The 72089-nt window shown below is 36.2% G+C and overlaps 1 protein-coding gene across 4 annotated transcripts; it reads right to left on the reverse strand.

Annotated features, from left to right (window-relative positions):
• Positions 1-1344: 1344 nt before the first annotated feature.
• Positions 1345-49840, reverse strand: LOC148673560 (transducin-like enhancer protein 1). Of its 4 annotated transcripts, none has more exons than XM_088630175.1 (20): positions 49013-49840; positions 48391-48491; positions 47018-47081; positions 46781-46825; positions 35224-35286; positions 31570-31644; positions 22763-22967; positions 21478-21494; positions 15870-15986; positions 15372-15425; positions 14174-14326; positions 13141-13282; positions 9684-9874; positions 8578-8654; positions 7718-7967; positions 6513-6760; positions 5261-5408; positions 3828-3978; positions 3616-3692; positions 1345-2641 (listed from the first exon to the last, which is right to left on the reverse strand). In XM_088630175.1, the coding sequence occupies exons 1-20, from the start codon at positions 49034-49036 to the stop codon at positions 2534-2536; spliced, it is 2310 nt and encodes a 769-aa protein (XP_088486301.1). In that variant the 5' UTR covers positions 49037-49840; the 3' UTR covers positions 1345-2533. The 4 variants fall into 4 exon arrangements, with proteins under 4 accessions (XP_088486301.1, XP_088486300.1, XP_088486299.1 ...); XM_088630174.1 differs by having other exon boundaries at positions 22763-22970; XM_088630173.1 differs by having other exon boundaries at positions 31540-31644.
• Positions 49841-72089: the final 22249 nt, after the last annotated feature.

The raw sequence follows: 72089 nt of genomic DNA on the forward strand, positions 1-72089 counted from the left end.
GTTTGGCAGGTTGCTCTTTGCAATACTTAAAAGTATATAAAAAACATGTTGCCTGTATGTGTTAGTTTATATGAAAATATTTATATGGCAGTAAAATTTGCTTTTTGAGCAATGAGCGCTCAACCGGACGTACAATGCATACAATGCAGATGCAAGGAAAGAAGGAAAGCGAGATGAGCATAGATGTCTGTTCGATGCTTTGTGTTTGTTGTTTGTTTACTTTCATGCTGTGCTCCTGCTCTTATTCTGCTGTGCTCCATGTTGCTTTGCTGCCAAAATGAGACGACCTTGTGGTACTTTCGCGGCACAATGAGATTTGGAACTGCGATGAAAAATCATGACCGAATTGTGTAGTCACTCCCTGCGATTCCTAGTCGTATAATTTGACACCCTCTAGGACAGAAAAGGCAGCGAAATTCAGCAACTGCAGTCGTTACATTTGACATGCTCTCAGACTAGAAGTCGTGTCGAGTCCTGTAGTGCGACACTGGCTCAAAGCACGTTTACAATGCAATAGGGCTGCTTTCACGTCACCAGGCATTTTGTTGTGGTTCAGAACCACAGACAATCATGGCAATATGTTGCCACACATACATTGAAATTTAGTCTCTTTTGTGATGCAAATTTGAGGTTGTACACATTACAGTACACTTGGGAGTTTCATCGTGGTTTGAAATGCACACAACATTCCCGATTCATTATAACCTACAAACTTAATGTTGCTTCTCCCCCTTAATGACTGGCAAGCAGGACATCCACAGTGTAAATGTCACATTCTCGCCTTCTAAGAAATCCTTTGTTATGCAAATAGAACAAAGATATATCTTGTCACACTGGAATTTTGTTTTGTCACAATGAGTCTGAATGAGGGTCAACAAATGAAGTTGCAGGATTTGGTTGATGTAACATTGTGCAGCCAAGTTGCAACTAATCATCGTAAGTGTTCTGTTACGACTTGAATTTTAAGACACCTGCACACTTTGACCTCTTCAATTGGTCCATTGTATGCAACTATTAGTTTATTGTTCCGCATGTCTATGTAACACTTGGCACGGTAGCCTACATAATACCTTGATAAGTAAAGAATTCCTTCCTCTTGGTTTAGCATTCAATAGTTTAAATTACCTCATCCCAATCAATTGCCTCACTAATGAGTGATGTAACAAAGTCAATTCAGTGCATAGCATCATTAACAGTCATACTTTCTAAAAACATACATGCAGAGTGGTAAGATAATGATCAGTATATATTTTGTCATATGGTTGTAATGTTTCCTTGTCATTTAATGTTTTAATTAGCAGTCAATAACAGAAAAAAACATGAATGATTACCTGAGCCAAGCAATTCATTTTTAAGGCAGTGTTTATTCAAGGATGGCCTTAGTTCAAACTTGACTAAGCAGCAGTAATTCAAAAATGGTATTACTTGTTCAGGATATCATGAAGTGCAGATCTCTAAATTATGAAGTAACCACCAATGAAAATAAAGTTTGTCATTTCTGTGCTACTGAAACCTCTTTAATTTAAAGTCCAGTAAATTATCACAACTATAACATCAACAAATGCTAAGACCTCAGTAAAACTAGAGAAGACCACCTATATATTCCTGAAAATTCAAAACATTACAGGGTTTGTTTTGTTCTACAGAAATCAGTAGCTATATATGCGGGCAAATGGGTTGCTTATGCCCATTTAAGAAAAAAAATGTACATGTGTCCTGCATGTGACAGTAGATTTTAAATAGTTTAAATATGCATTTGCATACCTGAGATTTGTTGTTATACGGAAACAAAATGTGAAATATTTCATGAAACAATCACTTCAATTACATTTATGAATTGTCTGGATTAACCCTGGTTATTATACAGCTCTTTGACATTTATAATGCAGAGATTTTTCTTAAAAGAACAAAATCATCCATAAAATGAGAAGTTTCATTTTGTTAGGAAAAAAAACATTTATTGTGTAGATGAAACCATCAAATTATATTAGATAGAATTTAGACGAAGTGTTATCTTTGCTATGTTATTTTATATAAAAAGACATACCAAACATTTCTGTTACTAAAGCCTTTACTGTAATAAACCAAATATTTACAGTTTGTACAAATTCTTGACCTAAAACAAAAATACAAAAACGTATCACAAGATGCCAAAAGAGGAACAAGTTCTTCTGAAACGCCACTGTCGTACATTTAGAAGAATGAATGGTTGTTGAAAGAGGCAATGCCACACAGTCAGGCAATAAAGCTAGTTGAGGTCACAAAGGTGTATGACATTCTTCTGAAGACCGGAGGTCTAGTAAAACAAGTCCAAATCCCAGTTTTCCCAGTATTTCTCAGGAGTTCCTGTAGTCCACTCAGTTCACCTGTCACTTTACACATTCAGGTAAAATGTCAGTGTGCTTCAGGATTGTAATCTCAAATCACAGGGAGAAGTTAAAACATCCAGAAAATCTGGTGAGTGTTATACTCTTAGGAACATTGAGGCTTTGGCCCTCTTCAGATGTATAAGGTACAAAAAAGCCTTTGGTATTCAGTAGATAACTTCATAAACTGTGGCCTTCTTGTCCCCAGAGCCTGTGACAATATATTTATCATCCACAGAGATGTCACAGCTAAGTACTGAGGAGGACTCCTTAGACTAGGAGAGAGAGAGAACAGAGATATGTAGTGAATAAAGAGTATTTTTTTTAAATGGTCAAGTAAAATATTACTAGTTAGCAAATTGACTCAATGGTGGTTTAGTTTATACTTGACAGTAGACCCTACAGAATGTATTATTCTTATTACGTTTCAAAATTGCCAGCTTTATTCTGAGACCTGCATCCTTCTCTTTTCTTAGAACCTTAAACTTTCCCATCAGCTGGTAATCCACCTCTTTTTCAGTCACTGATCGACAGTTACAGTATGCAATGCAGCCAATCTATAGCATAAGTCTTTAAAGCAATAAGCAAAAAAGTTGGTAAAAATACGCCAAAACAGTTCTAAATGTTTATGATTTGTCTTTAAAGCTGTAATATAAATTAAAACTGCTTACTTTCACTTAGCAACATAAAGTGTTATCTTTTGAAATCTGTTACAAGTATTATTTATGTGCTCTACTTTAGATGTCTGTGACAGACTTTATGACGCAACAGGAGCCCAAATAATATTTGGATAGTCCATTGCTTTGATCTGAGAGGTCTCCAACCCCTTCTACTAGAAAGCCCATTTCCAGCAGGTTTTATAGGTAGTATATTAAAGCCAGCAATTTTGAAAACCCATAACATTTACACTGTGAACAGTGAAACAAAGAATTTTTTAAAAAGATCATTTGGGATACTGCATTTCAAAACTTAAGTTATTGATCAATTAACCAACTTATAGGGGTTTCTAATCTTAAAAAAAAACAGGTGATTCAAGGTGAGCCATAAGCCTAACTGCAATAGTGTGCAATAGGACAGCTTCAAGCTTTGGAGGCTCTTTATCGACATAACTGACTTTCACTGATGCAATGTTTTACTTATTGTCTCAACAAGAAAAAAAAAGTAACATTTCATTAGTTAAATAGTAAAACTGCAAAACAAACCTCATACATAATAAAACAAATTAAAAATAAAGATAATTCAACTGTACTTGGAATATGCTGGCTCCATAGGGCGTCCTCCAGGCATTCAGGAGATTATCTTTTCCAGTGCTCACAAACCACTTGCCTAGTAATACAAGAGAACTTCATTGTAACAAAACTTATTTGATTTTGTAAAGATTGTTCATTCCATCATTTCCCCCCCCAAGTACACAACCTATTAAAAGTTTAAGATAATGATTACTGTCTAGCAGGTTCTTACCACAATAGGCAAACTGTAGAGAGAGCACACAGCTTTCATGAAGGTGTAGCTGGTATTTGTCTGGTTTGTTCACATGTAGGACCTCAACATTGCTGCTCTCCATTCCTACTGCCAACCACTCTCCGGTGGGACAGTAACCAAGGGAAAAGATCTGGAATCACACAGAAAAGGTCACTAATTTCAAATCCGTATATATCCTCACAAAATGCAGAATGTCTTACATTACTACAGTAAAGCGCTGGCAGTATACCTGCAGTACAGCAGAAGGGACCTTGTATACAACATTTTCGGGAGTCAGATTCAGAATCTGGAAAAGTCCTTTGCATTCTTATTAGCCTACATTCAGTGACTAATCATTTGGTTAGGAAACTAAATCAGTTGAAGCCATGCCTGAACCACATGATGTCAAGGCAAAGAGGTGTAGAACATTTTCTGGTCTTGTGGTTTTCATAAAGTGCAGCCGACCACGTGGCTTAAAGCTTCAATGCCGTTGTAGGTGATACCACTTCTTTCAAGAACTGTATAGATGAGATACTTGGATCAATTAGCAACTAGAAAACAAACAGGTTAAGTGGGCTGTATGCCTTCCTGTTTTTTGTAACCTTTTTCTGCTTTGGGACAAAGACATTCATGCTGATTCCACACCAAGCAGATTGTTACTGTCTTTTGATGTGAGTTTCTTTATTTCCATTTTTAAAAATCAATTTTATCGGGTTTCATGGTACATGATGTAAAGCCTAGAATACCTTCTGCAGTGCCATTTAAACTGCTTCACTTTTCACAAGTAGCTAAGTGACACAGCTATACAAGATTGTCAACATAAAACTGCAGTTCTAATTAATTAATAGATTAGTCACTGGTGCTGGTTTGGATGAATTACAAGAGATTATATTTTGATACATTCCCTTGAACACTTTCTGAAAACAGTTTCTAACAACTTACTTTGAGTCTCTTCTGCATTTTCTTTTACAGTAGTCAGAACTTTGAATTGAAGTGAGTTTCTAGCGGTTTAATTGGTTATACATCTATTTAAGTGTACTATTTGTTGGAAAAATACATTTAAATGCATTTTTAATGTAAGGTAATGACTTGCAAATTATATACAGTATGCTTAAAATAAGTACAACATTTTTTGTGTCATATGTAAAACATGGAATGCTCCCAAAAGACCTCCTGAATCATTTTTAACTGTGCGTATGGATAATTTACAATGAACAAAAAGATGTTTTTCAGCTCAGGAAAGTAGCACAACATTTGTTGTATTTATAACGTGAGAACAATGGGAAAGACTAAATCTAAAACTGAGCTTTTCAAAAAAATAAAAACAACAGTCTAATAGGACACAAAGATAAATACTTAAAAGTTTCAGGGAAAGGGTTTTACTTATCAGAACATTGCTCTGACTTAATACTGGTCTGTATTCTCCAGCTCACCTGTGAAGTGAAATCGTGCTGCTGTAGCTGTCTGCCTTCTCTCAGGTCCCAGGACCTCACTGTGTTGTCCAGGCCTCCCGTCCACAGCTTGGTGCCGTCATTGGAAATATCAATACAGCTGGCTCCATCCGTGTGGCCCTGGAATTGCCTGATAAAACAAATAAGAGATGAATAAAGATTTCCTGACCAAGCCGAAAGCAAACACAATAATGTTGTTAGTTTTGGACCCCATATAAACGCATCTTTTTATTTTTTTTTCCAATGTCTGGTGAAGCATTTGGATAAACAAATTTTGGTGTAACGTGAAGTCTGCTTATATTATGTAAACATTTCCCAGGTGGAAAGAAAGCAAACCAGGATGCAGCTGGCAAAATAAAACATCTCACTGATTCCAGCTAATACGGGTTTGTTTTAAAGTTATTGTTTGTAAACCTCAAGGTTCAACATTAAAACCCTTCAAGATCTCTGATTAATTAACAACAAGGATGATCATCTTTGGACAGGATGAGAAATCTAAAAATAGTCTTTCGGCATGCATCAGGATGATAAACACCTTTAATCCTTCAACAATTTAGTTAAGTACCTCCTCCTCCCAAACACACACCTCCTTTGTCTCTACCAGTTTTTTTCACAACACACTGAGATTGTTAAATTTATCTTGCAGTTCAACCCACACATACATACAATATGAATATCACCCTATCTCACTGATTACTCAGTTTCCGTTTCAACCCACCCATGCTAATTTATGGAGCACTGGAGAATTCAGATCCATCCAAGTCGCCTCTCCCCCCTCGGGGCTTGTGTATAGCATAGGCACAACGAGATGAGATTCAAACTCATGACATTTGCTCCCTCAGCACTAGGAAGCAAGATGCCAATTTCTCACTCCTGTAGATCTCCAGCTGAGGTTGGCAACTCATTACAACTGGGACTCTTAACTGGGGACTGTCTCAGACACTCGGCTCATCAGACAAATTGCTACTTGAGCTGAATATTCCACTGGAGACCAATCATTTCGTCTTTATATAATTAACAATTTAATTTGCTAATCCTTGGGTTGAGATTTCCAGATTGTTAAAATAAATTAGTAATTTTAACACTATTCAGCAGGTAATAAAACAAGAGTTGTTAAAATTAATAAGCATCCCAGAAAAAAATCAGAATACTGGATAGAGCAGGAATTACATATAACGAATGATTATATGTGTTTCTGAGGGATATCTATGTATTCTGAGGGAGCAGGCCTCACCTGACCAGAGTCTGGTTGTGCAGGTCCCACACTGCGATGTTGCCATCACTGCAGCAGGAGAAGCAGACCTTCGAGTCAGGACTGATGGCCAGTGCGTAGCAGGCGGGAGCCGAGGACGTCAGCTCGGCCTTAATGCGCGGGGTAGGAGCTGCCAGATCCCAGATCGATAATGTACTGGCCTCCCCACCAACAATCAGGGTGCAGCCATCTGGCAATAATTTACAGGAGCGGATGTAGTTGTCCCTGTTCTGCATGGTAACCCCCCAAAAGGAAAAAAGAAAATATAAAATAGGGGACAACGAGATACTGAGGGGGGCATATACAGAAATCTCACTATGAGAAACTCGTCTAGTGCTCCATTTCCTGGAGAATTCTTTCTAGCCTGAAATCATCCATCCCCATCATTGCCAGTAATACTGGAAATATACACGTACTGAATAAAAACTACCAGAACAGGGGTAGATTTATATTTTGGATATGAAAAAAAGAATGGCATTTAAATGGGCTTTTTCAAAAAGCATACAATGTGGCACTGTATTTGTTTTGAACCTGCTAAGACAGGTCAATTGTTACTAGCTATCCGGAGCATTGCTCTAAAGAGCAGATACTTGAACTAAAGTTCTCAAAATTTTGAAAACCACTATTTCTAGGCAGAAAATTCTGCTTCTTCCCAAGATTGTCCTAAAATTTCCATCCATGTGATCTTTACATAGCAAGCTTTCTTGTGTTGTTGTACTTGCCTGTATTAATGGAGAGCTACAATTAATAAAGATAACAAAATTTTAAGTGCATTTTAAGCTCTAATCACTTATACAAATAACAGTCTGAGCTAAAACCATTCTGGTATACCACTAAGACTCGGCAAGGACACTAAGCAATACTATCTATAGAGATTTACATCTCTAGGAGTATTCATAGTGACAGATGCCAACACTGCTATATGGCATTTTAAATTAAACGCCGGAAAGTCAATCAGAGGAAACTATTTCTACAATGCCTATTTTTATTACAAACATACCCACATAAAGACAGAGCAAAGTGAGAATGGTTCAGAAGGCAGCCATTTGTGCTTACAAAGGAAATGGCCTTCAGTCAGACTTCCTTTTTTTTGATTGATGTGCTGTACCACCCAGGCTGTGATTGCCGTTTCCTGGTTAAGTCTTCACAGAGTGACTGGCCCAGAACAGAAGGTCCCTTTCACTTACCAAACAGTCCAGCTGAGACACTGGGCTCTTGTTGCCCGGCTGGCTGATGTCCCAGACCTTCACACAGCCCTTGCCGCCGGTGTACACGTGTCTGGTGGGGTTGCTGATGGTAACGGCGCACACCACCTCTCCGTGACTCAGGGTGTTGATCTGTCGGGCATGCCGCGGGATCCCTGGGCCAATCAGAGCGTCGGGAGGGAAGGGGACGGGCTGCATCTGGCCGTCAGCAGTGACGTGGAAGGAGTACGCACTGAGGAAAATGTCCGTTAGGAATATGAGCTACAGAGGTCAGAGTTACGCAAGAGATTTTCTTTTCTACATTTTCCTTTTAAAACTTCACCTAAGCAAAAAAAAAAAAAAGGCGTTTTGTTTCTTCAGCAGTTCAATTAGTACAAAACCAAGAGATAAAAAGTAAACAGGCAAACAAAGCTACTTAGAGAAGACATGCTACATGCATGTCCACAGGCTCAACAAAAGCATTTATGTTCAAGATGTAGGAATCATAACTTTCTACCTCTTCAAATGTAGTAGCAATATCTGATAATCATGAGAAAAAATTTAGAAGAGGGCCTTTTTTCCTTCAACTCAATACAAAAAAGTGCTTAAATTATTAGAGAACCCATGTATGAAGGATACTTGACATTTAGCTGCTCTAGATTTCACTTTTACACTGTACCAGATCCGGTTTGTTTTAATATCCTGGACAAACCCAGACATCATTGAGATGGGTCACAATCAATGTGGAAAGCCCGGATATACAGGTGCTTTACCTGCAGGTCTTCATTAAACCACAGTACAGTTGTAAACAAAGACCTAAAAATATAGCCGCTGTTTGTTTTGTGATAACGAAGATCACTTACGGTTTTCCTCCAGGGATTCCTGCCAAATTAGGAGGCATTCCTGGTACTCGCATAGGAGGATGTGGGTCAAACCCAACCTAAAATCAAAACAAAGCTAGGTTATGACATGTACAATATCCCTGTTTTAAACAGCTAATAGGAAATATTGTGGACTATTATTTTTTTCCTTTTGTGCATGTATTTTTTAAGCCAAGTAAAATAAAGTGGGAAATAATTCTTTGTGTAAAGCTTTTATCCTACTTAGTCATTTCCAGTGATGAATAATTCATGTATTCTAAAACTAACATGCTATGGGCAAAACTGTAATTTTACACGTCATATTTAAATATGGAAGTTTCTCAAATGTGTTTTTTTGTTGTTGCTGTTGTTAAGGAAACCAGTTTAACATGCAAAATAAAATTGTACAAGTTACAAATCTGCAACATGGAAAATTAGGTATCCCAAACCTTATACGTTGCTTAAATTTAGAGGAGTTGATGTTTCCAGTTTTTAGACACTTAATAAAAATCTACTAGATGATTCTGGTTGACATAAAAATGACTTGGTATATTGAATACTGTTCAATTGCAAATCATTTTCAATTAGTGCATTAATATATTTCATAGACAAACTACAAAAATGAATAAATGAAGAAAAAATTAGCTAGGGTAAACTAGAACCCATATTATTTCTTGCTGTTAATCATAAAGGTATTTGTTCTTCCAACAGGAGTTAAGGGTACATTTAAATATTTTTCTAGTTTGCATAATGTTACAAAACCTTTAAATTATCTGCATCATTTCTAGATGTATCTCATAAAAAGATCTGTATTGTTGGTGGCTATTCTTTGCAGTGTGTTATGCATGTATGTATTACTGTATACCGCTGAGCTCTAGAAAAATGTTCACTATTGTTTCATCTTTACTTTTGCCAATATAGTCTATAGCAGAACTATGGCAGTGAATCACCTTTTATCGAACTAACGTGTAAAAAAAAGAAGTGATGCTGTTGCAGGAAAAGAAAAAAAGATTTATAAATCGGAAGCAGCTTAATACTAAAATGGTGTATATATCAAGTGCACAAGAACGTTGTTGCGACACAGACATTCTCCTGACAAAGTGATTTACCATGGGGGAACGTCCATAGGCCACAACCGCAGCAGCAGCTGCAGCAGCGCTCATCTGAGGTGACATGTTGTGGAGGCTGGCGTAAGCAGCTCCGGGACTGGTCAGCTCCCCATTCATCCCAGAATGGGGCATCATCCCAAAGGGGCCCGGATAAGGACCTGGCACTGCCAGGGGAGTTCGCAGACCAGCAGCTGAAAGCAATTCAAAACAGGTGACGAACATTAACAAAACACAAAAGCTCCATGGTCTAAAAGACAGGTTCATGGGTGTGTATACAAGGCACTGTGCCAAACCCTGGGGTATAAAGATAGAACCGCACCATAAGAGAAGGAGTGTTGACTTACGTGCATAATGCACAGTACTACTGTGGTATTTAGAAAAGTGGCTAAATGGATTATATTTGCACAACCATAATGCTTAAAACTCAGAAGTATAACAAGACATTAAGTTAAGTATTAAAGATGTAACGTAAATGTACCATAGCAAACGAGAAAATGTGTATCCATTTTAAAATGGTACCTTTAAAGTTTCTTTCCTTGAATTTAAAGAAAAGAGCTGTACTGTCACAGCAGGAAAAATTGAATTTGTTACTTTAAAGCTATCCAAGTCCCTCAATACTAAGCTCACAATTGTATAAAGAAAATCTGTATCATATTTGAAATGTCTTAATGTACTACATATAAATGTTACAAAAAATGCTATTTCCTAAACATATACAGCCTTAATGCGGCAGTTCAAAAATAATTACAGCCTCTAGGTGTTGATTTAGGGCTTACAATGCCCTTTTTCACCATGTTAATATTACAAAATATATGCAAGACTGTAAGTGTGTTGGATCAGGCCCCTAAGCTTGCTATCATTCTGTGCATATGTAGTAAACAGCGCTTGTATTCATGTGCACTGTCAGATGTCCTCTTAGGCATTATTTCCTGTATCTTATTAAAAACAGGAAATGAACTGTGAAAATCGACTTTGAGCTCAAAGTTGGGATTGGACAATCACTCAGATACGGATTATCTCTTGGTAGATTTCAATATTACATCATTAAACTCAGCATAATTAGTGGTATAAACTGTCCTCAGTTTTTTTTATTAAACAACCAGAGGTAGGAGGTAAAATTAGTGTATACAAATCTAATACTTAAGCTCTACATTTTTAAAAGAAAAAAAAAACAGATTCAAATATATTCTAAATTTTTTCCAAAAAAAATACATTCTAACTGGATGCTTTAATAATATTTGCGGCCATTCCTCTGACACAATAGCCAACGGATAGTCTAGGAAGGCACAGAATAGGCAGTAATTACAACTTGAATGACAATTCCATGCAGGATGGGAGTGTGGTCTACTGTAGTGGCTCTTAACCGTGGTCCAGGATGACCCCTGTGTCATTCATATATTGTTCCAAAGGAGCTCTTACTAATTGATTGATTTAACTGAATTCTTGCTTTATGAGATCTGTTAACCTGCAGGCTTTGGTTTCCAAAATCCCTTGCTGTTCATGTGTGTGCCAAATTTCTTTTACACAAGTCCATCCAATCTCTCCAGAATTTGCTTAAGTGGTTGCTGTATTTCTTCATCTCTCAATAAGGGACCAATTAAACTTATATAGAGACAAATGGGTATAACTATCAAACTAGGAAACCATTCCAACATTCAGGGCTCTGTAGAGGTCTTCTTACATTCCACACGCCTGTATAGACAGGTAAGTCCCATAAATTACATCATGATTGATACCTTGGGCATCAATACCTATCCCAATGTAAGTGGGGAGTATGCCTATATCAATAAATGTACTATATCGGATTATACATTTCACCTGTAGTAGAACAATATATCCTAAATATTACATTTTTTATTTTTACTGAATAACTCACAAACGTCCATATCATTATCACAATATACATCATTTTCAAATATCAAAGTACAGAGAAAAGTTGCAACATAAGGAAGGATGTCCTTTTGATACATTTGGAAATGGTTAGCATTCAGATTTTCTCCCTTGAGAATAAATAAATTGCAAATCGAGAGAAGCTCTCTCATTTACAAACGTCCCAATAAGAGTCTGAAGTAAACCTTGTAAACATGCGCACCTAAAAACATTCCTAATCTTAAGTGGAAAATTCTTCATGACTGAAATTTCCTCTCCAAGCTCATTGGTTTACCACAAGTCCACTCAAGAACACCATTGTAAGCTAAGTGGCTGTTAACACGGGACATAAAATCTCTAAATACATATATAGAAATAGTCACACATTATCTCAGGAGGAGCCAAACACTGGCTGCACATTGAGATTTAATTATCTTAATCATTCAGTGATGGTGACTATAAAAAAGCATTGATAAAACCTAATTTGTGAATTAACATGGAGGACTGGCAGTTATAACCCAAGTGATCTCAGACTAGAAAGTTCCGTTGAGATTAGAAAGTGTGTTACCTAACTACGTTTACTTATTGATGTAGTACTGATGACAATTTAAAATGAACAATTCTTGTCATGAGAGTTTGATTCATGACCACTGAGATGCTCAAATCTGGTCCTGGGGAGCCAGTCTGGGTTGTGGATCATTTTAAATCTTCCAATCTGAAATTTGGACCACATAAGCAGGTGAATGCGTTCAAATTTTAAAGGCAATTCAAAGATTAAATTAAATCTACTAATTTAGATAAAGAAAATGCCAACAGCCTGAACTCGTAGGAACTACAGCTTGCGATTGCTAATATAAGTGAACCAATTGACCTACTAAATTGATCAAAACTGTTCTTGGTCTTTACAAACTGATGAGTTTAAGGTTGTCTTTAACATTTGTTCGATTTTGGCTCTGTTTATGGCAAGGACAGGAACGGCCGACCCGAGTACAGACAGACTGATTTTTGTAAACCACTGCAGTTCAATTCTAATTTTAGACAGGTGTGTCTGCAATATTTCATTCCAGCTGAGCTCCTAATGACCTAAATTATTCTTGACTAAACTTGATCTATACATCAACTTTTGGGTCTTCTGGTGCTGCAAGACTTCAACATACACCTTTTGGACAACTAGTAAGTCTTCTGTCCAGACAAAACTTTCCAACCCAACAACCCAGCACGGTGCCCAGGGACAAGGTGCTGTAGGATGTGCTGTCCTTCGGATACTAAACCAATGCAGTAATTATTTGGTCAGTAAAGGTCCCCAGGCACTATCTGTGAGAGCAGAGATGTTACCTGTGGGTAAGTTCAGTTCTGACTGAAGTCCACTTTGGAACTGTAGAATTTCTACATTTCTGTCTTAAATTATTTGTAATTTTCCTTCACCTCTGCTGTGTAGTGGGTTTTCTGGCACACAATGGCAGTCATGCAGGTAGGTGCTGCACTTACGTGGGTCCACTCCCATATAAGAAGCTCTCTAGGATCATTAATTAAATGGTGAAAATACCATCACTGTGTACAACATATTGAAAAGCACTTTATGGCTTACCAGATTGGTTGGCCAGTTCCATAGAGGGAGGCTTGGAAAGACTGGGTCGCAGGCCAGGGGTGGCACTGGTTCCTGGAGTTGGCATGTCTGCACGAGGAGTTGGTGTACTGGATTTCAGCACAGGCGTGCTGGCCTTTTCGTGCTGTTATCATTGAACAAGTAAAAATAGTTGGTCTTTATCCACATTATACAATTCATCATATCAGCAGCTTGGCTGCTGGGCACAGAACACAATAAATACTGCCAAATCCTCACAAAACCACACATTGCTAATAGCATTAACTTGAAGGTTTAGGGAGAAAAAAGGCAGCTATTTGTTTTATTGCTAAAAGGACAAAATAGTAATGTAATAATGTAATTACCATGCATCTAAATCTTAAAAGTATTCTTTATGGGTTAGGCAATATCAGCATTCAACTTGATTGCAACTTTCAAAGGGTTAGTGTCCAAAGTGTCAAGCAGCACATTTAAAAATGCAGAAATGTTTATTCCTGTTGGTCACACTAAAAAATGACATTGAAAATTGTGCTCTTAAATCTGAAATCATTAAAGAAATATCCATACATGATTTAATGTTGATTTTCAAGTATATATCACATGTAAACTTCTTTCCCTCAAACAGTAAAGTGGGAAACAATTGCCGGATTTCTCCAACATCGCATGACTTTTCCATTTAAATGCATAGCTGATGCAATGCGCACGTTATTACAAACAGATTAAAGAATGATTTTAAGACAAATAGTAGACAATACAAATGTGAAATGTGACACTATTTTAAATGCAAAAATCCCCAAATGCTCCAGTAATTTGCCGTATAGCTAATTTTTCATCACATTGGTATTAAGTTAAGATGGAGAAATGGAAGAGATATCAAGACCTGAAGCCTTTATTATGGGTGCATGTATAGTATAACATGTATGTACCCCGAGCCATGAACCAGACCAATGACCTGGACCAACCATATGACCAATGAGCAGGAGCTGCAAAGCTCTCAGATCCCACTGCAGAGTCCGATGGACTTGTCACTACGTACCATGCTCATCTCTTTAGACTTAAGAGAAGAGGAACTGCCAGAGGATGCAGTAGAGGCTGGGCTACTGGAGGCATCTTTCTTCAGCAGGCGAGTTTTTTCTAATCCATTCTCACGCGGGGAGTGAGCAGGAGTGCCACGTGGCGAAGCAGGGTCCTAGAGGGACAAAACGTTAAACACAAGTGTAACCGCGCCCACACATAGGGGAAATTTCACTTCCAACAGTTCAGCTTGACCCAAACAAAAATGTTTATAGACTTTTGAAAACATTTCCAGTGGTAAACTACTGGATATAAGCCCTTTCCACCTTGCTTTTCCAACCATAATTTTGTTTTCAAGTCACCAATTACTAAAGAAACAGATGTAAAGAACATTTATATTTAGAGAAGTTGAAACAATTCAAATACTTCTGCAAACTGTCAATATAGCTGTTATTTCACATATACACAAACTCTTTGCAAAAAGGTATAGACTTTCACATTTTTCAGAGTTCATTTAGGGCAAAGCTCAGTGAAGTGCTTAAGGTTTAATCAGTGTTCAAATTAGTTATGGTACATCTAAGCAGCAATGAATTTCCCAGTAAACCTCATCTATTTTACATCTAACCATCTGCAAAAACTTATATGGGCATTACATTCTGTAAATGGGTTTCTTTTAAAATATATCATACATTACAATATTTAGCTTTTGTTACTTTCCATTTCAATTAAAAATTATTCTCAAAAAACCTATGTGAAGACAGCTGTTAAAATAACCCAGATGACATAATAAATTTTAATGCAACTTTGGAATAAGAGCCAAACTGACGTTTTTGACAAAAACAATTACCAAACAAAGCAGTCACTGTGATGACTTTATGGTTTCCTTAGCACTGACAGGTCATGAGTTCACATTCCCAATTCAGCTACCAGACTGGGAGTGAAGCAGGAGATTTAACAGCAATCCACACTGATGCCCCCTATCTCAGAGGTCACTTTCCTCTCATACAGGGCAATTCTCTATGTTCTAAAGGGGCAAGTGTTAGAGTAAACTAGCAATTTTTGCTGCCAGTAGCAAAGCCTGGCTGCTAACCAGGAGCTGGCAATGAAAGGTGTTTAAATACCAAACTCAAGTGCCCCAGAGGGGATCTCATGTTGAAGGAAAAGCATAACAGCCTTCTAAGCAAAGTTAGAAAAAAATCCTCTAAAATTAAGCAACAAACCTCATTGGAAACATCAACTACCAAGTTGTCATCACTTTTGTCTCCATCACTGTCCTGTAAATAGAGGATTTTGTTATGCACAGATGAGCCAGCAACACTAACAGTTGGCAAAGCTTTACTATCTGTAGTGCTTTATAGCACTTAAAGCTAAAGAAAGTCATTTTTGTCAGTACATCTATATCAAGATCATCATCAGTATTTTACTACATTGCAATGTAATATTTACAATTCAAATATTTAAAATGTTACACTAACTATAAACTATGAATGTGATTGTATTTGAGATCCAAAACTTTACTAAACCTTTTTTTATCTTGGAAAACATTGCATTCGACACACTGCTATGTATTTTATAACATGCCTTGGCACTACACACAGCTGATAAAATGTCAGTTAAAAACAGTAGCACACAAAATGATCTTTTTTTTAGTAAGTTGTTCAATGAACTGAGCTTTTTGGAAACAGTATATTTTATATTGAAAATTACTCATTTCTTACGTAATGGCTGGAATCCTTGTCTTCAACTTTCCTTTTCTTCATATCATTAGAAAACTCTGGTCCATTTCGACGTTTGTCTGAGCCCCGCAGGCTCTCGGGAACCAGCAAGGAGTTACTCTAGAAGAGAAGATAAAGGTCAGTGTTGTTTGAAAACAATTTGTACATTAACTCTTTCTTTTTTTAAAGAGGATGCAATAAGCTTCAGTGAAACACGACACCAACATTTCTTTTCATTCCCCTATAATTCAGCCCATCATCAGGCCTAGCCTTTCATTCCTCTATAATTCAACCCATCATCAAAGACTTCAAAGAGAAACACTGATAGCACTCCATGCATTTTAATCAGGGGGTCTGTGTTATTCACTGTGAAGCCAACAGGGTTCAAAGTCCATCATCAGTCACCATTCACTTGTCTTCTATTCAAACAATCAATGCGCTTGGGGAACAACAGATTTCATACAATATTCATGAACATTCTTTGCATAGTTTTGCCATACTCTTCATGTAAGGATTTTTATTATACTATAAGCATATAAATTCAAACCTCCAAACACTACAACACGAAGGATTTTAATTATGAGATGATTTTTAATAGCATAAAACACAATTATTAATGTGAGGTAAGACACATTATAAACTGCTATAGCAAACAAAAGCGTTTTTTTTTCTCATTGGAACTGTATATCATGCATTTTCTCAAGGTTCATAAAAATAAGTGTGAAAAACACAAACTGGTCTGCTTGTGTTTACCGAAAGGATTTGTTTTTCAGATACATCATTAAAAAAAAAAAATCAGCAAAAATCAGTACCACTAATTCCCTAAAGAACAGTAACTCATCAGGACATTCACTGTATCATTGTAGAAAGAGTATTAGTTAATGGAATCAGATTTATTGTTCAAGGCTTTTGAATTAATTCTTTCTGTGGGGATTAGCATCAAATCATTATGTAAAATAGATTTTAAAATGTTTGACAATGAAATGTGCATCAATATCCACAAAGACATTAATAAACAAGCAAATCGAGGAATGAAGTAAAGGGCTGTCTCAGGCAGTGCTTTCATGTCAAGCCACACAGGGTAAATTATTTAAAAGATCTCACAAAATAAACCACTGACCCGCAAAATACAAGCAATTTTGATGTTTTTCAGGTCACATGATAATTTTACGCGTCTTAGATTCCCATCTCCCCTCCAGCTAAAGTATTAAAACATGTTACAATGAGTTCCTTTAAACACAGGATTAGCATATCCAAGGGGGCAATTTGTTCAGTGATGTGTTAAATACTAGGAACAATGCTGAATAATTTCTGTGAAAAAAAACCCTTTCACAAGGCTCCGCTAAACCCTCATTTGGAAAAAGAAAATTGTTGAAAACAAAAGATAAATCAGAGTACCAGAATATGCCTACACCATGTTTTTACAGTGCTGCTGCCATTTTGTTTACTGCTATAGCTAGCTGACAAGAGGTAAACGCTTCACTATTCACTTTAAGGAAAGTGGGGAAAGACCGACTTTTTTTCAGATTTTCAGAGCTATCTGATCTTCCCAGACTACAAATGCAACACTCATCCTGGGGAAATTAAGGGTTTTCAAGAGACATGGAGAGCAAGGGTAATCTTTTTCACTGGTCTTAAAGAAGGACGATGTTCAGTTCCTGTGGAGTAAAATAAAAACACAGAACACATCAAGCACAAGCACTTCAAATTTTCTCCTGTCAGCTCCTGTCTACTTCAGGGACAGCCCTTGCAGCCAAATACTAAGCTGTCTTTCATTTACGGCCAGTCAAGCTGAAGAAAGTGCCATGGGGCTCTTGCAAGCAAACGGACAAGACCCCAATGAAATTTAATCTAAAGTAACTCACAGCATAACCTTTACAACTGGTTGATGCCGGAGGCACATCAACCCAGGACACAACATTTCACATTAACCGTTTTATTTACAGGGCTTGAATACAATACTCGGTAAGAAAACATTTTTTTTTAGGATTCTGAAAGCACTTTCTTCCTGAAATGTGAAAGCTAAATTTATTTTTTTTCTGCACTTGAATGATATTCAGGTTAACTTGTACTTCAGTGAATTTTAAAAACTTTTACTGAACATCATGTTATCTTGTAGTAGTTCAATTAAAGCGATTATCGTCAATGACATTTCCACTGGCTGCCAACTGATTCATTTTTAATCATGGCTACCCTTTTCTCTATGTTGCTGACAACAGAGAACAGTTTTTTTATCATAACAAGCACGGCTTCATGAAACGATTCCTCTTTTTTCAAAAGATAAGACAAAAAAATTGGATTTAATGTCAGTCTTACAGGGAGGTGAACTGGTTACATGTAACAAAGTTTAAATTCAGAGCAAATTGAATTTCAGTTAGATTGTTTATATCCCTGTGAACACATTCTCCAACCTTTTCGGGTACTATGGTATAATACTCTAGATTGGTATTAGTAAATATCATATTATTGACCAAAAAGTCTTTGGAAAGGGAGCAACAAAGCATATTTCTCAAATATCCATTTCTTACATCACATTCAGCAATGTAATTAGGAAGTGTTTTGACAATTACTTTAGTGCTTTACAAACCTTGTTCTATAATGTAAAGCCTCTGCAAACAGGTTGGAGAACGAACCTGTACCTTATGTTTCTAACCACTATTTACGGATTTACTTATTAGCTGCATTATTTTGTAATCATGCCAGTATGCTTTTAAGAAATACACAAGGGAGTGTTATGTTAACACTAGCATGAGGTCTGTTGGTCTATTTACAAACTGCAGTGATTTACTGTTTCACAGTGAACACATTTGAGCATATGCTAAAAACTAAAATCTGCAGATCTGAACACCTACAAAAGAGAAAAAAAAACATTCAATTTAAAGTTGGGGAAAGCCTCTCTCAAAGAATGAAATATGTATATACTGCACCAGTACTCTGACTGAGTCAACAGGTTTTTAAAAATAAAATAAACCAGTGCCACAAATGAGCAAAACATTAATGACTACAGAGCACGTGAACTGAAGTACTTCATGTAGATATGACTGTTATTCAGATAGGTGTCCTAAGCTTTGTTTCCAGGTGTCCCTTGGAGAACAATATTTTTTTTCAAAGCGATGCATGCTTGTCTGGGAAAAACACTGGGAGATCCTCAGACCTCATTTATCTTGAATAGCTAGATCCAGGCATAATGCACTTTCTGCTCCAGTGAACTTGCACTGTTGACTAATAATGTGGAACACTGCACATTTAAACAATTAGATAATCATTAAGCCCTTGTAACAATGTGTTGATATAACACTGCACCTGTTGCAAATTAAGATACTCATGTACAGCACTTGACTGGGGATTTTTTAGGTCACATACATTTGATTATGATTTTGTTTTCTTTAGTGACCAATAGATTTTACATTGCTTATTATTACATTACAGGTAGTTTCCAGTGGTATACGAGGAATGTCTTTGCAGGATATAGATATTTACTGCAGATTTAACAAATTGGTGGATCAAACCACATTAAAAAATTGAATTGACATTGTCATCAATGTTCTGAGAATTTTGACGTGCAAGTCTTTGAAGACGTGTGGAGTAATGAATTGCTAATATACTGCATATGCTACATCTCTTTTGAGCTACAGAGAAAGGCCTACATTTACCCCACATGTACACAAGGGGGTTCAGTGAGAAGTGCAACAAGAAGCTCCCATTTAATGTTAACATGCTATAGTAAAACTAAAACAAATGGTTCCACAGTCACGAAGCAAGAATAAAAATCATTGCAACTTCTGACATCAATATCCAGTGCGATTACTACCATGTAAACTTCAGAGGTTGCTTTGGGAATTCCATGTGAAGAGCTCCTTTAAAGTACATCTCTCCAACAGTGCATTTCAAAACTAAGTGCCTTTGGTGGGTGGGGACAAGCAAAGAGGGGGTTGTTAAAATAAATACATCTGCTTTGAAATAAGCAAATTAAATGGCTTCAGGAACAAAGTGTTATCAGCATTTAGCTGCTAAATACTTGCAAATCCTGGCTGGCTGTCCTTTTCCTCCAAGACATGACCTTTCACTGTTCCCCCCCCTCTTTGCCCCAATTTTATGACACAATAGAGCTGAACTCCACATTAACCCACAAATGTTTATGATAAGCGTAACATGGTTGAGGACATTTGCATTTCAAAGATCTGTTTGCTATGAAAACAGTAGGTGAGACAAATGAATAGGTGACAGATGTTGTCACTAAACCCTCTGGAGATAAACATGGGCATCAAGACTATTGTAAACTATACCCTACTTAAAGAAAAAAAAAATCAATATGTAAGGGGTGTGCAACTTGATTTTACAACTTAAGAGATTTACTTACATAGATACAAAAATACTACTCAGTTTTACCTAGAGACCAACTTAGTGATCAGATTCCTTTAATGACCGCTTGCTATTTTCTAAATCTTGTGCTTGCTGTTCTGTTTAACTTGATGAAATGTGTTCTCAAAACATTTTTCAGCTAAATACAGAGGAGCTGTACCGCTAAATATTACACCAAGAAGGGCAATTGTACTCACAGGCACCTAATATAATAATGTCCCCTTTATTTTTGACCCATCAGAAAATCTGGGGGATGCTTATAAATCCTTCTTGTGACAAAGCATTCGGATCTTTCGTTTTTTTTAAAGCATATTCACTTTACCTGTATTTTTCTCAGTTCAGCCTAAAGAACTACTACCACTTGAACCAAGTGGATATTTCCTTTCAATTGAAAGCTGCAACTTTCAGAATTTTGAACCATGACTAAAGTTTTGTGAAAATCTTGGACCTACTACTGTTTAACAAGGAGCCTGAAAGAGGGTAGATGACTGTACATAAAGTTACAGTAGCTTCAAGGAAGGAGATTAAATAATGATTCTGTATTGCAGGGACAATGTTTTTCCTAATCAAAGTGCAAACCAGATCAGGAAGAGAAAGATTCCACAGAAAATGTAAGAAACCCATCAACACAATATTTAAATTAAAAATGCATCACATATTAACTTGCCTATGTCAAAAGGAAGTTAAAAATCAACACAAAAGAGCAAAATCAAGAACTAGCAGCTGTTAACTGTAACCAGTTTATTTTTCATATAACATTGCTACCTAAACCACAAAGATACAAACATAAGGCAACCTGTTACTGGAACACCTGGACTAGTGGAACATCCCAATACTGGAAATTCTGATTAGGATCGTTCACACTGGCGCAATTATTAATGTTCAGGTCTAGATTAATGTAAAAAGCACCGTTCATAGTGGTTTAGTGTAGAACACTTACCAGTTTTCATAACCATCCCCATTTACCTATTACAAATCAAAACTTCTGTTCCACTGTGTGGTTTAACGTCTGGATGATATATATGCTCAAGAATATCTGGACGATATACAATTTGCAAGAATTTTTATCTAGCAGTAAAATGCTAGACAAAACCTTTTCCTTTCCAAGTGAGAAAACTAAGTGATGCTATCATGCACATTTCGATTTAATTAAAAACAAAAATATATTTTTGAGGTTTCTTAAAGAAACTACTTGCTGTTGGCAAATAGGTTCATTAAAATTAGTTAGCAGTAAAGCAAATGTACTTACTGTGCTTGGTTCTCTCTCTGTTTCCGCAGTTACCAAGAAATGCACAAACATGGCCGATCAGTAACAAGGTGCAAAAACAGAAATGAAAACAAAGAAAAAAAGAAATTAGAAGAACACAGGCGAATTCAAGTTTTTAAGCAGATTTTATTAACAGAAATCATTGCACATTCCTAATACAGCAATTTCCTGAAAATTTTACACTTATTTAGTAACAATATAGTTACAGTCTCTCAAACTAACCCTTGCCCCTTTGCAGCAATAGCTGAATAAATTATTGTTTAATCTGTTTCAAAATAAAGTAAGTGCAACAGCATGTCAATTATTGCAGGAAAGACGTTCATGATGTAGGATAACTGAGCACTTGGCATGGATCGAATAACCTTTTGGCATTATACACAGATGTTTGTATACTACTGCGACATATTTAGCAATCTTTCCATTATGATAACTTGTACATAGACCACAGCCAAAGTATGAAAGAAAGGATGTAAAGGTAATTAACGACAGGTTACAAGTGAGGCCCTGTCCCTTTCAGAAACACTACCCACCATACGTCCGGGAAATAGATTACAATAGCCTTCCACTTGTAACATTACCATTGGTGTATATATTGTTCTATGATACAGTTGTCTGGTTAATGCATATGAAAAAATACAATTTAATCATTTGTAAAAAAAACATTAAAAACTTTAGCAGCCTGCCCTTTCACAAAAACTTCAAATACATAGCATAAACCACATATGATTCAGTCTTTGTAATTCTAAAACCTAATCAGTGGTTTACAATATGGACAAATAATCCATTGCCTTCAAAACCCTATTTTAACTTTTGGAAATAAGGCTTAAGATAAGGATTCTAGCATAGAGTGCAGACACTAAGGACAAACTTAAACTTGATCACTTTCAAGACTGACAAATTCCAAACATTTGGTAAAATACAGTAGCTGAAGACCGCTTCAAGAAAGCTAATTCTTCTGAAATAGGGAATTTACAAACATTTAAAAAATATTAAAAATGGGACCTCAGCTCTTCAATGCAAACAAAACTTGCACTTAAACTTATAACAAAACATTATCACTCATCATCGCTCGACTGAATGTCCCACTTATGCACTCACACAATGTACCATCCACAATCACAACCCCCCCCAATCAAAAATGTCTCCGAAAAACTGGGTGTTTTTTTCCTTGCATCTTAACTCAAAAAAGCCAGCACAAAGCGGATTAGAAAACAAGTGTGGTTGTTCATACTGAAATGGTCCTAATCGAGCTTGCCTGGCCTCTCACCTCTGTGGTGATCCGGGTCATGACTGTTTTTCTTGTCTTCCTTGACTGTTAGGTGAGGCTGCCCACCAAGGGCACTGGAGAGAGCCAGCAGACCCGCACTACCGCCCAAGTGTGGCAGGCCTGGCGGATGTAGGCCTGAAGGGTGGGGGGTGAGGGGCACTGGGGGGCCATGTCCATGAGACAAGTGCTGGGCCTGGAGCTGCTGCTGCTGTGAGGATGCACACCGATCAGGCAGAGACAGGAGGGAGGAAAAAAAAAAAGAAAAAACAATAAGTGTATGAAGAAAACAAGTAATCAATCCGATATACTGCCATCCCCTCTAGCACATTGATGTTTAGGGTATGAACACTGTAATGCACGTGAATACACTTTAACAATGTTAAACGATTATTAATTAAACATTAATAATAACATAAGAGTTGACTTTATATATTTCCCAAATGCAACAGGTTCTACTATAAAGTGGTATGTTATCAGTTTTTTATGCAAGATGTACAATTCACTAAAATAGGGAAGTAATTCATACTGAATCAAAATTAAAATGCACTTTAAATTACATTTCCTGAAATATATTACACAAAACAAGATATTATATGATTTTACATCGTCTCACTTCATAATTCATTTATTTTTTATACTAAACCCAGAACCTATCACTACTTGAATTTCAGACATAACTAATCAAGCAGGCATGGCTGTGTGCTTGTTCACAACAAAAACAAATTTACAATGGATAGACTTGCGATTACATTCTAGCTAGCTATGGAATTACTTGGAAAACAAAAGTGTGCAGAATATATAAAGGAATATTTTTAACTCCCTATATTTTTCCCTCTTCATGCTGGTCACAGCCAAATACCACCTACCAAAAAGAAAAGAAACCAAGCATCCAACAGTAGCATTTAAGTACCTGTTTGACATAGTGAGAAACTGAAATCATATGAGCAAATTCTCTTATAAACTTTGCTAAGGTGTTGCACAAACAAGAATGAAAATCTTTGGAAATAATTTAGAGCTAGTAAAAAAAACATTCCTACAAATACTTAGGCATTCAAGATTTAAATTTGGTCTGAGATGAAAAACAAAAGCACTTGAAAGTGATTTTAATCAGCTGATTTTAAAACTGGAAGCACAACGCACATGCTCAGTGTATAATCTGGTCTAAACTTGCTGAAATCTCCTGCGCTAAAGATTAAGCCAATTAGACCAATATCATAAAAGTGTTACATAATGTAGTAGTATTTATTATTTTCCTGTCAAACCAATATTATCAGAAACTGCAACTACAGCCCTTTAAATGTTCTAAACAAAGTATTTCCATTTTGCCGAAATCGGACTCAATTTAATTGTGGTGTACTCATCACCTTTCCTTTAAAACTTTTTTCAGTATTTATTTATACATTTTCCCTTCAAAATGTTTGACACCAATGGATATCACTAAAACATAAAACACATTAAAATGTTAAATTGCCAGGTATGATCAAAGGCTTTTGTCAACAAGGTTGTCTTTATAGTCCTAGGTTTAAAACCAACAGAGTGCTCTGACAGTCTGAATTAAGGTACACCTTTGGCTATTTCACACACCACCTAATGGCATGCGACAGGCTGTATTATATTCTGATACTACAGGTGCTATAATGAAATGGAGGTGAAATAATGGTAATGGTAATGGAGAGAAGAGGATCAAAACTGGTAAAGGGAGGAGAAACACTGGAGGCAGTAAAACAAAGAGTGAAAGCTGGATGGAACAAGTGGAGAGAAATAACTGGAATAATCTGTGACAGGAAAATTCCCAGAAAGTTAAAGTGCAAAATATACAAGACTGTGATTAGACCTGTACTACTATATGGAGCTGAATGCTTGGCAGTTGGAAAGAGGGAAGAGAACTTGATGAGAAGAACTGAAATGAGGATGTTGAGATGGATTCTGCAGATTTCAATGAAGGATAAGATCAGAAATGAAGAAATCCGTAGACGATGTAGGGTGGTGGATGTGGTTGAGAAGATGCGAGAGGCGAGGTTACGGTGGTATGGACATATCATGAGGAGGAACGTTGAGGAAGTAACAAAGAGGGTAATGGAATTTGAGGTGGAAGCTAACAGAGGAAGAGGTAGGCCTAGAAAGAGATGGATAGATTGTGTGAGAAAAGATATGGAGGTATGTGAAGTGAGTGAGGAAGATGTGCTCGACAGAGACAAATGGAGAAGAGCAACCAAAGCAGCTGACCCCAGGACAGTCTGGGACTAAGGCTGTGAAAAAGAAGAAGAAGAAGAAGGTGCTACTTATTACAGTACACAGGTCTACCCCCTAGCATGCACAAATCACTTAAGGTAGTTGCAACTCCTTATATTTATACACATTGGGAATCAAAACAGACTGGCACTCTACTCATGCACTTTTTTAGAAAAAACACACAAGGATGTTGGATAATGATTTAATGCTTGTGGTATTTTGATTAATCAGTTGTCGTAGTGACTGATCACAAACAAACTCAATGACTGAAGTGACTCTCCGTAGAATGCAAGGACTAGACAAAGGTGGTGATATAACCTGTTTAGGGATTTTCTTAAGGCTTGACAAGAAAGAACAAAAAATAACCAACAGGCCCTACTTATCAGAAAAGCAACACCTTTGTGACACTGGTATGCTAGAGCCATGTTTCTTTGAGGAAACAAACTAAGATAAAGAGGGGAAAAAAGTGTTAAACACTATTTACTTTAAACCATACACTTACAAAAATAGTCATTTTAAAACATTTCAAGATTTCCCAAGACAGCTACTGAGCTAGAAGTGTAAGAAAATCAGACTTGAGGTCACTTGGGTCACTCTCCAGCTCTATTAACCTTCATGGAACACCTCTATCCAAGGTCTTTTTATATTTTAAGAGAATTGTAATAATGCTTCGGTCAACTGAGCATGTCCATTGGCCCTTAATTAAAAACTAGACACCTGCCATAAGAACAGTGTGGAACAAAACAAGTAACAGGTCTGCCCCACGAGCAATTACTATCATCGCTCAAAGATCAAGAGCTGTGTCCGGTTTCTTTTAAAAACCCAGCAATGCATAAAGCAGAGCCTGCTCTATGGCAGCAATTAACCACAGCTCTGATAAAAATAGTTCCAAGTGGGCAGAGCTGTTTATAACAAGAGATGCTCAGCACAGGCAAAGACCAGGCACTTGTTTTTTCAGCTAACATACTTCTGGGGGTACTTAAGAAAGACAACCTACCATTATAAAAGTATTTAAATTACCAAGTATTGTCAGAGGAGCCTGTAAAATACTTCAGCATTGAGATACTGGATAATATCATATACAGTGCGGAGGTAAAATCCATTGTATATTTTAAGCAGAACTTATAAATTACTTTATCAGTTTTCTTGCAATGCTTTACATTTTATATTGTATATCAATACTGTGATGTAGGTATGATGGGAAAGATATCCTGTTAATCCTTATCTTTACTTTTAGTAGTAATGCAGCAAAAATGAAAACAGTCTATTAGAAACCTTCACATTCACTTTTAGCCAAACTAAAAGCATACCCACTGTGGCAAAGAAATAAATTCAATTTTTAAAACATCACTTTATATTCAAGAAATTCTTTCATTTAAATCATTTGATTCTTGCAGCTCATAGCAGACAATTTTCCTTTGGCTTTCACTGACATTCTGCGTCTCATGTTCACGTCTGGTAAGAGTATTGATATAACTAACAAAGGTAGAGATAAGGGGGCACTTCTCATGAGGCAACCAGATGGGATGTTCAGGGCTCCTCACAGAGGGATCAGACTGAAAACAATATTCTGAAAAATCAATGTTTAAGTCATTTTTTTCATCATTTTGAACCTGGTCTGTGCTCCTGAATTTAAGACATGGATTTTGTCTCGCCAGCTCCTTTCCAAAATGCTCTGCAGATTATCATTCTGAGTCACAGTAACTCACATACCATACAGTACATGATACATGAAATTCCCCAAGTTACAAAAGCCAGCACTGGATTTCCCCAACTATAACAGATAAGAAAAGCAATTCTGTTATTAGTTATGTGCGTGTACTGTATACATTTGGCTGGAGTTTTCCTTGACTCTTTCCATGACTTCCTTTTTATCTTGTGATTCAGGTTACGTCAAATTAAGTCCTGTCTGTTGATGTGCTGGACACCAGGTGAATAGATGCATTCATTCAATGAATTCAAATAAACTGCAATTAAAAAGTTTTTAATTATTCTTTATGCTTTTTAATTGCATAAGTTTACTGATTTGCATCAATATCTTCATATTATCAGATTAGAAATTATGCTGGACATCTAAGTAATGGCTGCATGTCTAGGGATGCATGAAGGATTAATGATTGACCTACAGTGAGAAGCCCTGAAGAGCACATGATCGAGAAACTCCAGGACCTATACATTACATTTGTATACACAAGCTTACACGTGCGGAAACTCCACAGAGGTACAGGTCAGTTGAGGTTGTTCAATCGCAAGCATATGGAAACAATTGATCATACCTTTCTGACACATGCACTGACAAGACTTTTCCCCTACTTAGGAGATCTTTCATGCTGCAAATAGCTGTCTAAACCATCAAACATCTACGTCTGCTCTTGGCTTAAATGCTGCTGTGGTTTAAGAGCATGCCCCCTCATTGTTCTTACCAATGGGTCAGATCCCAGAACAATACTGACAGCTGCTATCAAACTGGGCAGAGTTTACTGCAGCCCTGGCTGCTGCTAGGAGGAGCAGACAGGCTCCTGCAGCCTCCTCCCCTGGGGAGACAGGTTGACACATTGCATGTGCAATGAGGGAGACTAAAGGTCTAGTGAATTGTCAACCCGATTTTACACCGCTTCATTTTGTCAGGATGCACACAATCCCTTTCAAGTAAAATCAAGCATGTGCCAGAGCATGAAACCCATTGTACTCTAAAACATAATTATGGAGCACTTAAGCCTGGAAGTGCATGGTTGGAGAGATTTAAAATAAAAAGTTAGACTCCCTTAGTATCAATTGGGAATCAAGCAAAATCAGCTTCAAGGATTTACATGTTCCACAACCTAATGTGCATAAACGTAAATCAACATTTTCATGATTCATTATTTGCTTTTGGTGTGAAAGCAAATGAAAGGATCTTTAGGTGATTGTACATCACCCATTCATGTTCATAATTCAAGGCTAATTTTCAAATATGATAAAATGAACTGGGATTTTAAGGAAAGTAATTGAGCAGTCTGAATTTAAGATTAAGTGGGAGGCACCATTTTGCCTGTAAAGGTACTTCAACAATCTGCATTTAACCTTTAGGCACAGAAATAATAAAAAGCACATGAAAAGTCCATTGCCCGTCTTTCCCTTCTCCTTAAAACAAAATGGCCCATCATTTGTATTCGCCGTTTTTTGCATGAGAATGGCCGTAGTTACCGTTGACTGATCCTTTCATACCAGAACCTTTTACCAGCACTTGAACCCAAATTTTTTTTTCAAAAAAATTTCAATGAACCCAAAGAGTAGCAATACAAATCTGATAGACAAGGGGGGTGGGGGCACAATTTGAGAAGGGAGGCACACAAAAGGGCTGTATGTTTATGCAAGGCTAAGCTGTCAAGTATTATAAAGCGGCATGAATAAAATTTAAGCTGAAAATCCACTGAAGCTCACCGGTTCAGGGAGAAAAAGCTATTAAAAGGAAGTGAAGGTCACCCTCCCAGTTTATTTCACCTAATTGACTGCCAATAGCTTACCACAGGCAAATTGACTGCAGAGCTGCAATTGAGAAACTGATGAAAGGAAAGTTTTCAAGCTGAGGCCAATTCTTTTATCAGCACTAATCCCCTGCACTTATTCCTCCTCCCCCTTCACCCAAAAGAATAAGAAAAAAAAATAAAATAAAACCCATCTCCAGTAGGGATGTAGTTTTAAGCACAGATGGATTAACTGGTTCCATTGTCTATGCACGTCACTGGTCTGTGCCAGCATTAATCCGTACAGCAGCATGTCTAATTATCATCACAAAGTGTCTGAGAAAACTATAAAGACCAGCAGGGCATCTTCTCACAAGCAATTAACATAAATTGATAAATGAGTAATTTGAATCTGCTCAAGCTGCTAATGCTGGAATATTTTTAATGTCTATTTCTCGTGTCCCAGCTAATTCTCTTTCCAACCTTGAGCAACCGAAAACGTTGGGAATTTTTCTGAATCTGAAGACAAACAGCAGGCTATTGGTTGGCAGGTCTGCACGCTTCATTAAACTCATTTGAAATGCAAAAATAGGGTGACTGATGGCTAGTCAGTTCAACGAGGAAGCAAACAATCTCCTGCATAGAGCAGCAAAATGGTTAAAAGGAGTGAAAAGAGGCAATTAGGAGGCATCCTCTTTTGAGTAAAATGTAAATAGCCCCCTCCCAAGCTTTCTGCAAATAGAATGCAATTTCAGAAAACATTTCAGAGCATTAAACATGATTTAATACTGTCGTATTATAACAAGAATTATACTGTCGACCAAGAAACAAGGCTACTTACATTTCATGACCATAGACCTGCCCCCCCTCCAAAACACACACATATATTCTCTTTGTATAGTTGCTCAAAGTGAACGCTATTTTGGGAAAAAAAGATCAAACTATTTACATAAAGGACTCTTTATAATGTTATTTTTTCACACCATATCTTGTGCCCAGCAAATTGTTTTTGTCTTCAACTCAAAGAGGAAATTAAACTATACATGTAATTTAAATTACATGATAAAAATGTGTTATGGAACATCTCCAATGCACTCATGTCTTTGGTCAACAGCATACCCCACAAAGAACTTTCATAAATTAAACTCTCAATGTTACTGTAGGTTGTATAACAATCTTTAGGGAACAGGTGCTTATAATGAGTAAACAGGATTAATAAATAAGACCATAGGAGCTCATTTAGATGGCATAATAAAAAGTATGATCGTTGCGGCTTAGAAATTTTCAAAAACGTAACTTCGTAACGGCATAAGGTTAACTTTAGCAAAATAAAAAAAGTTCCTGAATAATTCAGTGAAACAACATTTTAAAGACTCCATACCTAAAAATAGTGTATTTTATACCAAGTGAAGATACTATTACCAATTACACTGAAATTAAAAACAAAATAATTCCTTTAACAGAAACTAAGAACCCTTTCAATACCATTATGGACAACCACCCGTATTTGGCCAACATCTTACAGGTATAGTAGAGTTGACAGAGCAGAGTCTTTCCAAGCACTGATGCAATTTCTCACTTCTTCACCTGATCCACAGTAGAAATCGGTTTGCCAACTTAACATCTACTGATTAAGATTTCATATGGACACTTCCCTTTTTTGATTTTGGAATTGCTTATTAAGAAGATTCACTTCTCTTAAAATTGAGACTCAGCTCAAACATGCATTTATAAGAATATTGTTCATATAATGACAATGTGTATTCTCCAAATGTTGTTAGTCATCTGGTAGCTTCACAACCCTTCAGAAAGTTTATATAAAATTCTGGATATCACCTTAACTAAAAATAAAGGTTTAAAGGGTACAAGACACTGAGACTAGAAACAGTACCATGTCAGATAATATCCAGAGATTTAAAGTCTATTAATGGCTTATTAAAAATCCATAAGACATCAAAGTTTTTACTTTGATGCCCATTACTTAGTTCAAGGTTAACAGGTTATCCCACAAGGAACAAGATATAGGAAAGTTTTATCCATATGTATGGTCAGAATAGTGGCTGGGAAGTCTAATTTGCACCTAAGGGCAACAACTGTGAATCTTCAAAAAAAACTTTGGCCATTAGAGTGTTTTTTCAAAACTGCAATACAAGGTTCAGCTAATGAATTTGAGGTCTGTAGCAGAATTTATGGCAACATGAGTCATGAATTATTCCAAAACTGCAACTACCTCCCATGTCAAATGAGACCGTGAGATGCGTCTGAATGTTCAAGACTGGTCATCACAATCTCCAAACCAACAATCCAAAAGAACATGACATGAACTAAGGAAAGCACCGTACAAGCACAAGTTCCAGGGAAAGCCATCTCTATGTTATCAAAGCCATAGAAGAAGCAGCTGATTGAAGAGTTAAGCTGTTAAAAACTTTGAAGTTTGGGCATTTAGATGTAATTATTTGGGATAAATTCATTTTGTGCAAAACTGATAGTCTTGCACCTTTTTGTGTTTTTAATGAATGCAACAAAACCTGAACATACTGGATTTTTTTTTATGATGGAGCATTTCAGTTACATAGCATCAAAAACATGCAAAGAACTGGAAGCTACTGTGCATATTTCTACAAACTTACACACGAAAATTGGCTGTACAGCACTTAAAGATACAGGAGCCAATACTGGATTTAAAAATGAGACGTATTGCCACCTAACAATCCATGAAACTGCTTGTTTTGCACTGTGGTGTTTCAAGCTGAAAGTGATTGCACACAGACGTTTTAGTACCACTACAGACATCATAATGGGCGTAATACATTAGGATGCACCTGATGTCTTTTGTGGCTTAGGGGGAAGCACTGAGAGAACTTATTTAGATGTACAGTGTGGCTTTATGGAGATGTTTGGAAGCATACTACTATTGTATAATGCTAAAATGTACTCAGCTGTGGTATAGCTATGCGTTATTCTGTTTCACAGTGTATTTCACCTTAAACAGGTACAGTGCCGCAGGTGTCCTCAGAAGAATACACAGGGCAGTTTCACAGTCCCCCACACCCCCTGACCCACAACCCCAAGCAGTAAGTAATAGAAAGGTATACACACTGTAGGAGGAAGACCTGGAAGGCCACGTACCCCGATGATAGCATTCAGTTCTGCCATGGTGACTTGTTTAGCTCTTTCCACTGCCTGTGCAACCTGCTGTTGGTGCTAGGTGAATAAAAACAGAAAAACAAATTGTGAATGGGGAGTTCGAAACTAATTTTGTAACATGTACACAAAGTAAAACACCCACGTATACGTTTTGTAGAGTGAAAAAACATAAATAAGACGCAGAAGTTAAAATTACATTCTAACAGTAAAAAGAGGTTGTACATTAACATTTTACAAACCTTAATCACCGTAATAAGGTCATTCAGACAAATGGATCCACATATAATTTGTTTAATAGTAAGCATTAAAAAAAACTTAAATTCAGACTTTATGATCCAGAAACTGACTATACTGCATGGCAGGTTTTGAAACCGATATAGTATTGAGTGGACTTGGGTAAATTCATTATGCTGATTAAGAACTGATCCACTGATGGCCTCTTGCAAAAACTGCAAAAGCCACAGGGTAGTCATGTGTGACCACCACTGAGAGCAATACCAGCTGGACTTGTGTAACACATGCTCTGCATTGAGCTTGCAGATAGATGCCGGCTTCCCCTCTAGATGCCATGTCGTGCTCGCTGTGTGGCTCTGAAGCAGGATGTGCTTGGGAGCGGTTGTGGCCAAGTCCCAATGGGATTAAGCTGCACCTCATGTTTGTGCTTGAATTACCTATATCTTCAGGTAATGGTGCACAGTTCTCTGTGGAATCAACATTACAGTTTATGTCAAGTTAGTATCTGAAACCTTATTCATCAAAGGTTTTTGTGCACCTCTCACAAGTTTTCCTTCCTGGTTACATCTGTTCCCTTGTACTTACATTTCATATTGTACTTGTAAAAAAAATATGAACATTTCTATCTTTTGTTGCCTTTGTGTAAAGACCAATTCAGAATTCAAAGAAATTACTTTTCATATAGTCCTCTAACTTTGGAAATAGTCTGGTGTTGTATGTTAGAATAGCGGCATCAGACATTTGCACCTTTTTTAACAGTTGGTACATGTACAATACTAACCAGGAATGTGGAAAGTGAACCTGATATTTTGTATATATTTTGTTAGCAAGACATCTATAACTATCATTTTGTTTTTATTTATTGGGGGTCTGAATACATCTGGAAGGCTTTGCATATATTATATGTATATATACACACACACACATTAAATACAGTATATGCAAATGGTCAATACCTGCCCAAGTATATACAAGTAATAGGTTTATTCCATGCTGAAAAAAAGAAGAAAGAGAACACAACGTTTCGGCCGTGGAGCCTTCTTCAGGTGAGGTGAAGAAGTGTCACTTCAGGTGACACCTGAAGAAGGCTCCACGGCCGAAACGTTGTGGTCTCTTTCTTCTTTTTTTCAGCATGGAATAAACCTATTACTTGTTCCTTTGCAGCCTACGTATGCTGACGCAGCTACCCACCTCAAGTATATACAAGAAAATTAAATATTTTAAGTAACTGCTTAAATCGGTAACCTCCACAGGGTATAGAAATACAACAGCGTGTAATGTTCTGCATTTGGTAATTTTTTGTCCATACATCACAAGACATAAATTGTGGACTTTTTTCTTACAGTTTTTGGAAAATTTGAAATGTCCTTCTAATCTGCGTTTCCAGCAGAAGTGTAACATGATTATAAACAGTGCACACAAAGGATTGCAGTCCATATGAAGAATCAGTTATCTAAAAACACCTTTTTGTGCACAAAAAGCAATCTTTCAGCACCCAGAATGAATGGCAGCAAGGCTACCAACTTGTAGCCCAAACTGGTCATGTACTGTTAGATCTCAGAAGTTAAGTAAGGCTGGGGCTGGCTAATGCCGGGTGGAGAGACTTTCTGGTCTGTAGTGGGACCACAGATGGAGCAACCATTATTCACATCACCCATGTGGGTGCTGCACTTCAATGGTACAGAGTGGACTCCCTCCTATACACAAAGCGCTTTATGGTACTTTAGAATGAAAAGCTCTATATAAAATGCAAGGAATTATTAAGGTGTTGACTAATTTGTTTCCATGATTTTCAAGGACAAGGGGAAATTTAATTATTTCCATCATTTCACAGTAAGTCCATGTATAGCGCTTTGAAACCTGTTTTTTGGTACTGTGCTCTAAGAAAAAAAGAAATCTAAATAAAACAAAAAAATCCCATAAAATGGTTGAAATAACTGAGAACATACACATCATGGCTTTCATTTCTGTGTAAAGCACTAAACTAATGATTGAGTGGAGCTTTAAAAAGGTGTGTAGATCAGAATAAGTACTATTACCAATAATCCAATGACATGCTCAATATAATATATTCATAAAAAGTCAAACAAGTCTTATATAGGGAAGTCATCTCTATTAAGACAATGTTATAATGGCCTGTTTGGGATTTTAGAGCACTAAGAGCTTCTCCAAAATACAATCTCAGCATAAGAGGCATGCTACAGGCTGCAGAAACCCTATACAATAAACCAGACAATACAGTTCAGCACAAATCAAGACAGAAAAACTGTAAAATATATTGTTACTTTCCAAGGGCTGTTAAATAAATCAACTAAAAATTAAAAAAATCATTCATAGACAAGCAACAGCCTGGAAGTCTTTCAGATAATTGGCCAATTTCTGTATCAATGACAATGCACTCAACGACATGAGCACATGACCACTGATACAACAGCACAATTAGTGTTGACAGAGACTAACATTATTCTCTGTGTTATTCATTTTCAGAAGGTTTTCATTGCAATTGTGTTTCTTGAAATGAAATAAAAGACTCAGATATTTACTGTACGATCTAAAAATTGTAAAGTTGTGAACCTCTCAAAAAGCAATGTTGCAAATGTATGGATTCCATATTCATTATTGTTTGTCCCAACATGCAACCCAAAAAAACATCCAGCCATTTCTTAGTCTCTCAGATTATCCCCGTCCTGCAACTCTTGACTGGCACCAGGATGATCAGAAAGACATGCGAGAGTCACAGTCCAATATGTATTTGTGCCTTTGCCTCCTTGTTCAACCTTTTATTCTGCTATAAATTAAAAGGAAGCCAAACTTTACATAGGGTTAATTAAGGAACAAGTAAAAGTTTTTTCCATTCTGAAAAGAAAAGGAAAGAAGCACAACATTGTGCTGTGGAGCCTTCTTTGGGTGTGAAGGCGGTGGAAGAAGAAGGCTCCACAGCCGCAACGTTGTGCTTTTCTTCTCAGCATGGAGATAACTTTTACTTTTTCCTTTGTAGCAGACACAAATACCTACTTGAACTACTATAGTGTTAATTAGGTAACTTTCATAAAGCATGTTATGATCGTGCAATATTACTCATGTGTTAGGGGTTACAGATGAATGGATTTTCAGTCTGTTTTATGTAATGCTGACTAAACACTGACGAAAATGTCTGTGAAATATTCCTTAAAAATAGTATTTGTTCAAGCATTATAAAACAAAGATTAAATCTGAGGTTCATCTGTCATCTTGGTGTTTATGATCTACCACCCGTTCCTCCAGACTAATCAACAAGACATTTCAAGCTGCGGGAAGAACAGATCTTTCTCTGACATATGCCTTGCCAAAAATAACATTTCAAAAGCAGACAATTTGAAAACAGAAAAGGCAAGTGAACTTTAGCTGAGCTGGTTTACTTACTTCCTGAGACAAAAATGGGATCACTTGTGCACAAATTGTATTCAGCCTCTTAGCGATCTCAGTCTGTAGGGAAAAAAAACACCAGGGTTTAAAAATATAAAACACCGGTTGAGAGTTATGCAATATTACATTTGCATCTAATTATCCAAATTTAAGACGATAAAAAAAACTGTTGTGAACTTGCCATATGTATTCGTATAGCTTAAAATGGTAAATTAAAAGCATTTTCCCATTCAAAACTTGAATGACAATTAAAAACAAGACTAACTTATGTATTATAATACACAAGTAAAAATGTTTTCGGCAATTAGTTTTTTTTTATTGGAAACCAAAAACCTTTGAAATTAGTACCAGCACCCATGTCAAAGAGGTACAGAAAGGTACTCCCTATGATCTTTATTAGATAAAAAACAATTTAGATGAACAGAATGGGCTCCACTAAAAACCATGGATACTAAATCAATATTGTCAGCTGAATTAAAGCAGTATGTGATCATACTTTTCTATATAATTTGCAAATTCAAGCTCAAATTTATTCTCCATGCTAAAAAAATAGCAAGCATTTATTTCTATTTTCCCATAGCCATGGCAAAAGCAGTAAGTCAACTGACCCATCCAAGAAAAAGCAGATTGTTTGCGGCTATATTTTTTCAATGCTTATTAAAATCCTCCAAGAGTTACACTCCAAAAGCATCTGCATTGAAGGCTAGCAGCTTCCATCTGTGTGAACAGCCATCGTGTACTGATTAATGGACTTCAAGTATTTTGCATTTAAAACAATGAAAGGAAAAAAGATAAACTAGGATTGAAAGCTGCTTGGCTAGCCCTGGCTACACTAATTGAGCTTTCTCTTTAGCTCTCTGGCAAGGCAGATTGTGGGCCATGTCTCCAGGAGAAAGCTCTTGTATCTGTCTGGCAGCTCTTAGCTGAGCATCTCAAGTGCCCTTAATTGTTTATGTTCCTAATGCAGAGCCTCTTGAACGTTTGCATTCATTTTTAATAGCAGGCTTAAGAGCAGGGCCTATCAAAGAATGACAAAGCAATTCCATTCATCAGCTCCTGCTACAGCGATGATGGCCTTTTGATTTATTTGCAAATGACAAGCTTGGCGGGCCCCTCACTTAAGTGCTTTCCTCCCTTTTGAAGCATCATTAAAATTAACATGAAGGAATTCTCCTGCATTTTGCATGATTAAGTAGTCTGCGTGAAGCTTACCTCTTTATTTTTTAGCTCACTTTTTAATTTTTTACTAATTAGAGGCTGAATGCTTTGATCAAGTAACAACACCATAAAACTGTGAAATATTAATTTCTCATTTTCACTGACAAATTGAAAGAACCAGGCCCCATCCATGCCCCGTTTCTACTGCGCTGCTATCTAAAAAGGAACATCAAAGCTTAAGCCAATTTCTCCAGTACAGCACTGTATTCCACATTCATCAAATACATATTTTCTAGTAAAACTGAAACTAAAATGTTATAAAGTTATAAGTTTCATGTGTTATTAAAGACCTAAAACTACGATAGATTTGAAGGTTTACATATGTACAGCAGCATTATTGAAAGATAATAACACTTTACATCAAGTAATGTTTTGAATGAATAGAACATTAATAAGAAGGTGCTTTAAACATACTTTCTTGCCAAAGCACATGGTTTCAGCAAATTTGTCATACAGTCCCAAAACTCCTACATATTGTCACCTGTAAGCATTCTTAACCATCAGGTATAACTGCAGCAGAGACTTTCTTTACATTTACTGCAAACTGTCAACTGACAATTCATTAATGAGCACTTAATAAAGTCCAGCAACTTACAGCAATTGGATATCTACTATTTAAAGGATGGTTTCCTCCTTAGTGATGGCACTGAACTCAGCTTCAGATCTCAACATGGATAAGGCTCAAGAAAAATTAAGCAAAGCTGCTTTGCACAGATTTCAGCAATTTTAACATTTGGATGTTGTCTCAATATTCAGCAGGTTACAAAAAGTAAAGGCTAGCTGGTGGTAATGGGTTCTACCATCACACATTTTACATATCACGGCATACCTGTTTTTAGCATGATCTCCTATATACAGTACAAGCTGACTAGATAGAGTAATATTTTTGAGCAGTCTTCAATGTAGTATGGATATCAAGTTTCAGTCTGCTGTGATTTCTGTTAGAGAGGGACATTTCTTCTTTAAACAACATTTTCCCCACTGCTAAAGATTTGCAGGAACATTAATAACCTAAACTCAGTGAACTCTCTTAGTGGGCTTCAATATGGACAATTTCAGGGACTATCTGGATCATATCCAGTTTCTAAAACAAATGACATCCTATAAAAATCCTGATTAATTAAAATAATTAAGAATAATTTATAATAATTTTCCCCCGAAAAATATTAAACCCTAGAATGTGGATTGTCAAGGGATTGCCCTTGACCAATAAAGAATGGCTATGTACAAGCTGACAAGCTACTGACAAGCTTCTTAGGGTGTGACCTGTTCTGGCTGTACACCATTGCTGTAGATCAGATAACCACATACCACATAACCCACCCCAGGCAAAGCAGTCATAGACTGTATTATAGGTATCAGGAGGGAAATGGGAGAGTTCCCTTACTGGTGCTGCGAAAGTGACTCCAAGCAGTGGTTTAATGGGCCAATTTGGTTCCCAAATGACATTAGAATTAGTATGGGATCTTTAAAACCTCTGAGGTTCACTTTAAAAGGCGTTAAAGATCTTAAAAGTACATAAAGGAAGATGTAAAAGGTTTATTTCATGCTGAAAAGAAGAAAAACAAGGTTTCGGCTGTGGAGCCTTCTTCAAGATGAAACGTTGCATTTCTTTTCTTCTCTTTTCAGCATAGAATAAATCTTTACTTGTTCCTTTGCAGCCTACGCATGCTGACACAGCTACCTACAAGTATGTAATTGGGACAGATTTATTTCATGAGGTCTCACTAAGATTAATTAAGAAATTTGAATTCTGGAAAGTTATTTTCAGATTAACTGAAATAGTGTTGCAAACGTTTAAACTGGCACTGATGGAAACCTACCACTACATACAAAAATCCCAGTATTCACTAAGCTGCACCATTCATCTTTTGTAATAACAACAGTTCACAATTTAGTATGGAATAAAGATATGATAAGATAGATACTCAAATGCATACTTATGGCAAGGACAGATTTTCTGTAGAAATTATGCAAATGCATACATTAGTTAAGTAAAAGCATTTGGTTTTTCTTTGGAGATAAAAGGGAGCTCTGAACCACAGTGTTTATTGGTCTGAGAAAATGCAGATTGATAAGATTCAAAATCATTACATTGTCCTTGTTTAGATAAATAAATGCAATGGACACCTTTTATATTGATATTCTAAATGCAGCAGTTATTATGAATCAGGCAAGGTAGTGCCATTAAAACTTTATACCAGTAGTACATCAATGTCATACAATAGCATGTCAAGCTTAGATTCAATTTACCCAAGTGCCACAGCCAAATTTTCCTATTCCCATGCGCACTTTAAGATTATTTCATTGCTTAAAATTTAATTTGTTCCAACTCAGGTCTCCATGGCAACAGTAGCTAACCCTGCAAATTATTTGGATAATTGGATATCTTATCTTTCTGTTACTCTCAAATCGAATGATTCTGCTTGAATTGCAGCAGCCAATCAAATTTACTGGCCTCCTGAGTAATAGCTGTCGAAAAGTAGCCACATCCATCTCAGTTTTACAGCCATATTAAGTAGGAGGTGACAAACACTGGAATGCTTAAATTTACCAAATGCATTGCAGATGACCATTTTTAAGATGAATATATATCCCGTAAAGTTCTGTAATGATACTGGTAGCCCTCTCACAAAAGGAAAAAAAGTAATTAGGCTAGAGTCCTATCAACATGCAAAGTCCTTCAAATTCATAAGTATGCATTTAACTTAAGGTGTTGCAACACATATCTTTTACTCAAACTCGTATAAACTCACCCTTACAAATAATACATTTCTTCTTGCATCTGTACAATTAAGATATCCTCATTTCAATTAAGATATCAAACATTTTCCTAGCCACATATTAAAGTTAAATGATCATGAAGCAAGTACCAGTCTCAAAACTCTACTTAAAATACAACAGCCCTGACAGGACCACGCCAGTCTTGCCCTTTATACACTGAGCCAGACAGTATACAGGATGTGCTTTCAGCTTGCCCAAATTCCAATTATCCAGCAAGATGGGCTGAATACAGCAGATCAGCAGCTATTCAGCAGGCAGTGTAAACAATCACCCTACCCGCTCACAGCTGCGAATGCTGTTGAATCTCTGCCAACTGGCAGGAGAGAAGCTGTCGTCAAGATACTATGAGTCAGTCTCTCTCGCATCTTTAGTATGTCCGGGACCTCCTTAGCAAAATACTACAAGAGACCATCTCCGTGGGCTTCTAACTGTGCCCGGCTCGCTCTCTTAATAGTGTTACGCGTCATGTGGGACAAATTCTGCATTGTTTAAAACTTATACTACCCTAAGAAGTACATTATCTGTTTTGTAACAGCCAGATAGAAATAATAGAAGCTTTCCCAGCATTAGATCACAAGGACAAAAGCAAGCCTGAGTCTGAGCCAAACAATTGGCTATAAATTTAGCCCCCCAAAAATTAAAAATATGAAAAAGAACAAGCCTTTTAATGACGTTTAATTAAATGCCAATGAGAATGTTAGTTACACCAAGTAAACTAACACACATCTGTCATTTAGCGGTGACAGTAATTTTACATTTAAGTTAGGTTTACTAAATTAATATAGCAACAAAATGATTCACAATTAGACAAAAGACAAATAATTCATTTCAGTCACTACAGGTTCGTTTGTGTGACACCACTATCGACAAAGCTATAAGAAAAACCCACACAGGCTCTAAATCCAATCTGTCACTCCGTACATCAATATCTATTCAACATGCTTATGATAGATATATATGAACATACAACTATTAGGCCAATGAAGAAGACAACCTTCTGGACCATAGGTTCATATCCCTCTCATTATCCTGACCTGCTATGGCGGCTTTATGGACCTCAGATAGATAAGGAGGTCTGGATTGATTGCCCAGTCGAGCAACAGCTACATTAACAGCATCTAATGAGCTGAGGCTCGTCTCCATGCCCACCAGTCCACCCCCCTGCCCACCACTTCCTTCAGCGGTTCTGACAGTAATCCATGGGGGCCTTTCATGTGTCACACAGAGACAAAAGCAGTATTCGGTTCTCAAGTCGATTTCTCCTCAGCAGGCAGGGGTACTTTTCAACAGAAAAATGGCAGGGGAAGGAGTCAGGCAGGGAGACAAACAGAGGTCTTCCCTTCTAATTTAAAATCCATACTGTCACAGCCTTGGCAAACTGCTAAACAAGCAGTATTGGCAATTCGCTTGCGCTCTATAAAGCAGTATGTGAGGATTTTAACTAAAAACGTACAGAAATGTTATACTTATTCTGAGTTTCAATTACATCAAACTGCACCACTGGAAATTATAATTATCAATATATTGAAAATACAAAAAAGAAAAAACAGGTTATTAAAATATTTCAAACTCTGCAGCTTTTAAAAAATGTACAACTAATCAAGGCCAATTAATGGGAAAACAAGATGATCTCAGATTCCTAAGGGTGTACAATTATAGTTGACTAGAGAGCGAACTTATCTGCCAACACAGACTTATCTTAGGCCAAATAGCCCAATTCCCAGATGTTCTTTCCATGGCAGAATTAGCAGAAAACTTGCCACTGCAAGGCACAGCTACAGGCACATAGATGTCAGGACAGTTCAAGCTTGAGGATGCATGCAAAAAAGTGTGCAAGCAGATGTACAAGAAAAAGCAGTTTCACTCAGTCAATACACTAGGAGGTACTGTGCAAACTACATGCTTCATCAAAATGTCATTAAAATTTTATAGAAAGCAAAGACCAATTCATGTAAGGTACAGTCTTTTAAAAACAACTACCAGTAGTTACAGAGCTCTTCCATTCTGCAAGCTAAGGTATTCCGATTCCTTTAGGATCCCAATGTATCAGCTGTGACAACATCAGGTCACCTAGAGCATACTCCAGCAATTCTATTGTACCTAATGAGAAAAGAGATCAAAATCTCTAGTATCAGGATTAGCAATTATTCCATGCAATCTCAAGGGCCCAGGGGAATGGGTCAAAGGACCCTAGAGAAAGAAATGTAATAAGTGTGCAGGTCCAAAGATAAGATAGACTGTCAAATAACCATTACAAAAACAAAAGCTTTTTTATTATTAGGAAAACAGGATAAGGAAATAGTAATGGCCAAGGCTGAAAAGACCATTGAAGTAGCAACCTTATTTTTTCACAGCTGCATGAAATTTTAAAAAAGTCCTCACCATTCTATAAAATTTGCTTCCATAATAAAATAGTTTGAGTTAATTCCAACTGTTGGCAACAGTTCAACAATAACAGTTTGTCATTTAAAGAGAAATAAAAACAGTTCAGCAATTCAAAGGCACTGGACCCATAACTAAAGTACAGAAACTGTAGAGAGTGCAGAGTGTTGAAACACTCCATTGTTTAAAAACTGGCAAGATTCAATTTCCAGTAATTTTACATAACTGATCTCAATCTTATCCACCACAAATGCAGATCAGTAAAAGAATAAAGCCCATCAGAAATAAATACTTAATATAACAGCATTACAAACATCTACTGCTAAGTAATTCTTCGTTAAATACACTAATCCAAAAACAATCTAACATTAAGTGGTTGCATTACCCAAGCCAATTAATTATCAAGAGCTGACCAAGCGACATAGGCTTAACCAAGTACATACAACACATATGGAAAATTAATACATACAAATTAAGCCATCTATTTTTATCAGCTGGCCACCTGTTACACTTCCAAAGAAAGTATAAATTAGTTTTCTTATAAAGAAAAAAAATGATTTCATGGTACTACTCCAGATCTTGTTTGGATTTAAACAATCTGTCTGCTGTATACCTGTCTTTTGGAGATGTGCTGAAAATCGCAGAGGAAAGAATTCCACAACACATTAGGGTCCTTTTTCTACCCATCTTTAAATCCTGGTACCTAACTGTACAGCATAAAAATAATACAATTTCAAACCTTAGCAACAATTATATTAAAAACTTGATTGCCAAACAAAATATGCCCATGTCTTAGAATTATTAAAATATGCTTAACCATGTGACTAACATTCTGTCCATGTCAATTTTAGGGATGGATTGACTATATCCAGTTCTACAACGAGTCCCAATTCAGATTCTTAAGTACCATAAAACAGTGCAACTATATAACTACTAATAAAAATGGCTTTCCAGATGGCTGGGGTGCTGAATAGTATTCTACACCAAGAAAATTGAAATACATCTCACTCCATTTTGAGTGCAAAATTATAACTGAGATCATCATGCAAAGATTCACAAGTTTTTTCCCTTCCCAACCAAAGAGATAAGACAGGTCCTATTCAGTAAAATGAAGTGTAAAACTATGAAAAAAATATTATGTTGCACTAGTATGCAAATAATAGTCAAAGACTGACTTACGGATGTGAAAAATAGCAGGTCAGGATGATCTGTTGAAAAAACAGATCTTTGCTATCAGTTCAGATCACACTGGACAACAGTTCTGGGCTAAATGCATCATTACTTGCCCAAGGTCTTCATGTAAAGAAATTAGTCTGAAGACAGTTCAGTAGAAGAATGACAGCCCACACAGCTGCTAAAGGGAAAAGGGCAGAATTTAAACATTCTGAGTAGTAGTTTAGAGGGTCTATCAATGGGCTTTAGCAGCAGTGAATCTTCTTTGGCTGCTTGCCACTGAACAAAAGCTAATCCTACACCTAAACAATCCAGGCTTTAGACACAGGAAGCTTTATCTCTTGAATTATGCCAGGAGGCACCAGACAGCAGTCACAGCTGATGAAAATAAAAGGGCATTGCTGTAATGCCTGATGACAGCAGCCCTTCAGAACAGCAAGACTATTAATGTCTGAAGGTCTTATAAGCTGTGCACACGTACTACAAACACAAGAGAGTCCAGTAAGGTCAGCAATTAATTACATACACAGAACCATCATACTAAGCCCTAGAATTATTACCCCTTACTAAATACACCACCTGTATTTGTGGGCTTGAAACCATCTTTCCAGCCACAGTATCCAGACATGCCACCTGAGTCAACAGGTTCAAGAACCGGCAACAGAGAATGAGCAAGAAAATGGATTGCTGTCTGTAAACTTGTTTTGCCAATGGCGGTACAATTTTAAATGTTATGGCAACATAAATCCAATAACCATTAACACTGTTAAATACAACACTAAAACCTACAAAAGTGATTAAAGAAGCATTTAAGGGTACTATTATCTTAACATATTTAGTTTCAAAATGGCAATAAAACTTGTTACAAATCAGGTTTTAGTGTGATTAAAAAACACTGTTCCAATCTGATCATTCAAAAAAGTAATCTAGAGATAATGTTAAAATATATTAAATGCTTATGTGGTCTGCAACATTCAAAGATGCGCATAAAGGTGCCATACTGAAATTGTCGAGAACAGCTCATTCTGATATTATCACATATCATTAATCTAAGCCTTCTAATGCCAAATACATAAATGTGCAGTTTTAATTACATGATATGAGAACCCTGGATGTCTCTTGTGCATTTTCTTATTTAAATGTACCCATTGTCTCACTCATTAACACAACAACTGAACTAGTACATTGTGGGGAATGAGAATGAGGGGAAATTATAAGTGACCCATAAACAACCCCTATTGTGGTCCGATTCCAAGTGTTGGTAAAACCCCATGGGAAATCTTGAATTCGAGTCTCTAACATGCTGAATAGGCCTATGGTCAAGCCAGTTGAGCGTGCAGATAAAAGAAAACTAGAAAAACTGGAAAATCTGGTTGATTACCCCAGAACATCAATGTATCTTGAAAGGAAGAAAATAATACTTGTATTTTGACTGTGCAAGCATGAATCTAAAAGTACACAACACTGTATGGTAATGACATTTAAAGATTTTCCCCTAAAAACAATAGAGCCGACTTTTTCATAACGTCTTCCTATTTAAATCAATGGATAAATTTTAATGATACATTTTTGTAAGGGGAAAGTGTCAGACAGAAACAGAAGTAATATTACTAAAAATATTATAGGACATGCCATGAACGTGGAGGAGTAAAATACTTCAAGATAATGGTTTTATATTTCCATAATTAGAGTCCAGTTTGAAAGTGCTTTCAGTGTGTATGCTATGCATCCCATATTAAAGCACATTTCCTACATTTTTAAAGCAGGAATGTTAAGCTGGCATACACATCTTTGAACTGGACAGCTGATTGGGAAAGTTTATATATATATACTCATCCTTGACTGAGCAGCAATGGCTGAATTAAAAAAATACAGAAGACCCACAGGAGGCCTTCACAATGACTGAGTCTGTAGTTAGCCCTGGAGACAAGCATGCCTTGGAGCACAAGGCAGGGGGGAAAAAAGACTTTCACAGCAGAGCATTTCCTAATAACAAAGACATTGTCAAAATGACATTTCCTTTACAATGAATGCTAGCATTTGCTTATAAGCAATAAAAAGAATAATTTCAGCCTGCCAGGAGCCTAGCTAATGCCCAGTTTCCCTCTGGAGAGAATTCCTGTCAAATGTAATGAGAGCTGCAGAGGCCTTCTCTACAACATAATGAGCACTTAGGACGCACTGGTGATCAGTCAGAGAAAAGGCATCAATTTGAGCCTGGTTACACCCTTGGGCCCAGACGTCACCAGTTTTAATAAGAATTATGATTACTTCATGCTGCACGCCTCCACAGGATCTGCGACACTGTCTGCACTGTCAGAAAGGCTGGACCACATTTATTCAGATTGTGCAGCTCAGAGAATGTGTTATTATTGCACATACCAGTCTGTTTTTCAGTTGTTGATCAAGCAATCAACCTCTACAGATAACTTGGACACTGTCTCCCCCAGAATATATACAATCCAAGTAGGTTTACATTACCTTAAACCCTGATGCCAAAGCACTTCAAAACACACCACCCTGAAGCATTTTTTCCCCCTCTATGCTAAAACATCACTTATCAGTTATGAAAAACCACTAAAGTGTACATTCACACGAGACATCTCAGATATTATCCAAGTCCAAAGAACATGAATATTCAATACTTTATCATTTTATTCTTAGAATTGTTGAGGTTCCAAATACTCACTTGACGTCAATAACTACATTTAAAAAAAAGTATTACAGCACACTTGGAAAAAAGGAAGATAAAACGGCATTCCTGTAAAGATTTCAGTTCTTGGTTATTCTAAAAAACGATTAGTTCTATCCTTGTTCAGTGAAAAATGTCCATAAAAGCATTAAATAACTGATCATGCATTTTTATCCACAATTCATTGAAAATATGCAAAAAAATAAGGACATTTCATCAAAACCTTTTAATGTAAAAAACCTGTCATCTTAAATACAATTGCTTCCAATTTTTGTAATTTTCCTCTCCACTGGATTTTAGAAACAATTAGGACAGACATGGACTAAGTCCTTTTCAGCATCTATTAGTCTTCTGACATTTAATATGAACAGTCAAGACAGTGCTGCTATCAACCTTTGAATTGACTATGAATATCTATGGAAAAAGAAAGAAATGTACTGGGAATTTCAAAGTACATTTGCTTAGTAAAACTCTTTGAGCACAGTGAAAACCTGAAGACTTCCTTGATCAATTTCTTCTCCTTTAGCCCATCAGCCATGCCCTTTAATTTAATGAAACAAGGGTTTGCTTCAAGACAGCACAAATGCATCAAGCAAGAATTTCATTCTACGTTTGAAACACCGCAACCTCATCTAATGATAATCTTCTAAAAGAAGCAATCGATTACTTAAAGACTCATTGTTGCCAAGATCCTGATGAAAAAGTGAATGTCAGCATACAAGCAGAGTACTTACACTCAGCCTTTAATTCATTCTTTGGCAGACAATGCCTACTCAATTCCATATCAGGCTGATTTAGCCATCATTTAGCTTCCATTCCCCTTTCCTCTATGTTAATACCACATTCTTTTCACCTTCATCCTGAGCTAACTATGTTACACATCAGTCTAAACCACTCTGCAGTCCTGTAATGCAAAAGACACTTCCAGGCTATATCCTCACTTACTAGAGTCCTGTGGCAAGCGAGAAACATCAACATAAATTACATGCTTTTACACTCTTGAAGTCACTATTGCAAATCAAGAGTCAAAATCTACATTTATAAAACAGTCAAACCAAAAAGAATAATGATTCAAGAAAAAAAGGTGTTTCAAACTTACTTTGAAGACCTTTTATCCTCATTCAACATTAGCCATTTTTGTAATTTAGATGACAATCTCTTCAGCTGCTTTCCCATTTTACAAACCCCATCCTCCCTAGTATGTAAACTAAATTGGTCCAAAGATATGAAACTCAAAAGGCAAGCACCTGTACTAATGTAAACTTGGAAAACTTTTGTAAGTGAAAGAAGAAAAACGGAGCTTACCTGTTTATGCATTTCTATGTTGAGCCCGTAAGACATTTCATAGTACTGTGAACACATGTTAATCTTGTCAGTTTCAGAGCACACCTCACACATTTTTTCAAACATCTGTTTATGTCGTAGATTTCCACATGCACAAAAGTCAACAACCATGTAACATCACAGATTACTTGCAAACGTGTTGATTTTAAAAGGAGAAATTGGCAATCTGCACAAAAAGCCTGCGTAATAGTAACTCACCATTACATAGTGCCTCTGCATTTCTGTCTTTTCACTTGCAAGTTTTTCACATTCCAGTTTGAGACTAAAAACAAAGGTCAAATTATATGTTCAATTAAGATGTATAATAGGATACAGTTAACAAAAATCGCATTAAGAACTGACATTACTGTAACAAGCCTGCCATAATGAAAAAGTGCTGAATTTTGCATATTTAGTATCAACACGGGCCTAAGAAAGTTCTGTACTGAACTGCAAATTATCAAGCAATTATGCAATTAGCTTCAATTTAAAAAAAAAAGTGGCATATTGCATTTACTATAAAGAGCAATTCAGATCCCAAGTCATCCTTGTTAACTTTCCAGTAATTTCACATCAAACATGCACTGTTGGTGACTGTGGCTCCCATAATGACAAGGTGCTTTTAATGCACTATAGGTAAACCATTTTAAAGTAAATTATATACATGTGGACCTCAAATTCAACCACTGACACATTTACATCAGGATCTCTGTTCAGTTCATTTTCTTTCTAGAACAAAATGTTAAAGTAGTGTCTAATAAGATTGTCTCAGAAATACTGTGGCAGCATTCCACCTTCACCTAAGAGACCCAGTCTTACAAATTGAGTTCAGGGTAAATGAAAATTGTTTTCTCTGAGTTCTTTTAAGCCAAAGGTAATGTCATCTATATTCAATATGACTCAATGACCACTCATACAGGTAAGTGTTTAAAAAAATAAGATGGCAAACAAAGTAATGCTCCATTCTGGCTGTTACAGTGATTACCATTTCAATATTACTGAAAGGGAAAACATTTTGGTTCACTAATGCAGAACTAAATCACTTTACATATAAAAAAAAACAAGGGCGATTATATTTCAAGTGTTGCTGCAATTTTGAGTAAATAAAATGCTTAACTGCTTACATATTGTTTCGATAAACTCAATTTTTAAGTGGTTAGGCTGACGTATCAGACTGCACACATACGCTCCATAAAGTATATGGAGCTGCCATTACACTCCTAAGCCAAATTCCTCACAAAACCATTTCAAAACACACGATAGTTAACTGTTCATGGACACCAAGAAAACAAGCCGGGATCAGAGTTAATAAAGAATGAAAAACATCGGCCTTAGAACTTTTGAAATGCAATGTAAATGTATGTAGAGTGTATGCACACCCTAAACCACAAGCACATTTAGACAAGTCGTGTCCACAGACGGAAGGAAAGTGGTTATTTAACCTGACTACAAACGCCACCCTCTGGTTCTTCAACCTTACCACACTTTACCTACCGCAGAATGGACACAAAACAGTCAAATGTAAATAACTCGTCCGGAATTGAGATATATTCGCGCTGGCTACTGTTATGTAAATAGGAAATTGCACTAACCTGTGATATTGGGCTTGTAGAAACTGAAACTCTTCTTTTATTCGATCCAAAGACTCGGGAATTGTGAATTTAAAGGGCTGCCCAGGAGCCTGGTGCGGCGTCTGTCAAAGTAGAAATGAAATAAGGACAGCAGAATCACGGGTTTTATGTTGCCGATTTTAGTTCACAATTTTGAAAGGAAGTTTTATACGCACACAACACTACAATAACTGAAGCAAATCACAAGCTGGGCAGACAAGTTCTAGGCTGTCGTGTAGGAAAAAAACTAAAACGCTGCAAAGATATTGCTGTTACCAATTTAAGTAAGGCAAGAATGTATCATATGCAACCCATTTAAAAAAAAAGACTGCGCTGTGCATGTATGACTTAATCAAATGAGAAACAAAAGGAAAGCTGGAAAACCACGAAACGAATAAACTCTGGCATCAAAACGACTGAAGAGTTAGCGCATGAGCGACTGGATAGCATTAACCCGTATTATAACAACGTAGCATTCAGTGCACTGTAAAACGTTCACTTTTTGCATACAAACGAACAAATTAAAACTCGACGAATTCAGCCAGTAAAGCAAAAGCCGCGAAGTTTCCTTTTTCCCCCATTTCCTTTGTACTGTTACACTCACAGGGTGTCTGCTTTGAGGAAACATTGCTCCTTCAGCCAAGCGCCTCCTCCGGGAATCCTCAATTCTCGGTTATCTTTTAACCCCTTTCAGCAGAAATTGAGAAGCACAAGCAGGAAACTCTGAATTAGGATAAATTCATCCTGGATCCCCGAAGAAATTGGGTCGTAAAGCAAACCAAACCTCGGTGTCCCGTCCTTTTATTTCACTCCACCGTCTCCTTCGCAGAACAAAACAAGCGCTTCCTAGTCGTCGCAGGTCTGCAATTAACTTGTGTTGTACAGTGGACCTTCGTTGATTTTCGAGTTAGTCCAATAGAGAAAGCGAAAATCCCCCCAAAAATGAGAAAATCATTTGCTCACAAACAGCGAAATAAAGTCCACCTTGGAACTGTTTTTTCTTTCCCCCAATGGAACAACGTAGCGCTGGTTCCCCGAAGCGATATCCAGAAAGATCAAAAACAAAGCGAACAGGCGACACACACAAAAAGACCAAACCGAAACGTTTGTCGCAAAAGTCTCAAAAATAATGATTATTTTAAAAAAATAACACCTCCCTCCAAATGACTGATGAAGTATCCCCCGCGTGTGCTGTTCCAGGATAAAATGAAAATGTTTTTTTTTTTAGCAAAACATGGAAATGCACTTGATATTAAAAAAAAAACAACTAAAAAGTACTCGATAATACAACACCTAAACTATATCTCAAGAATAAAGCCGAATATTAAAACATAAAAAGTATCAATAAAAATGGAAATCTTAATAATAAGAATGACAATACAGCACCCAACCCCACTCTTCCCCACTGCTTACATTAACACGCGGTTTCACACTCCCTGAACTAACCAGATCTAGACCTGCCTCTGAAAACTCACGGCAGCCAATCAAGGTTAGATGTACACGTGGGGTCATGACGTTTCCTCTCTAACTCGCCAATAGAATCAATACATGAGAGTTCATGCTTGTCGATTATGCTGAGATACGGTAAGGGCAACCAATGGCAGAGGAGAGAGTGCTAAATGTAAGAATGAAGAATGAGGTGGTCGGTCTGCGGGAGAGTGACAATCCTCAAATGTCAGTCAAAGTAACGTGGGACGAGTACGAAATCCTTAAAGAGACAGAATCGGATTTTTTTTCTCCTTGTACAAACAATGCGATTTCGATTTCGTTTACACCTCGTTGATTTTGCATTCAAGGAAAAAAAAAGACCTAAAATGTTCTAGAAAATAATTAAGAACATCAGGTTTGAAAGGTAACTTAGCATATGTGTGAAGCTGGAAAGGTAACTTCTAAAGACAAAATCAACCTTGAGAAATAAAGCTTTATTAAAGATGCCTACCTATCATCTGCACACCTACAAATTTTCATTTTTTTTTACTGTTTTAAGCGTCTGGTACACAGCATTACAGAAAATGGGCATCCACCTTCAATAAATATGTTCTTTAAAAGCTGATTGGATGTGATAATTCTGAGTCTAAAATTCCATGTGTTAGAAATGGAGTTACTGTATTGTTGTTGACTTTGCCCATAGCTTAACATTGAATAATCTATTAATTGATCACACATATCAGACCTATATAATTTTTGTATTCTATGTAATCTCTATTTCAGATTTTTAACTCTGTTCTGTCCAACCATCCAGACATTTTACTATATCTTAAAAAAAACAGATCATGGTAATCTACAGCCTTAAAAGTTTTTATTTTTTACTGCACATGCATATAAAACAAGCATACAAAAACAGATTTTTTGTCACCCGTGAGGTATTATTTTTTAGGTTATCCTGACCTAAAAGTTGCTTTAGAACTAAAAGAGTTTTGTATTCAGAGGAAGATTTTTCACAAAACTGCATGTCTGACCATCTATATATTTAATTAAATTTGCTACAAAATCAGCTGTAAAAATGTATAATATTTCAAATAACACACCATAAGCATAACTGCAGTTAATGAAAAGAAATGTACAAAAATAATTATGTTTCCTCATTATTCAGCTTCAAAGACATTTTTAAGTGCTGCTTCTTACATATAGATCAGTACTTGAACAAAGTCATACTTTGCAGTGAAACGAAAATAAAATAAGTAGAAAATGACAACATAGTAGGTAGATGGAGTAGAGGAACAGCTGACCTGTAAAACTGACATGATGTAGTGGGGTCAGAGGTCATGCCAGATGCTCTTTGTGACTGTAGATCACACTGATGGAAGACAGCAGGTTATTGCTTTCACATTAGAATTCAAAGTATATGGACAGATTTCTAACTCACCTTGACAACACTGCAGTAAGACTTATGCCCTCACAAGCTGTTTTGTAATTTAAAGAATATCTCATATAAACTTCTTAACATTGCAGAAACTGCACTGCTAACCAGAAACTTGTTATTAATTCCTCTAGTTAATGTAATGAATTTGTTGACTGAAACATTGGAAGTTATTGATTGCCACCTATATATTTTGTGGCTGAGGATTTTAACCTAAACTTTGTTTTAAAGATTCAGCACAGCTCTGCAAGAACAACAATGACTCAGTACAGATAATGAAGAGCCGTTTAACCATGTGGTGTTGTAATTTGTTTAAACTCCTTTACATATTGGATTCATCAAGTGATCAGTAATGAAACCTGCTAATTTCGTCCTGTGGAATAGAATTTTATCAGTGGAAATGATAAAGAAATACTATTGTCCTGTTGGTCCTGAAGAATTACAAAAAGTCTCAGAATTACAATGTTATCATATAAACATGTTCAGTTACATATGGCAACGTTAATCATTGCTAGACTGATCATCTACTCATCTTGAAGCTAAACAATAATGACTGCTGCTATTCAAAAAGAGCATAAGGAATAAGGATGGGTCAGAGGAGGCCCTTCAAAGATCTTACCTATTTGATATTTAGTAACTAATTTATCTGATAATCTCATCTAGCTGTCTTTTTAAAAAAAGGAGGGATATTAGCCTCAACAACATGGCTGGGTAGCTTGTTCCATTTTCCCACAGCCCTTTGTATAAAGAAGAGTCTCCTGATATTTGTTTTAAATGCATTTCTTTATATTTTTAATTGACTAGAAGGATTTGGTTGTGATATCATTTCATCATTTGCAAACAAGCTTCTGACAGAGTTCAAGTAATTCTTACAGAATGCATTACTTATTGGCTTCAAATGCTGTATCCCCATTTAAATGGTCGATGATTGACAGTGCCATTATGTCTAACACATACTGTATATGCAAAATGTTGGACATAGACATATACAGTATATTGAATACAGACTACACCCATGTTCTTATATTCAATCTGGGAATTGCCTGGCAAATAAGCAACATTAATTTGGCCATGGTTAATAATGACATATGCATTTACCAATCTTGTCCCACAGGTGTTGTATTGTTGCTCCAATGCAGTTGGTCAGCTCACGATATTGATCATTTTGTACACTATCATGTTGAAAGAGTGCAGTATTATCTTGACTCTGATATCGCTGTTACAGTGGCAAAACACATGTGTCATGAAATTGTGAATAAGAAGCTGTGCAGTCAGTTTACAATGGACATCAAGAAGCTGACTCCTAAATTCTGGATTAATGGCTCCCCACACCATTTGTAATTTTTCCTCTGCAAATCATTTTTCACTGGCCAATCCACTTAAGACTGTCAATTTGCTTCTAACGCTACACCTTTCATTACTGAAAACAACATTTTTTGCATCCTTACTCAAAATATCTCAAACGCAAGTGATCTCTGTTTTCCCCTTAACACAACCTTTATTTTTTTTTTTCACAGCAGCAAAACTGTTTCAGAATAAATAATTCAATAGTATAATTCTGACATCAACACTTCAAACAGAAACTGCACAGGAGGACATTGACATTGACTTCCATTTTGGGCGTGGGGCTGGATAGAGAAAGCATCACCTGAGCATGGACAGATGGTGTGGGAAGATATTAATGCAGAGTTTAGTAGTCAGCTTCTCGATGTCCATTGTAACCTGACTATACAACTTCATGTTTACAATTTCATGACACTTGGGTTCTACCACAGCAATATCAGTGTCAAAATAATACTGCACTCTTTCATCATAAAATGTGCAACATGATCAATATCATGAACTGACCAACTGCACTGCAGCCACAATCCAACACCTGTGGGACAGGACAGGCAGTGGTAGATGCGTATGTCATCATTAACCATGGTCAAATTAATGCTGCTTATCTGGCAGTTGCTTCCCAGATTAATAATAAGATGATGGGTGTAGTCTGTACTCAATATCTCTGCCTATGTCCAAATTTATGCATACTGTATATGTGTTAGACATAATGACCCTTATGTCAACCACTGACCATTTAAATGGGGATAAAGCATTTGAATGCAATAAGTGATGCATTCCACATTAATTGTTGGAAATCTGTCAGAAGCTTGCTTGCAAATGTTGCAGATTTTGAGTCTGGACAGTACTGTTGTAGAGACACTACAATATGTTACAGCTCTGAACTGCCCGATGACTGCAATCAGGTTTATGAGTCTTTTGACACCCAATTGTGTTAGAAAGCATATTTGGCCCTCTTTGGAAGCAGTTTCTCAGGTGGTCTCACTTGAGTCATTACACCTGGTTGACCAAGCCTGGGCTGGTCACAGGTGCTTTCTTTCAGTTTGTAGCACTGCTGATGTCTAGTGATGATTGATTGATGGACTCTGAATGCCCCAGTGACTTCATGTAACAACATTGCATGTCTAAAATAAAAACACATTGCTCACCACATGCTGTCACACTGTGTACAAAAGGGAACATGAATGCTACCATTTTCTATAAGCATATTACAATGACATACTCTCACACATAGACAGGTTAATTGGATAGTGTGGCACTCTAAGTGCTGAAAATATGTGTTGCATTTGTAAAGTAACTCTCTTAATGTACAGTATGTGTCTGTTATCATAATCATCTCCATCATTATCAACTGCAGCTATTATTTATTCACTGTTTGATGAAGACCGTGCCAGGACCCTCCAATGTTCTTCTGTCTTCAGTTATCGTTAAACAATCTGTTCATGCAAATTTATTAATTTCTCATGTGCATCACTATCACAGCCTTTATTGATTCATAAAGTTACCCAATTCGCTAGAATTCATAACTGGTACTTGAAAGTATGAATGTTTGAATAACGTAAATGAGGTAGTATTGTCACACAATATTTATCAAACTTCAGGAATGTGTAAATACATTTGTAGGAAATTGAGGTTTGTCAGCAACACTAAATACACAAATGTTATGTAGACTCAGAATGACAAAATTGTATATCTTACTGATTTACTAAATTTAGTTATTTTTTAATTAAATATTTTCACCCAACCATGCAAAGCCACCAATTCACATAAGTACTTCTGTACTTATTCTTTTTGATTCTATTTAGAAACATGAGCCTCCACCCTCAGCAACTAAATTCCCCTAACAGCTGCTCAGACTCATTGTAACGCATGGGATAACTCCACCCCATGTTCTTAAGACACTGTTAATTCAATCAAACCACCTGTTTAGTCTCTTTTGAGTAAAATAAACAGACTCTAGGTCATTCTTAAGCCAGATCTTTAAAGAAGCCCTCATCCCTTCGAAGAGCAGGGTCGATTTTCAGTTTATATCTGCAATTTAACCTACACAACCCAGACTTCTAACCCTGTGCGGTGAAGTAGCATAAGGATCAGATACCAGTATGCATAAATACTTCATTGTTGTCAGAACTGCCATTTTTACTAGCTTTTGCAGCCTGATGACATATAATACTCCTCATATATAACATTGTGCACAATGTTCACAGACTTGTACTTGATGGTTGCTACTGCAGCTGATAATGTACTGTATGTAGGCTAAATAAATGTATTATGATTTCCCATCTGGCAGAGATTCACAGAGACCGGTCTGTTTTAATCAAATCTTGTGTTTTTGCCTAATCTTTTCCTCTCCACTCCACCGCCCTTTTCCCATTATTTTTTTTTCTCAGCCTTATATAGACCCACAACAACCCAGGAAGCACTCCAGAGTCCTGTTTTTCTCTGCTTTGGCTCAGTCTTCCTATCTGAGATTACCCTTTAGCATGTTAACAGCTCTGTCCACCTATTAATTACTTGCCCGTCCTTGTGCTTCCTTTAACCTGACTATCATTTATCCTTGATTCCTCTCTACGTCGATACTCCTTTAGCCTTGGTAACTTTAAATTTCTAAACCTAGGAGGACACTGGCATGTAAAGGATTTATTATGAAGGTCTGTTTCATGGACAACTGATAGCAGCTTCCAAGGATCAGAAAGGATATAAGCTATTTTCTTCCATTCGGATGACCAAGAAGGCAGATAAACCCAAGTGGGATCTTTACACTTTGGCTCTTCTGCCTTTTTGATCTCTTTATCTTCTTGTTATTAAATCTTTTAGGTTTTTAGAAAGTGTTTATTAAAGTCACATCCAAATCACTTTCTTTGCTCCTATTTCATTGTCCATAAAGTGTCTGATACTTTCAATCAAGATTTTAATCTCAACATATAAGTAAGGTAGTGCTACTAAATATATATACTTTAAGTTAGAAGTCAGATAATTAACTTTATACCAGGATATCCTATTTATCTAATGTTTCACATGTAATGCTTTGGAGTGCCTTCCTATGTAGAGGTGGTAAAGAATGTCTTCACAAAATTATTTTTTTATTTTTCATTAGTAATTTTCAACCAAAAATCTGTCATGTTCAATCCTGTTTTGCTTATACAGCAGTGTCTTTTTATTCAGCATAATCATCCTTCCACAGAGAAAAATGATATCACCCACTATTCTCATGTATAAAAATAAACCTTTACAGAGAAATTAATTTTCCTTGGTAATTCCTAGGCATTTTTCATACCCTTTCCCTTGCATGTTTTGTTTCAGTGACTTTCTATCAGATTTTAAATGGCTTTGTAGTATTTATTGAACGTCTGATGAGCAATTCCATTTGAAGTTTGCTCGTTCTGTAGATAATAACTTTACCTCCTTTCTCACATATTCCAGATTATTTACTAATATTTCGGATTTTGCATTTGAAATTCTGTGTACTGTACTTAAAGACTTTCTGTTTTTACAAGAGCATCAAATTCTCTGCAAATGTGCTGTTTCATTTTTCAGTTCTTACGCTTCCATTCCTTTGATTAACATTGTGTGCATCATTGCATGATTTTGAGAAGAACAAAAAACAGTTGACAATTAAAATGTGCTCTAGGAGGGACAGGTTGTAAGGCTGGAAACAAGAGCATGTCATTTGACTTATCTTGCTTTTGTGGACTTTCAGTAGCTAAGTGAATTTAAAATTTCATCCAGCTAATGCCTGCAGAGAGGTGGGCTCACCTACCTGCTGTAGCTGCTCCTGCTTCTTCTCCAGACACCAACAGCAGCACCCCATCCTAAACAAATTCCTTTTTTATTGCCACTTTTGATAACATTGTCTTGCTTTTTTCCTGAAGGTGAAGTAGCTTTTAGCTTGACTCGTGTGCTCATCAGGATGTTGTATACTTGGATCAAGGCTTGAAATATTCAGCTCCTTTAATCTGTCTGTATATAAAAAATCTCTGACACCAGAAGTCATTCTTGTTGCATTCTCGTTCTTATTGTTAAAACTCCTTCTAAAGGTATATCCTTTTTGTGGTATTGTGACTAAAACTGAATGCAGCAATCTAAAGATGAAGTCTTACTAAAGCATTGTAAACCTAAATAATACCTGATTTAAATTGCACACATTGTACTATGCAAGCAAGGATATTTGTTTGCTTTTTTATTGTTTCCCTGTGTCTCTGTTTTGATGAGGACATAGCTGAATTTTCCATAACAGCGGAATCTGTCACATGCATAGCTTGCTGTAACTTAGCTTCACTCATCCAGTATTCATTGTGTATGTTTCTACTTACTGCATGGATCACTTTACAATAGTCACCATTACACTTAATTTTCAACATGTTCCCACCTATCAACAATTTTATGTGCAGCGGATCTGCTGCTGTGTTTGCCACTCCCTTTATTATCTGTTTCATTTCTTCTAACACTTCAGTTGACTGTAGTAATTTCTCAAGGGCACACGGGTACTCTATCCAAATATTGTTTATTCTAATTTTTATTAGTTCCCAAAATGTGTGCAATGACTCAAGTACTTCAAATGTATTTTCTCTGTGTAAACAAAATCCAACCCATTTTGAAAATTGCAATGCATTGGCCATTTTAAGCAACTTAAAACTTCATGATTAATGTAGTTCAGCATGTTATTTTCTTTACTGCAACATATTCTTTGAGACTTTTTCAGCTTTAAATTACTTGTATTATTGAATATACTGTATATCTATCAAAAATCTAACAGAAAGATTATTTTCTGACATTGATCATAGCTTCTACTTTTGTTTTGGGTGCATTCACTGGTCAGTTGTCCCTGTTTTGTTAGAGAGCTATATTTAACTAATGACCGGGATTTGTTATTCAAATACTATTCACTTCTGAACTAATCTTTGCGGTTAAACACATGGCTTAGGTGTGTTGTTTTTTTTAATAGAAACATGGCTTTCAGACTTTAACCCAAATCAGGTTTTGCATACTCTCTGTCAGAACTGATCCAGAAGTGTGGAATTTTGTTGAAAAAAAAACTTCTAACTTCTCTTTTTTTTCTTTAAAAAGTCAAATAATGTAAGTTACTAAAGAACCTACCAGTTATGGAACTTATCTCTTCCAACAGCTTGGCACAACCTAATAGTGCTCAAAACTAATGGCTGATATAGTTAAAAGGAATTCTATATTGAGGCTGAAATACAACTTGGTATCTTACAAGAAAACCTAAAGATTTTTGAAAAATAGAAAACATATTTACTAATGTAGCCTTAATATCTTCTATGCCAGCACATACAACAAGTAGCAATATTAAAATGTAATGCTTTAAAGAAAGCATTTAAGAAGTTGTTATTCTTATTTAATATACATGCAAAACAAAAAATCCAAAAAGCTTTTCTGTCAATATAGATTTATTAAACTATTTTAAATGTTCCAACACTAATGTAGACAGAAATAACAAAGGATGTGTCTTGCATATAATGTATAAGCAGGTTTGGAATTTATGTTCTAAAGAAATGGGTTTAAGATCAAATCAGAATTCCCACCATGCATCATAGAGGAGACAAAATTGGCAGCTTCAGTTACATATCTTGTGCTATGGAGGCAATATAAGTGGAGAGATGCACATAGGAATGTCACGAGGAAATTAAATGTTATGACAGAAAAAAAAGGTTTCTGTTATGACAAGATCAAAACTCCTTCTCTTTCTGTCAAAACAATTAGGCGCATCTGGTAAAATATAAAATATACTGCATAAAAAAATAATATTTACTAATTACTTGATGACACAGCTAGGAAATACTTAATGAGATTTATAGTCTATGTAAAAGATTATTAAAAAAACTAAAAACTACTATGTTTTAATACATAATTATTTGAGGTGCAGTATAAATTGTGTTTCTGCAAAATTACTAAAGATATTACATTTTGGTAACCTGTTGAAAATTAGACAATGCTATATTAAGTACATTATAAAAAAATACAATAATTTATTTTAACATCTCAAACCAGTATTAAGGTCATTTTTGCTAATAAAAGCATGCATAAGTAATAAGTGTTATCTAGTTTTGAAAGAAAATCTACATGGCTATTTAATTTCTGCTCACAGGGGATTGTATTTGTGCTTTGTAATGTCAGTGGAGAATTACTGTATGTGCTCTGTATGCAGCTTGAAGAATCAGTTCATCAAGCACATAATATGTGAGCATAAAAGTATAAACACCTTTTGAATAGCACAGGGGTTGTTCAAGGACATCTTTTGCCTGACATGAACCAAGAACAAAGCAGGAAAAGAAATGTACTGTATACAGGAATGACCATTTTATAATAATGCAATATTTCAAGCTATGGAAACAGATGCTTCTATGGAAGAAGCTATTTAATTCAATTGTATTCTCTAACTTACAACTGAAATATACAAATAATCAAATGTGATAGAAGATGTTGATATAACCCCAGTCTTTCAAAAGCATGATCAATACATTATTTAAATAATGACTTCACGGAACATTTCCAGAAAACCTGTATTATGGTACACCAAAGCATATAGCAGTCAATTATGTAGTACTAGGCAACTTTATTTTCTATTTTTTTCCTTTTTCCTTGAAAGTAATACAGTGTCTGAAAAATCTTTTCAGAGTATTTTTGAGATACAGTACAAGTCCAATTTGCATTGAGTCTTAATTTGAACCACTTAGAAACATTCACACAAGCCCAACCACAGTGAAGAATTTGAGACCAGCAGATCAAAGCTGAAACCACCTGGTCCTTGTTATGACCAACAGACCACACAGACTTCAGACACCATTTTATAACAACCAAGTTCATTGATTTGTTGCACTTATGAATATTTGTGGTCCGGGGACAGATATGTGACCAATTGTATATAAAATGCTTTTAAAACTGTTGATTAAATCCTGTAGCCGCCTTTCTTTGCAATACTTGTACTGTCAAGGCCAAAACAAATAATAATATATTAAACATAAATAAAGACATAAATCTTGGAAATCATACATGATGTATTTTATAACATTCAGGTTCTTAAAAGCACTGTATTCATCTAATCTCATTAACTTTAAAATGGATTAATTTAGATTGATGTATGTGGGTTATTTTTCTACATCTTTGTACTGCTTTTCTTTAGTTTTTGTTAATCTGTGTGATATCAATGTCTTCTACCTTGAACATTTCTCAAAAGCATTTAAAGCCAGTTAGGAAAATCATTGCCTCATGTTTTGAAAGACACACATGTGCAAACCTTCAAAAAGTAAATGAACTGCTATGCATCTGTTTCACAGTTCAGCTCTAAGTTATAAATTGTGCTTTTTATTCTTACGTTTCCTGACATGGTGGAAGTATCAAAAACACAAAAATCCCCTGTACCAAGTGTAAAGTCAGAATTATTTCCCAACTTAAATCACAGAAAAAGCCCTACAAAATATAACCAAAATTGCAACCAAAAGTATTGCAATTACAATTAGCATGTGTAAAATCAAAAGTCTTCAATGGGTGTATTTTCTTTCTTCAAATTTAAGCTAAAGGAAGAGGAAAACAATTTCATTCTACTTTCAGCAATAAGTCAAAGACAAGGGGAAAAATCAGTAGTGCACTGGTCAGCAGTAAAACCTCAAATGAAATCATACATAAAGAATATCCTCAGTGGTTTCTCACGATAAGGTAAAATGAGATATTGCAGGAAACCAGAAAAATTAAATTGGGAACATTTGAAAAGGAACAACCAGACTTTATGGAAATGACACATTGGCAGGCCTATACACATTTTTTTAAATTTTATCAACAATATCTTTGTTGAGGCACACATCAAAGGAGTTAGCATATGTTTTCATTTTGTTCTAACTAGGAAATCACGTCCAGATGCTTAATAGGCATTCTGTTGGTTTTTCCGCGTTGATTAGACATGTTGGTGCTGTTTGCTTACAAGTGTAACCGTATTATTAGGTAATGTAAAGCAATGCTCTCATTGAGTTGCTAATTACGATTTTTGGAAACTCTCCACACTTAGGAACAGTTTGTCCTATTGCCAATAAAACTTGCGGTCTTTGAGATTTGTTTTCTCTGCCTTGTCTGGGAAAAATAAAACCTACGGTCCTGTTTCTGAAAGCCCCTCCTTCACCCACAGGATTTCAGCCTGATCCCAGTTGACTGAAGTGCAAAGAAATTAGGAGCTCAGACCACACACAAAATGCTCTGTGCTCCTGCCACCTTAATCTACTGTCATTACATCTGGCTGAAAGTTAGGTTCTCATTTTTCAACCATCTTAATTAACAAAGCCAACAAAATCTGTGCAATAAACCCTGGCCACCTGTGGGTAATTTTACCAAATCAGAACATACACAAACAACCCAAAGGATAAATGAAAACAAATGAGGCTAAAGAAAGAATAATAAAGTTTAAAAACATTTTTTTCATTTATCACACACAGCTTTATGAAAGTTTTTTAGAGATCAATGTTTTTTATATTATTTCCTCATGGCTATATTTTTCACAACTGAATCTTCATCAAGTTGAAAAGGGCAATATCAGCATCACACACAACTTCATAGCAAAGCACCTTCCCTCAGAAAAAGGGGATTGTGTGTCTGATCTATTTTTGAAGCTGAGTGAAGCACTGGTTTTCATTTTGAGATTAAATTAATCCTATATTTCAAATCTCAGTAACCTTCTTCAAGATGCAATAACACAAATCACAGACTAAAACCCCTCTTAATACTAAAAACCAAATAACTTAAACAATGCTTTTGTGAGCACTGTGTTAAAATATTGGAGCTCATGGATGCTTCCATTTTGGGCGTTCTTTTCTCTCCAGACCTTTGCTAACATAGAGCAAAAACAGATTAAGACCATAAGAAAGGTTACAAAATAGGCCTTGTTACAAATAAGGCCATTCAACCCATCTAGCTTGTTTGGTCATTAGCAGCTAATTGATCCAAGGAGCTCATCCAACCATTTCCTGGAAGACGACTGAGCACTGTGAGCTTTTTCAGTGCCGTTGAGGATTTTAAATGCTTGTAAAAGGTCCCAACAGAATTGTTCAAGACAAAAAAGGTTCTGCTCCTTCAGCCTGTCGGTACAGGACATTCTCCCCAGACTCTTTTCTCTACAGAGCTACAGCTCTGACTTCCTGATATTTTCATAACTTATGCAGGTTTATAAACCAGGGCTCTATGTTTTATCCAAATACAAATTAATACCACCAATTTTCGGAGTGATAACAATATCCTATATTAAAAATGTATACCTCTCAAATAAAACCATAATATATTTCAGTTTTGTACATATATATTTATATATATTCCTTTAAACACCAGAATGTACCTGGTTGCTCTTCTTTAGACAGAATCCAGAGCAACAATATATTTTCTACATAACATGGTGAAAGTGTACACAAACTTCTTACTTGCCTTACCAGTACATTTTACAGTTTTTAATATAACATCCATTGATTTAAATTCTGTACTTTACATATTTTAGCCTTTTGTGACCTCTTCACCACTTTGTCAAGGTAACGTAAACAATGTGCAAAAATAAACATATCTTTCTCTTAAGCACCTTCTTCTATCTCTGTGTTTCCTATATTGTATTTATAGGCTATATTTTTGCTATCTACTTGCAAAACTCTGCACGTCTACAAATATTTTCCCAGTGTTGAATTTTATCGAAATCTTTGTTTGGAATCTAAATATCATTTGCTGCTTTATAGCGTGTACTAATCTTCCTTATTTGGAATCATTTGCAAACTAATTTAGCTAACTTCCAGAAATTTTAACACTGATCTAAATTAAATAGAGCAGTGATCCTAGAACAGATCCCTGTGATACTCCACTAATTAGGTCTCCTGAGTTTGAGTATTCACACCTTACAGTTTTCTATTTATTAACCAATTCTCATTCCAAATACTTGCATTTCTCTGAAGGCCTACTGCCTACAATATGAGAATTAACTATTTTATTTATCAATACAATTATTATCCCATCCACTACTTGCTAATGTTGTAAAACTTTTTGCGATGGGTTACATGATATTTAGATTAGAGAGCACCAATAATGCTCATTAGAGCATCTTATGTTTCTTCCACTGACAGAGAGTATAATAATTTTAATAACTGAATCAACTAGAATTAGAGTGAATTATTATAATACAGTAATAATAGTAAACGGTTGAGAAATACAATTGTGCCATAGACATTTCCAATAATGAAAAGCCACCTGCTGTTTCACAGTGTGCATCAAATGCCAGGAAATCAATTGAATTAACTACAGTTTATATACCCTTAAAGAAATCTGACAGTTATTTGGAATTTTTAGTCATAATTTTAGTTCTGTTAAGGCTGCTCTGAAATCTGAAGGGAATCTACCGTAGCCATCATTCTGTCATCAATGATTTTTTTATTATCTTTGTGTGTATCTGTTTTTCAAACAGCACAAAGGCTAAAGGGCCTGTTCTGGGATTAGCCCCAAAAGCTTATGTTTATAATTTCCTTAACTGTATTAACATTTATTTTGCTTTGGTATTCGTTTACCTGTACTGCAATGTCATATTCAATAAGAGTGCTAAATATATTTAATATGAATGTAAAATGCTGGGACCTCTCAAATTCCTTTGTTTACTTGACTACACTACACGCACTTCCTCATTTGAAACTAATTAGTGGAATCTGAGATACAGTATGCTTGCCAACAAATGAAAATATTACGTCAATGTTAACAGTACAGAGAAAAGATATGACACCACTAACACATTCTACAGAAGTGGTTTTGTTAACTTACTCTATTTGAAAGATAGCTTTAAAGAGAATAGGAAATTTTAAGTTTTAGAGAGTAGAAGAGAAGGGATGCCAATACAAAGAAACTTTAAAGAGAAAAAAAAACACAAAGAAACAAAGACTTCATTAAAGTATGCTGCTTGATCTGAACATTCCCTTTGAAATGCATTATCACATTTTTGGATAAAAGAGTATTGAAAAATTGTAAATTTTGTTTGCAGCTAAGATATTATGAAATATAAAGGGCTATCTGGAAAATTGAAAGCGTATATTGTTCAAGAAAAATATAAAAATGTTCAATGTTTTAAAGTAAAAATTCATACATGATGCAATGTCTGTATACAAAATCTGCTTTAAGGTAAATTTTAATTTAGCTGAAACTGCTGGTAGTTTACAGAAGCGCATTGCTGCCAACAAGGGAAAAAAACGCCTTATCTCGTAATTACGACAAAGTTAAAGTTAGCGAATTATCTCAGAATTATGAGACAGTAATTCTCGCATACCTTATATGATCATGCGATAGCACAATTGTCATATAATACCTACATCGTTACATCTGGACTTACAGTTTTAAGCAGTGGAACTGATTGTACGTACTGTATAACTGTTCACAATGGAAGCATCATTGCTTTGATCTCTAAATCCCACAAAATAGATCCTCATGCTTACAGTGATTCAGTTCATATTTGCTAAAAATTGCTAGATTTCATTATGACTAAACCCCAGTCGAAAGTAAATCCGTGCAAATTCTGCAGCGCTGGACATTGACACGATCATTAAACTAAAAGTGCCAGCCAAGTTCACACTAGCTTCTAGATGCGTTCAGTGCACAACGTAACAGGTTATACATACACTGAAGTAATCTTTGCTATCTCGTAATTACAAGATAAGAGGGTAATTTTCTTTCCCTTGGTGACAGCGATGTGCTTCCGTCGTATTTAAAGGTGTCAATAATGAATAAGCAGTTTCATACTAATACAGTGACTCGTGTTTTACACTACATATTTTAACTTGTATTCATGTATACACAGTTGGCAACCCATAAAATAAAAAAAAATCATTACATTTTTATATAAGCATTATTTAAATACATCATAATGTCTCTTAAAACACATTTTGCTGTTTATTATCAGGTAAAAACAAGGGCCTAAACAGATATACACATTTGTATAACAAGTGTGTTTTTGTGCAACATGATTGTGACTGTTGGCATACTGTGGATATTATTTGTTTCCATGGGAATTTTAATTACCCCGTATTCATCAAAATGCATCTACTGTATGTCATATCCTATGGAATTTCTCATGTTTCTGAACTGCTTGTTAATAGTTAAATAGTTTTTGCAGCAAAGTGGCCCTAGTGTATTTAAACTTTTGTGACCAGGAAACAGTTTCAAAAAGCAATGCAAAAATGCTGGTTCACCAGGAATATTGAGGATTTTCCATGTCAAGGCATGAAAGAGCAGATTTTTCCAAATGCTGCTTCGCATGTCATTTAATCTGGAGAGGGCTAAAGTGCACCTGCATCCATTCTTTGTCTACCCCAGCTCAGGAATGGTTCCTGTCCCTGTCTGGCAATCATTGCATATGTGAACAACACAAAGCATTGACCTTTCACCTGGAACCAAATCACTTCACATCTACATGAAACCAGCTTAGCCACTTAGCTTTACAGAACTATAAGTAGCCTATAATATAATTAAATCAATCTCTTTGGCTGCGCTGTGCAATAGAAGATTTGGGATGGTTAAAAATAGCAGCAGAAAGATCCAGTGTCCTTGTGCTTGTAAAACGTGAACACAAATACAGTAATGCTGCGTTTTCAGTATGAAGCTACTAAATCTGAAACAGGTATCTCAAGTGAAAGTACATTATCCGGTGCTATGACATTTTTTACATTTTTAAAAACTTGTTAATTCAAGCAGAACTTCCTTGTACTATTTCAAGTATTTTGTCCATTTCATAGTTTAATGTAATTACGAAACAGGCTAGATAGGCTGAATGGGCTCTTCTCATTTTTAACCTTTCTAATATTCTTATCTTATTTCTGCTACTGTTTATTCCACAACTTTTTACTACTTTCACAGTTATGTTTCTTTATAATGTCAAGGCAGTATTCTCTAATCTGTGCCGTATTTCTTTTAGATTAGGTCCTGACCTACCTACCAATTTAACTCTATCTGGTATGGTCTTCCTGGATTTAAATTGACACAGAATCTGGAAAACACAACTTCTTATTTTGTTTGATTTTTTCAGCTGCTTTTGACAGAATTAATGGTGTTATTCTCTTGCACTGCTTGTAATCTCATGTTGCTCTTTCTGCTAAACTTTGGGATTGTGTTTTTCTCCACTTCTGTTTGGCATTAAGTTGTCTAAGCAGGTGACTGTTCTTAATTGGTTACTGAGAAGCGTGGTGTTCCTCAGGGCTTCATCTTTGTTCCTCTGTTGTTTTGTGTCTATATACTGAATTTAGGTAAGATAATTAGGAAGTATAATTATGACATTCATTTTTATACAACCATCCATCCATTTTCTAAACACTGTATCCAAAAAAGGTTCACAAGGGAGCTGGAGCTTATCCTGGCAAGCAGTGGGCGCAAGGCAGAAAGGGATGCTGGTCAATCGCAGGGCATATCCAGACACAAACACGCAGACTTATACAGGGGCCAATTTTCCCAGAAGCTAACAAACCTTCCAGTATATTTTTGGATTGTGGGAGGAAACCCTATGAAAATGGAAACTGCATTGCATCATCTACTACAGTACAATGTGTGTTTTACTAGATTTTGAGCTCTCTTTTGAGTTTCACTTAAACATTTTTTGTTGAAAGTACTTTCTGTCATTAAATATAGCTCCATCAAAACCTCTGCATGACTTAAAGGATGTAGAGATGTTGAAAGATATATTTCTTACTTCATGACATACATTTTTCAAATCAAAGTGCCTTTAGGTACAGATCTTCCCATTACTAAAATCATTTAGCCTTCATTAATCCAAAAGAACAATACCGCTCAAAGACTTAGCAAATCTTTCTGCTTTATATTTAAGATGTAAATAACATTATGTACAGAATATGGTCAACGAACTTTTGATATAAACATAGGTCAATATGTATTCATTTTCCATTTTCTATATTTGTGTATCACTAAACAATGCAATTAGCAATAAGCAAATTTGATTACAGTATGTAAAGCCCATTAGGGCTCGTACAGAAAGATAGCAAGATGAAGGCAGGGCAGTACTGCAGGATAAATTGAATTAAAAGTAAAAAGTGTAGACTACTTCCTGGCCACCACTTTACTTTTAATAAATATTAAATATACATTTAAAATTATGCTTGGAAAAAGCAAATTCAGAAAACAGGTTGATTAAAAGTTTATCTCACAGATATGGGATATCTACACAACATGATTTGATAGCAGTTTGAGTCATCGATTCTGCGGATACCCACACTTACTTTCCGTGTTGCTGCTTGGCAGTGAAAGAAACCCACATCAGAACACTAAAGACAAATTCATTAGCATTTGGTTCAAGGGCTTGTCAATCACTTTGAATTAGTTAAAAATGACTTCATGAGCAATTAGCCGAATCAACATCCTACGGCCATTCAGAGAAAGACATAGCTTTTAGAAGCACATCCATCCATTAATTGTGAATAACTGCTTAGTCCAATGCAGGGTTGTGGTAAGCTGAAACCAAACTCAGCAGACAGTGGGAGCAAGGCGGGAAGCACCCTGCATGGGAGACCAGTCCATTACAAGGCACACGCATGAAGGTGATGGACTGTTTAGAAATGCTGATTAACCTAGATGGCACGCCTTGGACTGTGGGAGGAAACACGAGCCCCCAGCAAAAACTAACATGTCTACAGGGAGAACATAAAGGAGTAGAGTAGTAGAGACTCAAGCAGAAGTGAAGAGAAAGCTACAAGCGAGACGTCGCCATGGAATGGCACCATCTTGAATTTTTCGGATAGAAGATAAACTCCAAATAAAAGGTGCTCAAGCGATCTCATAGGACAAATGAATCAAACCTGGGACTCGTGAGCTGAGAGGCAGTATTGTGCCACTATCTTGCCCCTTTCAAAGCCCATATAGATGAATACATATGATTTACAATTAATGTTACTGTGCTCTGCTCATTTTATGTTTACATATATCTACATTATTACACTCATTTAATAATTTTATATGGAAATTAAATTGAAGGTCTATATTTACGTTGTTTTGTTGAATATCTGTGTCATGGCTGTGTGGGCCTTTATGAATGAATGAACAACTAAAATGACTGGTTGGATATAAAGTGTATTTATGTGATTAGAAAACTTAATTAATTCTATAACATTTTCTATATATTAAACTATAGTAATTTCAAATTAATTTCACCAATATATTTAAATAATTAATTGTGTGTATTCATAAATACACACCCATGCAAATACTAAAAATTCTAGTATTATACCCATTTTCACCCTTTGCACGTACGAAATTAAGAGAAATGGCAAACTGACATAACCACTTGAAAACAGCATTACAGAAACACCCACTATAAGTATTAAGAAGTTGTGAATGAATGCAAGCAGGTTGCCCTCAGGAGAAAACCTTTGTTTTCCAATGTTGTGTTCCTATGGATACAAATATCATAGCAAATCTGCTACTCACAGAATGAACAGATAACAAAACCAGTGATGTTTCAACAAGAAGAAGAAAATATTTCTGACATGTGTTTAAACACAGACTTTTGCAAGCCAAATAAACAAATGTGTTCATTTACAAATGACAGTAGAGATTAAAGCAAGATATCTCATGAGACTGTGTTTATTGTGTACAATTAAATGAAATAAGATAGCCAACAGTCCAATTTCAGTGTCTAAGAAAGAATGAGGCAATCTTAAAGTCTGAGAACATGAATACGTATTTCCTTCACTTGTTAAAAAATAATTGAAGTGCTTTAATTACATGAGAATATGTATTACACAATTTGGCTTAAGAATTCTTTCAACAGGGTCCTCTGAAATTCACTGTGGAAGAAAGCCATGATAACTAATGTCATCTGATCTAAGCTGATATGTTTTTCTAGCAAAGATTAATATCCTAGATTGTATATGTGATGCAGGAAATGTCAAATATGGTATGAATAAAATGGTTTTAATATTTTAGAATATTTGCTATATTAATTGTTAGGTATTTGTTCTAGCAGTTATCTAATCATGTACTGTAATCGTCTGGCACTTCAGGGTGAAAGTCTACTTATGCACCAGGATAGACTCCAGATTGCTGTGATTTTTAACAGAGTAACCAGATTTGTGGTACTGGATGAATGGATGAATTGAATCAACTGTGTCACAATCAGATAAATCAAAAATGAATTTTTATATAAAACACAAGGACTGAATTAGAAATACAATTTCACAAGCAAAGATAACAAAATCAAGGTTTTAGGCTATAGTCCCTGATTTAAAATTTAAAAAATTAATAAAATTAAAATAATGTACTCATGTGCCCGGATCATATGATCAAGTGTTTGATTTACCATTTTGGATGTCAAGTTTTGTGAATCAATACTGACAACGGACAAAATCATATACTGTATGACAAATTCTGCTGTTTTATAAGTGCAGTATAATACATCTCAGAATTGGTCAACCATGATGTCAGATGAGTTCAGTATTCTTTAAGGTGGACATAAAAGGATATATCCAGAAATGTCTGTTAGCTAGGCTTCAAAATAATGTGTTCTTTCCTTAGCTGATCTCTTATTAAAATTGCTAAGAGTTTTACCATATTTGTCATAAGAGCCTCTCCTGTGCCAAGACTTTTACCATATTTAGTTTCAGTGATTAAAAATACATTTTTGATTTAGTATAAACTTTACCCATACCGTCATATGTCCATCTGTTGTGTAATTAGAACAGTTTTTTTGTGAAACAATATGACCAATGCACACTGAACATCCATGCATAGATGCCTCTGTGTACATTGCATGCTCATGCTTCATATTGACAAAGATGGGGGTCAAACATAGACAAAACATTCAAATAGTCAGATTTTTCACTGACAAAAAAGACTTCAATATGACAAATTGATACTGAACTGGAATGTTAAAACTATTATCTGTTCAGATTTGCTACAATTATTGTCTACCAGTCCTTCTTATGTACCATTGCAATTAATCTTTTCTATCTTTTGCTATCATTTAGAATGTAATACAATGCAAGATTGACTTTTGATGCTGTGTTTTGTTAAATCCAATAGCACAAAATGATATAATTATCTACTTAAATTTGGATTTCATTGGCTAGCACACTCTCAATATTCCATATGTAACAGCTGGTCATATATCATGGCCAACACGCTATGGGTACCTAACGTCACATACATAATCTCAATATATTTTTAAATTAATTGATATATTATTGCAAAGAAGCTCCTAGGGGCTTTATATTCTCTCTAAATGTGGTACAAGTAATAATAATAATTGCTTACACTTATATAGCGCTTTTTCTGGACACTCCACTCAAAGCGCTTTACAGGTAATGGGGACTCCCCTCCACCACCACCAATGTGCAGCATCCACCTGGATGATGCAACGGCAGCCATAGTGCGCCAGAACGCTCACCACACATCAGCTATCAGTGGGGAGGAGAGCAGAGTAATGAAGCCAATTCACAGAGGGGGATTGTTAGGAGGCCATGATTGATAACAGCCGATGGGGAAATTTGGCCAGGATGCCGGGTTACACCCCTACTCTTTTCGAGAAACACCCTGGGATTTTTAATGACCACAGAGAGTCAAGACCTCGGTTTTACGTCTCATCCGAAGGACGGCGCCTGTTTACAGTATAGTGTCCCCATCACTACACTGGGGCATTAGGACCCACATGAGCCACAGGGTGAGCGCCCCCTGCTGGCCCCACTAACGCCTCTTCCAGCAGCAACCTTAGTTTTTCCCAGGAGGTCTCCCATCCAGGTACTGACCAGGCTCACACCTGCTTAGCTTCTGTGGGTTGCCAGTTGTGAGTTGCAGGGTGATATGGCTGCTAAGTACACAAGTTAGCCTCTGATAGACAGTCAGTTCCTGTTCTGGGGTAAAATGTGGTTATAAACTGAATAGAAGGGTAATTGATAAAAATAAAGCTAAATGTGTTTGCTTTAAATATGCAAAAATATGTTTCACATGAATGAGAAATTAATAAATGATTGAATTAAAACTAACACTGGAACAGCAAAATAAACTGATTATTTGCCTGTGTTATTCAAAGTGCCGAAAAGAAGGGAAGATCACAGAAATAAAACTGTGAAGAACGTCTCCAGGTCGAGACCAAACACCTTGTGGCTGTGGTTGATCACCAACTTAAAAAAAAAAATTTGGATGAGGAAGTGCAGTGAAGAAAGATTTAGTTCACAAATCCCCATGGCTACCACTGTCATGGGAAATCCCCTCTATCGTTATTAACACCTAACAAACAGTTTAATCTGATATATCAAAACAAAATGGAATTCAATGATGAAAAATATCACTAGGCACCGACAACAAACCTTTCTGTTTGGTAACAATAACAAGGTGTCAGGAAGTTATTACACCCATGGTGATACATAGAAAAAAAAGCACTAAGTAGAAAAACCTGTTCCAACAACTTCAAATTTAGATTTGTGCAAAGAAGTTGTAACAGAAAACAGCAAAATGGTGAAATAGTTCAACAACTGCTGATCTTTTCTGTAAACAAATCAGAATTGAACAGTCTTTTTACTCTTATGTCAAGCACTGCTGGGTCAGTACTGAGTCAGGCAACCCAGTATGCCCATTTCACTGGCCAAAGAGTATGCAGATCCACCTGCTGCAGGCTCTGAATGGGGAACATGACATAACCCAAGATGGCTTCTTGTTGATGTAATTCAGGTGGGTAGCTGCGTCAGCATGTGTAGGCTGCAAAGTCAAGTCATAAGTTTATTCCATGCTGAAAAGCGAAGAAAGAAAACACAAGGTTTTGGCTGTGGAGCCTTCTTCAGGTGTAAGAGGCTCCATAGCCGAAACATTGTATTTTCTTTCTTCTCTTTTCAGCATGGAATAAACCTATTACTTGTTCTTGTTGATATATATTTGCAGATGTATTTATAATTATGAAATAAAGCTTAATTTAGTTTGAGGCTTATATATATTTTAAGTGTTCCCATTGATAATCAATGACGTGACCTCAGAGCTCTAAGCTACATCACAGATCATGAGTTAAATTTGAATGTTGCAATAATCTTAAATAATAATTACATTACATATATACTGATGGAAAACAGAAACACAACACCTCCTCCTCCATACTCTTTACAACATGCTTGGTAACTTGCTTTGTTAAGTGTCTTGGGACAACCTTGTTGTGAAAGGCCCTATATAAAAATAATTTGAATTGAATTGAATTAACACTCTGACCTGCATGGAACAGGCTGAAGAGTGACTCATCCGTGAAGAGGACCTGATGCCACTGATGACAAATCCATTGAAGCCTCTGTCTGGCCCAAGCTAGTCAGGTGTGATGTCTAGGAGGTGTGAGCAGAGGGCCTCTGAAAGGTCGTCGTGCTCTAAGGCCAGCAGCATGGAGCCTCACTGTCCTGTCTCTGATGCAGGCATTGTGTCTGCCGGAAATTTCAGCAAAGGTACAGGTGGCAGATCTGAAACCATCTCTCGAATGGACCAGTCTGATGTGTCG

This window comes from Lepisosteus platostomus, chromosome 4 (assembly GCF_059453375.1).
Source record: "Lepisosteus platostomus isolate fLepPlt1 chromosome 4, fLepPlt1.hap1, whole genome shotgun sequence".
In the NCBI taxonomy this organism is placed as follows: domain Eukaryota; kingdom Metazoa; phylum Chordata; class Actinopteri; order Semionotiformes; family Lepisosteidae; genus Lepisosteus; species Lepisosteus platostomus.

Coding starts and splice junctions, on each gene's coding strand:
- LOC148673560 (XM_088630172.1), bottom strand. CDS start 49,036: ATGTTTCCTCAAAGCAGACACCCT. Junction 46,826..47,017: donor TGCAGAGGCACTATGTAATG/GTGAGTTACTAT, acceptor ATGTGTTCACAG/TACTATGAAATGTCTTACGG. Junction 15,426..15,869: donor ACAAGGATTCCAGCCATTAC/GTAAGAAATGAG, acceptor CTCTATTTACAG/GACAGTGATGGAGACAAAAG.